The 72,089-nt window shown below is 39.8% G+C and overlaps 2 protein-coding genes across 4 annotated transcripts; one reads left to right on the forward strand and one right to left on the reverse strand.

Annotated features, from left to right (window-relative positions):
- The first annotated feature begins 4,950 nt into the window (after window positions 1-4,950).
- Window positions 4,951-37,746, forward strand: LOC124151747 (transcription factor Sp9-like). Of its 3 annotated transcripts, none has more exons than XM_046524366.2 (2): window positions 4,951-5,287; window positions 34,920-37,746. In XM_046524366.2, exons 1-2 carry the CDS (start codon window positions 5,147-5,149, stop codon window positions 36,192-36,194), a joined length of 1,416 nt encoding a protein of 471 aa, XP_046380322.1. In that variant the 5' UTR covers window positions 4,951-5,146; the 3' UTR covers window positions 36,195-37,746. The 3 variants fall into 3 exon arrangements, with proteins under 3 accessions (XP_046380322.1, XP_046380343.1, XP_046380332.1); XM_046524387.2 differs by lacking the exon at window positions 4,951-5,287 and adding an exon at window positions 26,217-26,305 and having other exon boundaries at window positions 34,920-37,745; XM_046524376.2 differs by lacking the exon at window positions 4,951-5,287 and adding an exon at window positions 31,732-31,887.
- Window positions 37,747-60,323: 22,577 nt separating this feature from the next.
- Window positions 60,324-71,616, reverse strand: LOC124151744. The gene is made up of 6 exons (XM_046524352.2): window positions 71,469-71,616; window positions 68,740-70,352; window positions 67,616-67,821; window positions 66,506-66,729; window positions 62,378-62,501; window positions 60,324-61,005 (listed from the first exon to the last, which is right to left on the reverse strand). The coding sequence occupies exons 2-6, from the start codon at window positions 70,327-70,329 to the stop codon at window positions 60,645-60,647; spliced, it is 2,505 nt and encodes an 834-aa protein (XP_046380308.2). The 5' UTR covers window positions 70,330-70,352; window positions 71,469-71,616; the 3' UTR covers window positions 60,324-60,644.
- Window positions 71,617-72,089: the final 473 nt, after the last annotated feature.

Consider the following 72,089-nt stretch of genomic DNA (forward strand, 5'->3'; position numbering starts at 1 on the left):
TGTGTGAGAGCAGTGACGCATGTCGGTACCGCTATTTGTGTGAGAGCAGTGACGCTTGTCGGTATCACTATTTGTGTGAGAGCAGTGACGCATGTCAGAATCACTATCTGTGTGACCGCAGTGGCGCATGTCGGTATCACTATTTGTGTGAGATCAGTGATGCATGTCGGTATCACTATCTGTGTGACAGCAGTGACGCTTGTCGGTTTCACTGTGTGAGGGTTGTGACGCATGTCGGTACCACTATTTATGTGACAGCAGTGACGCTTGTCGGTATCACTGTGTGAGGGCTGTGACGCATGTTGGTACCACTATTTGTGTGAGCAGTGACGCTTGTCGGTATCACTATTTGTGTGACAGCAGTGACGCATGTCAGAATCACTATCTGTGTGAGAGCAGTGACGCATGTCGGTACCGCTATTTGTGTGAGAGCAGTGACGCTTGTCGGTATCACTATTTGTGTGAGAGCAGTGACGCATGTCAGAATCACTATCTGTGTGAGAGCAGTGACGCATGTCGGTACCACTATTTGTGTGAGAGCAGTGACGCATGTCGGTACCACTATTTGTGTGAGAGCAGAGACGCATGTCGGTATCACTCTTTGTGTGAGAGCAGTGACTCTTGTCGGTATCACTGTGTGAGGGCAGTGACGCATGTCGGTATCACTTCTCTCTGACAGCAATGATGTATGTCACTAAATCCACATCACCACGACAGCACATGACGCATGACAGCAACTCTACACACTCTACATCAGAGACAGCACGACGCAGCGCAGCACATGACGCATGTCAGCACCTCTGTATCACCACGACAGCACATGACGCATGACAACAACTCTACACACTCTACACCAGAGACAGCACGACGCAGCGCAGCACATGACGCATGTCAGCACATCTGTATCACCACGACAGCACATGACGCATGACAACAACTCTACACACGCTACATCAGAGACAGCACAACGCAGCGCAGCACATGACGCATGTCAGCACCTCTGTATCACCATGGCAGCACGTCTATATCACCATGGGAGCAATGACGCATGTCTTCACCTCTATATCACCATGACAACGACGCATGTCACGTCTTTATCACCATGACAACGACGCATGTCACGTCTATATCACCATGGCAGCAATGACTCATGTCAGCACCTCTATATCAACATGAAAAGTACCACTATGTTCGTTCGTTTGTTGTTGTTTAACACCGCACTCAGCAATATTCAAGGTGGTCTGTAAATAATCGAGTCTGGGCGAGAGAATCCAGTGATTGACATCATGATCATACATCCATGCAAATGCGATACTACATGCATCAACCAAGTCAGCGAGTCTAACAACGCGATCCCGTTAGTCGCCTCTTACGACAAGCATGGGTTGCTAATTACCAATTCTAACTCGCATCCTCACGGGTAAGTACCACTACGTCACCATGGCAGCATAGCCCGTGTCTGTAATCGTATGGTTACGACAACATTGACACGTATCAGAATTGCATTCATTAACGCGATCAAGATTGTCCAAAACTGGAGGGATATAATAAACTTAAATAAAATTCACAGATAGAGCACAACAATGGAAAGAAAAGTTATCACAAGTTTACAACAACAACAACAACAAACAAAAAGTCTCATCGGTGACAGAAGTTTTGATTTGGTATTCATTCAATCGCAATATTGCGACAGTTCACAGCTGGCCATAGCCAATAATTATTATTCCCTTTAAGCTCCGGTGACACCCAACCTTAATTAAACCATCCATAGCCAAGTTCTTCTCGCTATCCTATGTCTGAGAGCGGCTAATGTGGCTTTTGGAGGAGCACTCGAAATGAAGTCACAAAGTTGCGGCCATCGCGGACACCACCACAATAATTGCATGGCGCGGCCCTCTCCGCACGCACATCACATACAACAATTCTGGCCGTGCGCTCGCGAACCCGTGCTGCTGATGAATGTGATTGATGATGGCAAGGATAATTGGACCCGATCAAACGCAATCCAACTTGAGCTCGTGTCGATTACCGATAATGAATTCTCCATAAATAAACACTAAAGACTCCGTTTTTCCAAAGTTCCGGAATTTTGCCGGGGTAAATAATAGGCTAGGACCAGTGGAGTAGACAGGGGCAGAGGAAAGCTGTTATTATGCGCTGCTCCCGAGTCATCAAATGGCCCAAATCATCTTCAGCTATAAATGTTTTAATGAAGTAACGGTGCCCAATTCTCTTCCGAGGCAGCACTTAATATCAATTTTGCTCCTGCTATTTCCACTCATTACGCCTGACCCCCCTTACAACAAGGAGTGGAGGAGATAACACGAACCGGTCGTGTCTTAGTTTCCGTAATTTAACCTTATTATAAGACACTGCGGCCAGTTGTTAGGCAAATAGTGGTAGTTTGATGTCCACGACGCATACGAGTAACTTTTCTTTCTAACGGAAGAGCTCCGTTAAAAAGCAAAATCTGCTTGCGCCGTATGGTAATCGTGCCCGCATTTTAATAAAACTTTCATTAACTGCTTTTATAGTTGTAATTATGTTATTATGGGTAGTTTTGAGAGATAACGATTCCCCAACAACTATCTTCAATTTTGTAACGTTATGTATACAAGATTGATTTTTTTATTCAATGCATTTGTTTGAAAAGTCTCGAATAAAGACTTGAGTTAGTGTTTTTTCCACTTCAATCGAACAAAGCTACAAAAAGGTTTTAATACCAGAAAGTGCACGAGAGTATTGATTTTCACTTAAATCTTAGAATTTTGTGTTTATCAAAAGGAATGATACATCAAGCTGTAAAATAATCCCCCGAGTAAAGAGATAATTATTAAGAAGGCGAAATGACATTCATATTCCTTTGTGTGAGTGCCTATTATTCATAATTATACGTAGATGAAAATACATTGAAGTGAGCTAATAAACTAATTGTGTATGGTAAGGAATTATGGACATGCGATTAAAACGAATCAAGAAATAAAAATATATTACAAGAAAATATCGACAGAGAAAATACCCATGATGTCTGGTGCCATTTTATTCCCAAGAGGACATGAACATGTGATATAGTTACTGTCATACATGTTAAATCGGTTTATATCGTTTAAATTAGCATCATACTATCAACAGTTCGCCCGTTGAGTCTGCCTACTTGTTTTTTCCAAGCCACATATAAATATCTAGACAATCTGGTATCTGGCATATTTCGTAACGATAGATAAATAACGAGTCAGAGTGAAATAATAATAATAATAATAATAATAATAAAAACAAAAATAATAAAAATAAAAATAATAATAATAATAATTCACGAGGTCACGAAATATGTGAGGGTTCTGTATTATGCTTCTTACAGTATTCAAGCCTTATTGTAAAAAAAACGAAGAAGCTTAATAAAAAAACACAATACACTTGTATATAACACAAGATTAATCAAAATGTAAGACATGATACATGTCAAACATAAATATAACACGAATTTAAAACGGTAAAGTGGTCTGTCTCCCGGACCTTAGGGAATATATTAAACACAGGAATCCAACAAGTCTAGACTGCTTCAGCTCTAGGAAACATTGTTCTTTCATGTTGGATTTTATTTTATATTTTGTAGATATATATTTTTAAATAATATAACTTAAGTCTGATATTAAAGCATCGGATCCAGTTAACAATTTGCAGGACCATAAAAGGTATATGATATATAATTACGTTCATTATCTGTGATAACATTAACAGTTGTTGAATGAGATAGTTTTAATAATGTTCATGGTGTCAAATATAAACACACTCTCGAGACAGGGGTAGTGAGGATTGTGGTTACGGAAGGGATGACATTTGCGTTTGGTCATTAAACCAAATAATGTAGTTTATACATGTAAGTGTAAAAAATGAATAAAGTGATGAAATGTGTGCTTGTGACTTTGAGGTTTTGCGTTCATGCACATATAAAGCGACATAACCGTGAGAAATATCTGCAAAAATCACAGTACATTGTACGATTCCGACTACGCCATAAACACATGTTAATAAATCATTAGTAAATCGTGATGATACAGGTGTTCGCGGAAAACTGAAATATCCTGCCCTAAGGGTGTCACTCGTTACAAACACATGCAAAGGCAAGTCGATTGTTCGCCCGACAAAAAACAGGGGAACATAGGATACAAGTCAAAATAGGGATCAATTTCACTGAATTCATTGCTTGCCGTCCAGTTATGAGCTCAATTTATACAACACAAAACAGTAATACAATTAAAACGCATTGTGTCCTAATTATATAACTAAATCCATAATAATAAAATCATATTTCAATATAAAAAAACAAATGAATGATACAACTTATAAAACACATGCACTGTTGTCGAAAAAGCGTCAACAGCTCTGTAAAAAGCACATTGTAATAGTATCAAGCGTACCAATCATTTATTAATAAATTCATTAATCAAGCTTGACAATCAGTAACATATTACCATTTAATGAATAACTTCAAACGCAACAGCACTTCGGATCAACAATCTAAAACCTTTTTTTTCAAAAACATACGAACGGGAATTCCATGACCAGACTTGTTGAATTCTTTCGTGGTGATTTCAAACAAGCATACCCTATTCAAAGTATCTGTTTCATAAAATGTGTCCTCCAAGGGTTAAAGTAAAGTGGGAGTTTCGAGGGCTTAAATGAGTCATACCATGACAATTGTTATTTTTTCTCCAGAGCAGCCAAGTTGGCCCGTTCCTAATAATCCACAGTCCACCTAACAGATGATAATTTATGAGCTGCGCAGCGAGAGCCGACGGGGCAGGGAAGACGGAGACAACAATCAAAGACTAATCAGCCCAATGATAGGTACCCTGCCTTAATTGTACCTTAACATCTCGCATATTGGGCAACAAGCGCAAAATATCATGTAAAGTAAACACCAGGTTGCCACAAACATAAATTATTGAGTTGACTCTTCTATTGATGTTTTGTGGTGGGGAATCAACCCATGGCATATCTTATTCCACTTGTGGTGCTGAAGCCTTTGGACTATTTACCTGTTTTCCACGGACTTTAAGACCTACCTGCTGTAATTACCTGTGTGAAGAGTCTGGGAAGCGCATTGTAGCCGTGGTCACAGTAGTCTAATACCCGTGTGCTGCCCATGTTTGGCTTTGCTGTTGGAGCCAACAAAGTCAACTTCTCTCTCCCGACATCAAAAGTTGTCAGTGTCATTCAGACCGTTGCTAGTCGGACAACTTATGTAACACACTATCAGCTTATGGAACACGAACCGAAATTGGAGGTATGTGTGAAAATATTGAAATCAATGTATATAAAACTGTTTCTAATAGAAGATAAAATACATGTACATGTAAAGTCCTCAATGTGAAATGTACCTCATTGAAGATATTCACGAACAATGTGTTAAGAGCTTTAAAGGGTTCCAAAGTATCAAACAATTGTGTGCATGGGATTAATTAGGCTATCTACAGTTTCCAGTGCTCAAAACAAAGTATTTGCTTAGTCTTAATTGCTTAATAGACTATTTGCTTAATAAGGAAGAGAATATATGGATGTCAACTTCTTTAATTAAGAGGAACACAACGTTTCGGAGTATATGTTCACTCCTTCACCTGATGAAGGAGAAAGCATATGCTCCGAAACGTTGTGTTCCTCATAATAAAGAAGTTGACATCCATATATTCTCTTCCTTATGTGTATCACTTCTAAATGCCTTTCAAAGATCTATTTGCTTAATAGTTTTTGTCACACAGAAAATTCTCTCTAACACAAAATAGTTCATGTTAGTTATTCGGTCTTAATTACCTTCGTGTGTCCTTTAAGAGGGTTGCTGTACATAATTAAATGGCAATAGTTCGTCAAATAGGTTTTCATAAACACTTCATAGATAGTTTATATTTTCACGTATCACGTACGCTTCAGCCTACCTGCAGCTGTTAGTTACACATGCACAATTACCTGTTATGGGTGCAAAAGCCCCATTCCCGTCTGATGTATTTGTGTAAAAGAAATGGTATAGTTTTCGCCTTTTCTCTGTTCATGTGAAAAGATTTCTTTCTTTACCCGATGACAAATTATTAACAAGGCTACTGCACGTATAGTTTACGTGCTGTGTGTTTCTTTTATTAATGGTTTAGTGTTTCTTATGAGTGCAATTACGCTTAATAAATAAAACCCGACAAAACCGTTTCCATAATTATAAAAAAAAATGTCTGCTAAAAGCAGTCCACAGTACGTACCGACTATTTCATGAGCAATAGTGATGATACCACCGCCGTCATATAGCTGGAATATTGCTGGGTGCGGCGTAAAACAACAAACAAACACAACCAAGTGATCCCGTAAAAGGTGACTGTATCATGCCCCGGCGCTGGCTCCTGTTGCAAACCCAAGGGCAAGTATAACTGTTCACCTTAAAAACACACGGGAACATGGCAAAAGTCAATACATTGTAATTGCCTCGTATATTATGTCAGTGATGCGTCAAATTTCAAAATATCCTCCAAGTGTCTATCATACAACCTTTTGAAAGGTTTGCTGCTGAAGCTTTGACTGATGTAACCTATTGAAAGTTTACATCCCTCTTGTCGTGTGGTAGTTTTGTCACTCTGAATCACTCAAGCATACATACATACATACATACATCTAATTATGAAACATTCGAGGTTTCACAGATCTCTTTTATTTCTAGTTCAGGTTGGAAATCAGTGGAAGGGAACTGGGTATATTTGAAAAACATCATAATCCTGAAGCTTGTTTCCCTTGTTTCTATTTTGCCAATCCGGGCAGAAAATGTTACACAAATCCAATGTATATATAACAGCATTCGTTTTCATTTTGTTTTGTCTCGGAATACATGTGTAATTCATCCTTTTCGTATTCTAAACATTCAAACAGGCACCAGACTGTTCAGAAACCTGAAACGTTGCAATTCTTATGTGGGTATACTTTCCCACATAAAGGTACTAGAAAAGTATTCTTCAAGCTCATGTACAGGTTGAACTACAACACAAAATAATTAATCACACTATTCAAATGCACATACATTGTGTAATTATATTCATGATAAAATTTGAAGCCCGCATTAACACTGTATCGACTAAGATAAATGCAACCTTTATTCAAAACAGTTTACTTTCGCAGCCAATATTAATATGAAGATGACTGAAAAAGTTAATATTCGCATTAAGAATTCTAAATACATATTTTGTTGAGACAGGTATTTGTGGAAAGAGAATAAACACATTATCTCGTATTACTTTCTTACAGCTTGTTAATATGGATGTATTTATGTCCGTGATAATCGTTATTTAGACGGCAAGCATACAGTTTATTTCAGCCTTGTCACAGAAGAAATGGTTAACGTTGAAAACATGTCATTGATTTGTATGTATTAAACAGTTACATTATGAATGTATAATTTTCATCAGCATTTTGCCTTCTGTGAAATCTGTTTCAGTAGAAAACAGAGATGATATTCTCCGGTGTTGACGTTATATATGTCTTACTATTATTTGTATTCCTTGAAAAATGATGATGGCTTCTTGTGCAAATGTATTTCACATACAAACTTTTGTCGTTTTGTATTAGATCATCTTATGCTTTCCCTTCTTAATCAATGCACCACAGTCTGCGGTTGTAATGGAAACTTATTGTTTTGTTTGTTTGTTGTTTAACGCCACACTCGGCATTATTCCAGCTATATGACGGCGGTCTGTAAATAATCCAGTTTGGACCAGACAATCCAGTGATCGACATCATGAGCATCGATCCACGCAATTTTGATCGATGACATGCATCAACAAAGTCAGCGAGCCTGACCACCCGATCCCGTTAGTCGCCTCTTACGACAAGCATAGTCGCCTTTTACGGCAAGTATGAGTTGCTGAAGACCTATTTTATCCCGGTTCTTCACGGGTCAGTTACAAAATGAATCAAATGTTCAAGATATTGTTTTCATTGTGTAACACACTAGCATGATACTAGCAGATAATATTTGGAAAGGTACACCATATACATACATCCACATATGACAAGATATTACCTACGTTTTTTAAGGTACCTTGACATATGCCTGGTGATGTGACTTTCTAAAGATGACAAAATGTTTTACATACTTGCAAAATTGCTACAGGATAATCAGTGTCGTGACATAAAATGCCCATCACGCTATAATGATCATGACTGTTCTCTTCTCCATTAGTTAATCGTGGTCTTTTTAAGTATGCCATAGACATTAAATTATATATCACCTCCCTACAAATACCGACCGCTAAGCACTCAGTTCTAATTATTAAGGAATACGTTTGCAAAATCACATAACAATAAATTAGTAGAGACACATAGTACGTTCATTCTCATTTATCATTGAATTTTCTTTCAATTACTTTTGTTTGTGATTTAACGCCGCACTCAGAAATATTCCAGCTAGATGACGGCGGTCTGTAAGTAATCGAGTCTGGACCAAACCATTGTACTTTATCGTTGGTGAATGTTAACATTCGTTTTTTAAATTATCCCTGAAGATCCGGGGTAGTATAGGCCTTCAGCAAACCATGCTTGCCATAAAAGGCGACTAAAGGGATCGGGTGGTCAGGTTCGCTGACTTGGTTGATGCATGTCATCGTATCCCAATTGCGTGGATCGATGCTCATGATGTCAATCACTGGATTGTCTGGTCCAGACTTGATTATTTACAGACCGCCGTCATATAGCTGGAATATTGCTGAGTGCGGCGTTAAATAACAAACAAACAAAACAAATTTTAAAATTACAATTTTTCCTGGAACATGTTCATTTTCACAAGAGTTACGACAAAGTAATTCCATTATGCTTGGTTTTATCGCCCTGTGTAATCTTATCATAGTTCTGATATTTGTAGGACATTTACTTGACTTCAGACCATCACATCTGCATGTCAGATTTGGGGGTAGTAGGAGTATACTGTTTTTGATAAACGGACGATTTATTTCGTTTTGCAGGTGAACACAGGTAAATCCGATTCTAGAAAAAAAGGTTTATTCATATAATCTCTACCAATTAACCTGTAATTCTTCATTTGCAAAGTGTGTTGATTTTACGTTCTTTGGTTCTTCCTTATTATTTTCCAATAGTCACCAGACCCGTGAAGATTCCGGGGTAGAATAGGTCTTCAGCAACCCATGCTTGCCGTAAAAGGCGACTATGCTTGTCGTAAGAGACGACTAACGGGATCGGGTGGTCAGTCTCGCTGACTTGGTTGAAACATGTTATCGATCCCAATTGCGTGGATCGATGCTCATGATATCAATCACTGGATTGTCTGGTCCAGACTCGATTATTTACAGACCGCCCTCATATAGCTGGAATATTGCTGTGTGCGGCGTTAAACAACAAACCAACAAACCAGCCATGGTTAGAGCTGCGTCGCCCTTTGTTTCAAAGCAAAAATATTTCTTAAACGTTTTTCTTTATTTTGAAGCAGCAGAATATCGGCTCTTGTACACAGCAGATTTTATTGAAAATTGACATATAATGTTTAGTTTCAACAAAATTAGAAGTAGTAGCGATTATGGTTTTACGCCGCTTTTAGCAATATTCCAGCAATATCACCAGAAGTGGGCTCCTAACATTGTACCCATGTCGGGAATCGAACCCGGGTCTTCGGCGTGACGAGCGAACGCTTTAACCACTAGGCTACCGTAGAAGTAAATTGTTTATCAAAGAGTCGTACGCACAACACGCCCAATATAAAATTGATGCACATAAGACAAACAGTGGATGTAGAGCGTCAGTAATTGCGCCATCGTGACTCAGGATGTTCCCGTCTATCACTTGACAGTCTGGTTTGTTCACAGGCCGCCTTTGGTGTGCGGTGCCAGGCAACAAACACGCACTTCCTTTCTTATACAAATTGCGTCTGTAACGGGTGATAACGGTACACCTCATGTCATTATTGATTTTCAATGATACATTCATATAATTGTCATCGCTATTTTGCCTTCAGTGGAAATTCGGTAGATAATCGAGACTGGTTGACATGTATATATATTTGAGTGATTGAGTTGGGTTTAACGCCGCTTTTAACATTATTCCAGTTATATCACGGCGTGTCAGCTTACTGTGGGAGGAAAGACCAAAGTGATGCAGGTCTAAGACGTTTACCACTTCGGTGAAACCCACAAGCACGGGTATGGTGCTGACAAACCTAGAAACATAATTAGGGCGAACCGGGATTCGAACCCACAATCATAGGTTTCTGGCGTGCCCAAGGGACGCAACTCTGCACAGCGAATCGCGGCGCCTTAGACGACTGGGCCACCCGTGCCCCCTATATATATTTGAACAGTAGATCAGTTATTAAACGCCTGAGATGTGGCAGGAAAACCCGAAGTGATGCAGATCTTAGACTTTTTTTAATTTGGTGGAACACACGAGTACGGGTATGGTGGTTATAAATCTAGAAACATAATCAGAGCGAACCGGGATTCGAACCCATTTTCATGGGTTGTCACACGCCTAAGGGACACAATTCTAGCTGCACAAAGAATTGGCGCGACCTAGACGATTGGGCCACCCTTGCTTCGAGAAGACGATTAAGAGTACTGTAAGCATGCCAATTTGATTATACATGAGTGAGTGGGTGAGATGGTTTTAACGCCTCTTTGAACAGTATTCCAGTTATATCAAGGCGTGTCAGCTTCATGTGGGAGGAAAGCCCCAAGTAATGCAGGTCTCAGACGTTTATCACTTCGGTGAAACCCACGAGCACGGGTAAGGTGCTGATAAACCTAGAAACATAATCGGGGCGAACCGGGATTCGAACCCACAATCATAGGTTTCTGGCATGCCAAAGAGACGCAACTCTGCACAGCAAACGCACGGACATGACCATGATTATACGTATCAATATGAATTTGTACACATTAGTATTAATATTGAAACAAATATACGTATGAAATGTGTAAACGAGAATATGGGCCTGGATCTTTGTTTTTGTGAGAATGAAACGATCTAGCGTAATACCGAGTACATCAGGATAGATTTGTGTATATGCGGGTATATTAGCCTGGGTTTGTGAAAAGCGAGTACATGTGCATACGCGTGAATTTGTTTGAAAACATGCACGGTTGTTTTTGCATTGATTTGTGAAAAGCGGTTCAATAATCATGAACTTGTGTATTAGCGAGTGCATCAGCCTGGATTTGCCAAATTGCTAGTGCATGAGCTTGAATTTGTGTATTCGCGAGTGCATTAGATCGAATTTGTGAAAAGCGTGTCCTTAAATATGAATTTGGGTAGGTGTTAGCAAAAGCGAGTACATGCACATGAATTTGTGTGCATAGACAATCTACGGGTATTTCAGCATGGATTTCTGAAAAGCGATTCCATAAACACAAACTTGTGTTTATGCGGGTATATCAGCATTGATTTATAAAATTGCGAGTATATAAGCATGAAATTGTGTCAAAGCCAAAATTTGAGACAGGCTGGTTAGGCTCATCATCAGCTCAGGGTCCTTGCCCCCTCTACACGCAGCCCAGACAGCGAATGGGACTTCTCCCAGGAAGCGCTGCCTGGTCAAACCCACCCAGAACTTTTCGGAGAATGTGAAGACTCCCCAACACTGCAGCCTTCTGCATTACCCAGATTGTCAGAAGGGCTGTATTCCTGGTAGCAAACCCGGGTACTCTCCCGATGTCAGTCAACAGATTGGGAGGTACCAAACCTAAGGCATCGAGAACATCGAGGACAACTTGGTACTTGGGATGCAAGCGTGACATTTCGAAAGCGAATGTTTTTCCTCAATCTGGTCAATCACATTAGTGTCAAAAGAGACAGAAAATTCAATGATATAAATGATTTCATTAGATTTATCTAAGAGGACAAGATCAGGTTTGTTGGCCTGGATACGTCTGAGGCTGTCAATGGGCCTATTCCAAAGAATTGTGTATATATAATTTTTCATGACGCCCTCTACATATTCCGGGTCGTACCATGGTGGACCTCTGTGTCAAAACCACAAGCATGGCGAAGACGGTAATAAAATGATCGAGCTACACAATCATGTCGCTTAAGATACTGTGTTTGTGCCAAAGCTGGGCATCCACTGACAATGTGTTTGACAGTCTCATTAAATTCATTACATAATCTACATTTCATATTTACATTTTAATGCAAAATCACACATTGACGGTTTCGAGTGGGAAGTGATCATCTTCCCGAGGCAAGTAAGTTAACTGACTATAAAAGTGCAGTTTCCACCCCTGCAGGATTTGCAAAGCATGTGCACCGCTATCTCATTGTAAACAGATATTTTCTAAATCTTTTCATGCTTTTAATCAAGGTGCTCACGTGATTTGATGCACTTCGCGATGTAAGACTCGTTTTATCACAATATAGCTCTTGATTATCAATCAGATCGTCTTGACTGGGCGCCACCGTTTTGTTTGAAGCAAATGAAAGTGATACGAGAGGTTGAATCTGATTGGTCAATAGGAGAGGCATAGCAAGGACATAACTCGTAATAGCTACTGGTGGCGCTACGATCGAGCCCAGTAATTCCAGCCTAGTTCGGCAAGGGTGGAAACTGGACTTTTAAAGTCAGTTAATTCTCTTGCCTCGGGAAGATGGGAAGTGACTGGTCCTGAGCAGCAAACAGAAAGCCTTCTGTTTCACCTGTCAGACCAGCCGACTTCATCCAAGCGCAGGGTTTCTGATCTTCTCAGCCTTCTTCTTCTTCTTATTATTATTACATATCGCAGGTATCCGGGTACTTGTATTTGCTCAAATGCGGATAGAAATACTGTGTTACAAAGTAGAGCTAGGTTACCTTAAGATTGAAAATTCTGAACGGAGTTTGGAACCAAGCATCGCTAAATCTACAGGTACATGTTACCTAACTCTACATTGAAACACAGTATGTTTATCTCCATTCCACAAATACAAAATCAAACGCAAACTCTTTGGTAATTTTGAAGCTGTTGAGTTAGGCGTGAGGGTGTTGACACTAATATTTTGTTTGTTGTTTAACGCCGCACTCAGCAAAATTCCAGCTATATGACAGCGATCTGCTAGTAATCGAGTCATAGCCAGACAATCCAGTGATTGACATCATGAGCATCAAGCCACGCAATTGGGATACGATGACATGCATCAACCAGGTCAGCGACCCTGACCACCCGACCCCGTCACGGCAAGCTTTCGTTTGCTGAAGATCTTTTTCTAACAGGGCTTTTTTTTTATCTCAATTAATGAAACATCGATAATTAAACAACGTATGGCAATGTACATTCTGAAACATATTTGTTTACATCATTATATTTTTTCTCGCGTATGTGACAAGTATTTTCAGTGTGTAACATAGTCGCTTCATAAGCCGACACGACGTATGCACCATGCAATAAGGAAAGCAATGCAAAATAGTGTTCTATACGGTACTATTTTGACATACCAACGCTCATTGTGACGTAAAAGATATGTCGCATAGTCTGAAAACAGCACATGTCAAGCTTTCTGTGAAACCTAATATTTGTTAATTGTTATACGCCTTTTTCCGGGGAATTTAACGCGTGTCCTGAGTAACATAATACTACAAATACTTGGAATGCTGCAGTAACTTAACTCTGCATTTTCAAAATACCTATCGACAAATATTGAGAATGATGTACATTTCGATAGCATCCGCGGTGATGAGGGTGTCAAATCAGTTGTTTCAGTTAGATGTGGTTAATGTGATTTGAAACCACTGATTCATCAACCAGAATCAAGTTTGCGGTAGCGTTGTTTGAAAGCCAGTTTCATATACATTTTGAAAGTATGTAAGCCTGGATTTGTGTATTCATGAGTATGTGGTGCCTGCTTTGTGTACAAGCGTTTATATAGGTCTTGATTGCATAAGCCGGCTGTAAGACAGCTGCGAGGTTGTCAGCTTGAGTTCAGCAGGACATTTTTGAAAGTATGTTAATCTTAATGCGTGTATAAGCGATTGTGAAAGCCTGGTTTTGTGTTAAGCGAGTTTGTAAGCCTTGATTTGTGTACAGGCGATGCTGTTTGTTTGTTTGTTTGTTGTTTAACGCCGCACAATTCCACAATATTCCAGCTATACGATGGCTGTCTGTAAATAATCGAATCTGGACCAGACAATCTAGTGATTGACATCATGAGCATCGATCCACGCAATTGGGATACGATGACATGCATCAACCAAGTCAGCGAGCCTGACCACCCGATCCCTTTAGTCGCCTTTTATGGCAAGCATGGTTTGCTGAAGGCCAAAACTACCCCGGATCTTCATGGGTAATTTAAAAAACGAATGTAAATATTCATCAGTGATAAAGTACAATGGTTTGGTCCAGACTCGATTACTTACGGACCGCCGTTATCTAGCTGGAATATTGCGATGCTGTAAGCAGATTCAAAAAGTCAACGCAAGAGAATAATTGATTACCTGTCGAAACCGATTCAATGGGTTGTCGTCAAAGGCAAAATAGTGATAACAAGTATATAAATGAATCACTGCAATCAGTCAATGATGACACCAGGTGTTCGCGAAAAGGGTAAGCCTGTCCTGTCCTGTAGCACCCGCAACGATTTTCAATGGTCCATTGACACAAATTTCATCTATTTCTCCTTTTGGACTAGACCCGTGAAGATACCGGCGTAGAATAGGTCTTCAGCAACCCATGTTTGCCGTAAAAGGTGACAATGCTTGTCGTAAAAGGCGACTAACGGGATCGGGTGGTCAGGCTCGCTGACTTTGGTGATACATGTCATCGATCCCAATTGCGTGATCAAAGGGATCGAACGTCACGGGATCAATTCTCCATATGGTGAAGTGGCATGACACTCTTCTCACTCAATGGTTATATGATTTTGTTTGTGTGTTTGTTATTTAACGCCACACTCAGCAAAATTCCAGCGGTCTGTAAATAATCGAGTCCGGACCAGACAATTCAGTGATTGACATCATGAGCCTCGATCCACGCATGTGGGATACGATGACACGCATCAACCAAGTCAGCGAGCCTGCCCACCCGATCCCGTTAGTCGCCTCTTACGACAAACATAGTTTCTTTTTACGGCACGTATTGTCTTCAACTTTCCAATACTCGAGCAATATTCTGGCAGCTCAAGCCTTTGGTGTCTACATTTGACAACGTTGGAGGTACAATCGAACATGCTCTTTCTACGAATTAAACGACTCTTGCTCAAAAGTTGTTTGAACAGGGTTACAGCAATCGAAGGCCTCAGTAAAGCCTTGATCAAATGTCGAATTGGGGGACTAAAACAAGGACTGGTCAGCTCGGAGTCAATATACCGTGTCTGAATGGGGTATTCGTGTTAAACTGCGGCATGATATCTCAGTGGGCTAGCACTATGATATCGTCATACACAGCCACACACACACACGCGCGCGCGGGGACACGTGCATGCACGTCGCTATATGAGTGCAAAAATCTCGAACGCGACGTTAAACCCCATTAAACCTCACATATTGTGTAACGGGAACGTTGTAGCTTAGTGATTAAAGCTCGTCACGCCGAAATCCATTTCTAATCTTCCCCGTTGCTGAAATATTGCTAAAGGCGGCGTAAAACGATACTCACTAACTAAAACATAATTCATTATTAAGACATTGATATAACTAATATAAGATCATTCGTAACAAATACTACGTGAATACTTCACTTTCTTAAAAATGTTCCAAATATGACATGTTCAAGTAAAAGCTAATCATCATATTGTATAATGCGAACCGTTATTTCTGCCACAGAGCACACGAAATTATGTGTTTTATGCCATTCAAAACCTTTGATGTAGTTTTATATGAATGATCACATTTATTTCTCATCCAACACTGGATATCGCCCCTATGAGATCAAACGATATCACCAGGCAGGAAAATCGCTTCCGTGATCAAAAGTACGGGGACAAAAAATGTCTGTATTATATATATGTTAATCAAAATAATAGATTCTGAAAATAAAGGCTTGAGGCCAAGGTTCATAAAAACAAAGTCCAATCTTTGTTCTTGGTTGAAAATATTACTTTCTGGTATTCGTAGCCTGTGACGTCATGTCATGTCATGATGTCAGAGTATTGTCACGAAATCTGAACGTTTTTTTATACAGTTTGTGGGGGTTTGTTTTGTATTTCTTGGTGAAATAACCTGTACGTATGCTTGTTTAAACTGTGTAAACAATAGAGAAGCGTATTTGCCTTGTTTTACTTATCAAACGACGAAGGTTATATACAAAAGTTCATTTAATATACATTTGACATACAAAATGAAGAACAGGCACGGAGTGTTTGAGGGCAGAATACCTTTGGTATTAGATACACAGTAGTTATATATAAATCGAAATACACGTTCTCATTGTCTGCATTTTTCACAGCACAGGTTTTAACAAAACATTTGTATTCATTTCACACCGACAGAATGAACAAAAGTGACCCTTTACACATTTCCGTTTGCTGTTGAACACATCCTGTGCGACATTGAGATGTTCAAATTGATTACTCGTCTTCAGATATCTCTGGCTCCCATAGCTCGAAACGGAAATGCCATATGTGGGATTGAATCTCCTTTCAGAAAGTACAATCAGAATCAATCAAAACTTCATCCACGTGGGTTATTTCCTGAATTCACAATGCCATAATCCGGGAAACGGTCTTTATATTAATCCTGAATTTCACTATCTAAGATTTTCAGCAGAGAGTGTTTTCTTCACGACAGGCTCGAAGCAGGTGATACTAACTCTCACAATGTTGTCAAACTGATTAGGATCAGCGACCGTCATACGATAGGTGTTAGAGGCAGTTTTATGGGAAATGTGATCTACTCGTGTTAATGATGAGGATGGATGGAGATCCGTGCGGTGATAGTTTTGTTGAATGTTCCGTCCCGGGTTTAATGTCGGGAGTAAATAACCCGGATGAAACGTGGTTTCGAAGATACGGCGTCAGATAGAAGGGTGCAGCTACTTTGGTAGAAATTATGCTTGGGTAGAACAACACATAAATCAGAAACTGTTTCACCTTTTCACCCGATAAGGGGATGTTGCCATTATCTAGAAGAGAATTGTAAGATTTTCCATGGTGTTAAAATTTTAAGATCTCATTGAAAGGATGAACCTCTTAATCAAACCACCATTCTGACAACTAGATCTGATAGGATTGTCTGAGTTTACTATCCTGGTTGATAAAATATATACTAGTGAATAAGTCATTAAAAGCTGTGGTAATAAATAGAAATATATAACATTTGCTAGCGTGTGTAGTATTTTCTATCTGTGGCTATTATACACATGGAAAGAAATTACGCACCGCTTATTATATTTTCCGTCCAAAACAGCCGTTTACAAACACGTGTAATGTATTATTTTGTCTGTTTAAACTGTACCAATGAAATAGTTCTATGACAATCCTTTTATGTCTTCGTGTATTTTTATTTAGTCTCGAGGTAAAAGCGCTCGATTGACACGTCGAACACCGAGTTCGAGTCCCACCAGGGTCACAATGAATGAAGCCCATTTCAAGTGGTACTTAAAATTGTCCAGCTGTATTTAAAAAGAGACCCCAATAACAATTTGAATTTGATGTAGATGTTTTAATTGGTTTTGAAAATATAAACTACAATAACTTTAAAATGAACCTGAGGGACCTATACCACACCTTGCTCTTACTAAATACATTTATACTGAAATAAGGATTAAAACACATAACAATAAACTCCTGTGAAAACATTAAAAGACCAATGGCTGATGTTTCGGCCATATTAGACTATGGATCGGAAACTTGAGATACAATGCCCCTTTACATCAACAAAGTTCAACCCACATTGCAGGTCATTAAAAAAAGTCATTAGATTTAACGCCAAACAGTACGTCTGACGACGGACAACTCGCTATGACACAATCTGACATGACCCTTAGCCAGGTGAGCTGAGAAAATGTTGTCTTGCCTGGCAATTCTGATCACTGAAAGTTTTATAACATTGTGGATATGGCTGACAAATATTGACAGTAGTTTAGAAAACTTAGAATTAATTCAGTTAGCGAACAATTACCAAAGTTTACTGCAACATTTATAAATACAAAAACTTTCCCAGCGTTCGTACAAGGTGGCTATCGACATTTTACGCCTGCTATCTGACGCTCCCTTCTTCCCCGTCATCTCATCCAGCTCTGGGTATCTTGTAACAGAGTAATTACGTGCGCGTTTCTAACGTATTTGCATTGGAAAACCGTGCTCCGCTCTCGTTATGTTCATCAGGACCCGCTCTAGCATCGACTTCTTCCGTAAATAGGATCATTAAGTGGACAAAATTGCAGAAAATTACAGAAAATTGCCTTGATGTCACCTGATTATAAAAGTGAAGAAAATCAAGAGCAATTATAATTATACTTTCATTCTCGCTGATTAGCAGGCGCGGGGAAGCCACGACAATTTAAATTTTAGAAGACAAGTATTTTAATTTGATCCCCAGGGACTATTCCGCGGCGGAGCTATAATTTCAGATGTTGTTTAGTCGCGAAATTGCGACCTCCTGATGCTAAAGAGTAGGGATCGATCATTGAGTGTTGGTTTTCATTTATCCTCCTCCTCGTTTCTTCCGCTTGCCTCTCCAGACATTCTCATCTGCCCTAAGGACACTCAATGAATGCTCCCGAGCTGTACAAAGTCGCCAATCCTTTCAGAGCCGGACAATGCGTAATCCTTACACACACTCTCACAATACAATAACTGCTCCCTAGTCTAATCCGCCATTTTATAACAGGATGATTTGGTCGCGTTGTTTCCGTTCTCGCGCATATTATTGAAACGAAAACTGTCTGTTGTCATACAATTCCCCACTGATCGAATCGTCTGACCAATGCATCCGTAATTTCGGCAATTTATCCGACAAGGTCAGATGCTGAGGGGAATCTGACAAGGGAACGAACGCTTGACTATCCCTATACGCTACTTTGGAATAAACTGCTTTAGAATTCGCACCAGCGAGCAGTCATTTTTTGACCCAGGGTAAAGCTTAAAGGAAATAAAATATTCAAAATAGGGTAAATTAATTCTGAATTTGGGCGATTTAGGTTCATTTCTGTTTGCTGATGGCCAGATTGGAGTATTTACAAGCTTGTCTATTGCCAGTAATAACATGCTTTCACGCGGCAGTGGAATATTTGAATCGTTCTCCTAGATGTTCCGTTGAAGGAAATCATCAATCTTTTCAGTGTGTCTTGAAATGCACTTGAAGAGACGAGTGGTCCTGGTTGTAAATTGAAAAAGCTCTTTCAAAATATTGGATTATCCTGAGCCATACGTTGGTCACTGCTGGTGCTAATTTTCACACTTGGTGTCGGTTGTACCAATAAAGTCCATTATGAAAATGTGCCTTGTCAATATTTCTCCCTCAGTGAACATGAGAATGAAATTTCATATTCTGACATTTGATCTTACAAAACACATTCACCTGTTGGCTAAATTTTCGCTTATACGTGTATATACGTTCGCGTGTGACAAAAACGGATATGTACACACATATTTCAAAGCATTGATTAGTGTCATGTTGTACAGGTTTGGTTTTGGTGTTTTTGTTTTGTTTTACGCCGCACTCAGCAATATTCCAGCTATATGACGGCGGTCTGTAAATAATCGAGTCTGGACCAGACAATCCAGTGATTAACATCATGAACATCGATCCACGCAATTGGAATCGATGACATGCATCAATCAAGTCAGCAAGTCTGACCACCTGCACAATGCACACACACACACACACACACACACACACACACACACATCTTTCTTACAAATGGTTTCATTGACATGCAAGACTTCTGTCCATATTTATATAGCTAGGACGTTGGTTACATATCATTTCCTTCAATAACAACCGCCGTCATATAGCTGGAATATTGCTGAGTGTCGCGTTAAACAACAAATAAGCAAACAAACAAATCCTTCAAGAACATATATGTACAATGATTCATACATAAAGCTACAAAAAACATTTCTATTGTCATACAAATATATGCTGAAAGCAGTCCTTTGGAAATAAAAATAATTTGCCTTTAATCAATTTAGAAACGTGTAATTAGTGACCACAGGTAGTTATTGGGGTTAAAATGGTTTATGTATGTGTGTTGTACTACATGCTAACTGAAGTTAAAACATGTTTTTACAAATGGCGTTATAAGCATATTTATGTATGGGTTTTTTATATAAATATCATTTGCTTTCCTTCAATAATATATAGTATAGTTTCGTTGAACGCATATGATTATTGACGTTATGTTCTATTTGTGTTTGTTAATGAAAGTGTTGTGCACCAATGGCTAAACTAGGAATATAAAAATAAGTCAAGCTTTCTTACAAATGGTTCTATCAACATGTTTACTGTAATAATCATTTGATCTCCATCGGTGATTTTTATGATTGCGCGGTGCATAATGGACAAAAGTAAATCATGCTTTCTTGCAAATGCTTTCATCAACATTTAGGTCATCAGAATATATCTGTGTACGATGATATATAATTATGTATCTTTCTCCGTCAATGATATAAAAGGCACACTGTCCTCTCATTCATCCAAGCGCAGAGAACACTTGGCCGTTTTATCGAATAATTAGTGGCGATAATTTATTTATGAGATTGTACCGTATAACAGACAAATCTACGAATATAAAGTAAATGAACTTTCTTTCATATGATTTTTTACACTGTTTAGGACACCAGAACACAAAAATATGGTTACGATGTTAGACGCACATAATTTGTTTCGCTTAAAAAATATACAGTACAGTTTCGTTGAATACAAATTAATTATTAGATTTAATTCGTGTATGCATTCATGTCCACGGCGTAAGTATGTACCACACATACACGGCACAGTTAACTCTTTTAAATATTTGTGTGCACGTTCTTTCGTTGTTGTTGCATTAAGTGTTTAAGAGGTCGCCTTCTGCCTAAGCAATTTCGGCTGATCTGTCCCCCTTTGGGACTCATGCAAGTTCTTTCGTAATACGCTTTAGTTATATATGTACATGATACAAAAAAGATTCAGCGAGTAGATAAGGTCATTGTAAGATAACATATTGTAAGAATATGAAATTTCGTTCCCCTGTTCACCTAAACAAAAGTTTGGTTCAGGTTCCGTTAATGCCAATTACTTTTAAGGCGGAAAATGAATCTGAAAATAAATGACACTTTATTACAAATGACTTTTTAAAACTTTCAGGGCATCAGAACATGTTTATCTACAACGTTTATTTATCATCATCATCATCTTATCTCCATCAATGATGTAACGGGCATGATGTCGTTTCTTTTATCACGGAGGACAGAACACGGGATCGTTTTATCGAAACATAATAATACTCTGCCGTGTCTCATGATTTTCAATCCTCTAACAAGGAGGACGTAAATGTCAGGCAAACAGGTGCCACACGTAATGCACGCTCAAATCGGATTTACTTTTCAATTTCAGACAATTATCCTTGCGTCATGCTAGTGTTACCGCAAGAAGACAGCGTGCGAAAACATCTCCTTGCCTGACCCTACTCATTAATTTCATTATGTTGACCTTCCACGGCCTCATTATAGACTCATCCTCAAAGTTAATTTAACTCATAGATATGCTAAGGTTCAAGTAAGTTGTAGATACCTATTCTCAAACCATGGACGTCACGCCGATCGTCAAAAGACACTGCCTGTTGGACAAGAGATTAGCGTAGTTAAGACGTCGAGCCGATTATGCCGCTTCGTTGACTTGATTCCCACTTCCGTTTTCTATGGCGAGTGCACAATAGGGAGAAGAAGGCGGACAGAAAGAAGAAAACTAAAATCACCTCTCCTGCAGATGTTTGTGATCAATTATGGTGAAAAAGAAGCGTAACTGGCCTTACACTGTGTTGTGCGATGCATTCCACTTTATTGGCCTTGAGATATCCGGGGATGCCTCGAAGTTATTGGGTTCTATAGCTTGTTATAAAGGATACGGGAATGCTTGACACGCAAATTTCGGAAAGCCCTAGTCATATTCGAATTTAAATGATAATGCCTTTGATACGTTCTGCCTTCTATATCTCTCTGTCAGTGTAGCTCATTTATGAAAATATGGCTTTATAAACAAAATAAACTATTAAAAATCAAAATTATATCTTTCAGAATCTTCATTCAACACGGGGGAATTTATAATCTCAGCACCGTAAATATTGTAAATGTATTGCTATGTTTTACATCGATATCAGTCTTTTTGCTCTACTGATCGTATTGTATGGTAACAGAAAGAACTATAATATTTGACAGATATTATCTGTGTGACGGGTACCGCCGGTGGGACAGGATACACCCACCTTTCACGAACTCATGTCGCATCACCATTGTATATTCATAAACACATGATTATGTTGTAGTCGGACTCGTTCAGTGGACTACATTTGGACGAGGTTTGCTTTTAAACACATTATATTTACATTGAAAGGTCGGAAGCACTGGCCAAAATTAACTGAGGGCCCTTATGCTTATGGAAATTATCTTGTGGCTTTTCTTTACTCATCATATACCCATGAAGATCCGGGGTAGAATAGGTCTTCAGCAACCCATGCTTGCCGTGAAAGGTGACTATGCTTGTCGTGAAAGGCGACTAACGGGATCGGGTGGTCAGGCTCGCTGACTTGGTTGATGCATGTCATCGATCCCAATTGCGAGGATCGATGCTCATGATATTAATCACTGTATTGTCTGGTCCAGATTATTTTTTCCGATTATTTAATGACCGCCGTCATATAGCTGGAATAATGCTGAGTGAGGCGTTAAACAACAAACCAACCAACCAACTACTCATCATAACTATTAGTGTCGTGATCATGAAAAAACAGGACCTAATTACTGACTTGTACTACAGTAAACTACGGTTATAACGAACTCAAAGGGACCACTAATCTTAGTTTGTAATAACCGTAGTTCGTTATAAAAAACATGTATACAGCATATATACAACAAATGGCCAGGACTAAAAGATAAGTTCGTTATATCGGTCAGTTCGTTATAAGCGTGTTCGTTATAAACGTAGTTTACTGTATTATTGGTAACAGTCCGGTACCATGAACCATGACCAGTGGTGTAAGCATTCAGTTCTTATGACAGCATAATAAACTACACTTTGATAGCATTGAGGATCTGGTGGTTTCCCCGCCGCCTTCTGTCTGATCTTGTTCATGTCGACCAAAGGAAATGTCAGGATTTTCCAACATTCTTGTGTAGATGTGTGTGTGTGTGTGTGTGTGTGTGTGTGTGTGTGTGTGTGTGAGAGAGAGAGAGAGAGAGAGAGAGAGAGAGAGAGAGAGAGAGAGGCGATAGTGCATTAGAGCATGGATATTATGATGTATGTTAGTAATTCCCTTTTTCGCGAACACTTGATATCATCACTATTTGAAAATGATTCATAAACACATGCTCATGATATAGTCGGAATCATACAATCGATTTTACGTGTTTATTTCCCTGTTCGCCGCACTCCCATGTCGCTTTTATTTAATTCTTTAAGAAGCACGAGTTTGTCATTTATGAGGCAATGATTTTCGGACGATGTTTATTGGAATAAACAGACTGAGTACACATTTACTAAAGTGTTTTTATTCAGACGCCACTTATTTATTTCAATTCCTCATTTTTCCACTTGAAACAATAGACAACCGTTCTTTCAACCAGAAGCCCACACCCATGTGAGTTGGTAAAATGCAAATCACTGTAATGGTAAACACGTGTATTAAAACATATATTCAGTGTATCACTTGATATGTGATAATTCACGAATTGGATTTAGATTATATGCTTACAATACACTGTACAAAACATCAAATAATCTTTCATCATCAGTACCATCTGCGTGCTTTAACCCGTAGTATCGATGCTTTTCGTGTATCATATTATATGATGTATACCAATTGCTAACAGGACGAAACTTTTAAAGTAAATTGCCACCTAGTTGTCAGTTCATTGAATCATATGCGACATCTGTTTTTTTTAATAATTACTTTTTCTAGGCTAGGTTAATTTTACCTTTGTGCTTATAATGTTTCATGATATACCCAATAAGCAATCTTATCTAAGTATAATTTGTTTTATCTTTTTATATACGCATTATCTAAATTTTGTAAGAATTAATGTGTTTATTGTATAATTTTAAAATATTTATATTTCGTATAAATGAAATTTAGGTAAATAGGTAAAATACAATTTACACACGTATGTGGGGCATAAATGTCAAAACAAATTAAATATTAAGTATTTCTGTTGCATTCATTTTACATCTAAATATGATGAGGGTAGAAGAAGGTATTATAAAACATACTATTGGAATTGTATTATTATTAATAAAAATGAGAATGAAGACTTGCAGAGAAATCCATAAAGATCATATTGTATAAAAACTTGGGCAATTTTACTATGACATCCTGAATTTCATACCATACAGGGATCCACCCGTTATGTAAAGCAACTATACTGTCCTTATTCCTTTCTCGAAACATCAGAGTATGGTGACATCGGCGCTTCTCTTTATTCCGCATGAACAAGCTTCGTCACTAACTTGGAGGAATATGTGGATTAACTGTGTTCGCTTCACATACCCCTATATTAAGGAGGCGTTACTCCTCACAAAACCTCCGTGAAATATGGGGCGCATTATCTTAAATTGACCTATGTGAAATTCTAGAATATCTTAACTGTGACTCATGTTATTTGGTAGGAACATTGCTTGAGGACATCCATGTACACGTATGGGATATTTTGAGGTATTTGATGGCAAGGTTGGCTGACAATCAGTGAGTGTTTATGGAAACATTTAAAACCGTTTCACCGGATTTTCAAATAATTTATAAAAGTTAGGTTACATTCCTTTGTCCAATGTTATTATGCTTGGCCTGAAACATGATGTAATACAAAGCATGGCCGTATACTGGTAAATGATACACGAACATTATTTAGTATTTGTAACTCTATATATATATAAATGAACTTAAATATTTTTAAAAAATTTGTCATGTAAAACAAGACCATATCACACTATCTGTTTTGTCATTCACTGAAAATACTGATTAAATGCATAAGCAAGCCCTGTGTGTGAGAACAACTGCATTGTGAATATATGGAATATAAAGCTTGCGCAGAAATTTATCCTGAATACACTTCGTCAGCATGCTTTACTTAATAGGCGTGATACTTAAGCATCTAAGCACCGGCCCTTCTTTGTAGTTGCGTATATTCCTTATGCAAACAGAAGCTATCTTACAAACAAACTACCCATTCAACACCAAATGGTAAAGCTTTGAACATCAAACTCGTCTTTTTCTTTTAAAAATTCAAATATGCAATTCAGTTTTGAATAATACTGTTCGTCACGTACGGAGACTGGCAGTTGCCCTTAAAAACGTGTAGCAAATTACGGGAGTGTGCTTTATAAGGAGATCATTATTGAATTATGAATTAATTTAAAGAAATAATTTGTTCTAATTTTTTTCTTCAGATAATATGTATACGATATGCGGTTAAGTGCAGTCTCACACGAAATAGGCTTATATTTCTTCATACGCTCAAACGGGGCATCCATCGACAAACAGTTTAGAAAAAATAAATTTATGAGCAGTATCATGTCTGAAAAATCATTTTTTGTAACCTCATTCCCCCGAAATCAAAGCAGTTTCCAGTACTTGAATTTGAATAAATAAGGCTATGCATCTCATGACAATGAAAAAGTAATGAGCTAATCTCTTGAAAGTTTTAAGAACTATTTCCATTGAAACAGTCAATAGAAAATAATCTTGGATACTGTTCGTGTGTTCTTCAGAGATCATGTGACATGTCTCCTCTGACATCCTTAGGAGAACATGTGGTTTTCAACAGCTTAAATCGGGTGTACTCTTTACGCGTGGCATAACTTGTCTAGTGTTAGAGTGCTGGTACAGGTATGAGCTGTCTTTAATGTGTAGCCTTTCCCGCATATAATGGGCTCATCTTGAATGCTTCAAGTAACGACAATAGGTTGTGACGGGGAGACACTCGACTAGAATTCGATCGCTGGACCGTCAACTCACAGAGGTGCAATTAGCTAGTTTTCCGGTGGCTCTGATTGGTGGTTATTTATAGCTATCCACTCCCCTAGCCACACAAATACTGAGAAATATAGTGTTAGAGGGAAAGGCGTGTCTGTGACTGTTAATGCCCGCAATTGAGGGGAATAAAAAACTAGTATCACTCGCCAAAGTTGGAATTAGGGAAGCCAGTCGCTCAAGATATGGCGGCAACTATCATTACTGGGGTAAGTTGCTCTATTTCATAAGGCTAGCTTTCTTTCTCGCCATTTGTCAAATTATATTGCACTGTTCCCATACAGGCTTTTATTAGTGTATCACCAGTTGCGTCATGTGATATTTATTCAAGATTAGTATCATCGTAAAATGTTGATTTTCGCTGATTGTATATTGTGTGTGTTGAATATTGTGCTGTGCCTTTTAATTTAGCAACATGGACTGATGTTCAAATTTTCTTTTATGATTCACAACCATGTTCCAGGAAACACCTCATTGACATCTGATGTAAATTAACTCGTATTAATATCACAAGGCATTGTATAGGATACTGGAGATGAGCTGTTTTTATTCAAAAATAGACGTATCAAGTCTTTGAATGACATGTAGAAGTGATACACGTAAGATAGAGAATTTATGGATGTCAACTTCTTTATCCTAATATTTAAGTTGACATCTATTAAGATGAACGTGTTTTTTACATTTATGCAAATATGTGTTTAATTAATGGCTTTATGCAAATATTAGTTTAATTAAAGGCTCATTTGGCTCAAAAGATTGTAATCTTTTACCAAATATTACAAGCCTATTGATGTAAGTAATAGACTTAATATACACCATAATTTAATTATTGAGCAAAGGTTTCACATGAAATCCATTTCCATACTCTCCACTGAATGTATATGTATGATGTTCAAGTGGGATCTTCAAATATAAAATAAACAGTTTAATGTTAAGACGTGTATTCTTCACAAATTAAATGCTTCATGTTATCTGCGTAAAGTATGCGTATGTTGTAGCATTTCCATCTTTAGTATATATTAATAAATCTTCATATCAATGACAAGCAACGCGTAATTGGACACATCAACCAGTCTGATATTCAACATTCACCTGTTTGATGTTGCTAAGTTATTTATTACCCATAATGTTTTCAAGTTAAAAAATCATTTTAACTTGGGAGGATAAAGTAAAACATAACAAATGTAATAAACTCCAAATATTATATCTTCAACCTTTTAATTCAATTCTGATCTTTATTGCATGAAAGGCCACAGGCCCATATAGAAAGCGTTACATAACATATTTTATAAGATACACAGTTTCAAGATATCAATTCTTATACACCTCCTGTATATATATCATTTAAATAAATATTTAAATATATAAAATAAATGGAAATAACACATCATGTATTTTTTATCTGATAATACATTCGTAAACGTTATATATGGAATAAAAACGTCCTCACATTGAAATGAAAGGTATGTATGACATCAACTTGAACCGTATTTTGTGTTATTAAAAAGCAAATGTAAGAACATGCCTGTTGAAGTTATTGCAAATGACCGAGCAAAAGGAAATATTCATCATTATTTCTTACTCCGCTTTTGAAGTTTTTTATCATCAGAACAACCACAAAAGGCAATATTTGATCATAGTACAGTTGATCTCTTGTCGTAACAGCTGCAAATCTCCTCTTGGTTTATGTTACAGGTGAAATATTTCACCTGTTTCATGTTTTGGAGTTACGAAAAAAGTTGTTTGCCCAAGGTTACAACATTCAAGGCTTCAGTAAAGCTTTCATTAGGTTTTATGGTAGACATGTGGAGGACATTTCCAAATTTGACGCATCAATGACAAATTGATGTCCGAAGCAATTCATTCTTTTGACTTGTACCATATGTTCCCTTGATCTTTTTGGTGTACAATTGATTCATTTTGTTTGCATGTGTTTGAGACAGGCGCCACCGGTAAGGTAGGATATGTTCACCTTTAAGCTAACACCTGGTTTCGTTACCATTTGATAGTGATTCATAAACACATGCTCATGATATAGTCGGAATCGTACAATAGACTCTGCTTTTAACAGAGATTTTTCATGAATACGAAAAGGGTTTTGTAGCTTATATATATATATTTGAATTATTTTCTGAAATATATACATTGTGTGCAAGATAATCCAGGAGATCATACAATACTTCAAAGGACGGCTATAGCATTAGAGGCTAACCGTTGGTTTGGTCTGTTTATTAGAAGTTTGATCAACAAGTGGATTTTCTGGGGAACTATTATATCTGCCGATTTTAAGACATTACACTTCAAACTATGGAATACTTCATGGACGACATGACTTTAAAAACATGTCATTTTAAAAGTAAACATTACATATCGCTTCGCAAGAAAAGATACGATGCTTAATGGGTTGGCTTGGCTGAGCCTTTTGTATGCAGTTGGGTATTGTAAAAACCCATAATGTATTTATGAAAGATGCTGAATGTAACTAAAGATAAGATTATAAATAGTGTATTATGGAAAAGAGAGTTTTACTACAGAAACGAGTGTTTTATTTCTGAAAAGGGAGTCTCATGCATAGAAGAGGGGCAGTAAAAGCACGGCTACATTCTAGTATGAAACCCTCTGTCGTATACCCAAGCTTTTATGACTTGGACCACCAGTGAGTAATCATTTGGATAATTTGATATTCCTACCATAACAGAGAGAGTAGATTTTTAAATCTTACATGCACAGATTTATAACAATTTGGATGGGTTTTTTTCAGAAATCGAATGCGTTTCTAAATTGTTGGAGTGTTGTTTATCGCAGAAATAACTAATATGTATGGAATATCTTAAAGAATAAGTAGTGCAATATCTCAAAATATGTTCTATCTCAGCGGTAAAATGGTGGCTTTTGTTTCGGTATTGTAACTTAAACGGATTTCTTTTGTATCGTGTAAATATGTAGGAGACGTTACGCAAGTGATAGTTTTATATTAACATTTACAAAAAAAGGGAAATTGTGCTTGTATTTCAAGAGGAAAAAGAGGAAAGTGAAACAATGCCATTGTAGAGATGAGATTGTTTGCTGACAATTACCGCAAGTTTAATAAATCGTTATATAAATTAAAAGTTTGGAACGACACCATCAAGTCATGTATCAAACCTGACTGTAAACATAGCATTCATCGTCACAAACATCTCAACTGCAAATTATGGATAGCAACACTTTGAGCTACAATATGTACAAAATCATTCGATTAATTTGATATTCAAATTTTGATTGATGAGAAGAAAATAATAAAAAACTCAAATATAAAACTCAAATAGATTTCATTTTACAAGAAAAATGATTTATCAAGGTTTAAGCATTGAAGAAAGAAGGTATATTGACATGATAAACCAAAATAATATGAAATGCTATACTTAATCTGGACAAAGCATTACATCATTGGCCAATAAATCACACAATCTTTCAGGGAGCACCATTACCCTGGAAACTAATGAGAATGAATAAACCAGTTTCTGTCTCCTCTCTTTGTTTAAAGTGAGTATTGTGACAGCGACTGGTCTCTAATTAAGTGTACAACATCTATCAAGGCAAAACAAGGCTCTAATCCTTCGGCTATGATAACAGGGCTGGTGTTTTACCGAGGGCCCATTAGAAACAGTAGAGGTAGTTGTTTGGACATTGTAATCCGCATGTTGTTGTCGGAGAAAGACAGATAACGTGTTAGGTGTGCCGGTGGTGCGGGCAATAGGCGGTCATACCCAGTGGTGCAAAAAATGCATCGTCACGTTGGTTGTCGTTAATGTCTGGTAGCGCAGCTTAATGTGGAATTTGTTGTTGAACAACGTACATGCTTAGATATCGATTGAGTAAGTATGATAGTACTCTTCGTTATAAAACGTAGTCTTCATAGAGTGAATATGTTAATGTTTTAAGATGTTAATCCTCATTTGCATGTATATTAATTGTACATTTTCACCTACGTGTGTACCACCCAAATGTAATGTGTTACAATTCAAACAACTATGCATTCACGTGTATATCTGTTATAATGAGTAATACGTGCATGGCATCATGTATAAGAGGACATGTAAAGGAAAGAGTGTCATGAAAATATGTTTGTAATGGAACTCAGTAGAAGGCAGATTTAATGACTCGGTCCAGACATATTTTTGTAGTTGACCCAGCATAGATAAATACTACTGAGCGTGTGATGAATGCTAACAATGCGACGGATTTGGCATATATTTCATCTTAATTTGCCTACAGTGAACCTTTTCATGGAAACATACCTTTAACGCATCAGTGACAAAAGAGTTCCGATGCAATTTCCTATTTTAACTTGTACCATATGTTCCTGTGTTTTCTCAGGTTAACAACTGACTTACCTTTGCATGTGTTTGTGACGGGTGCCAACGGTGGGGCAGGATACGCTCACCTTTTTGCGAACACCTGGTATCTTCACTACTTCATAGTGATTCATAAACACATGCTCATAATATAGTCAGAATTGTACAGTCGACTCTGTTTTGGGCTGAGGTTTCCTATGAATATGGAAAGGGTTTTGTCGCTTTTTTTTATTTACATTTTTTTTATTTAATGGCAGACCACGTACAAGAGAGGGTAGTTCTAATAATTGTTACGTTGAAAGCTTAATATACTTCAGGACATGTGGCAGTTCGTTTTGAATAAACTTTTATTTTATATTCTATCCTGATCGCAGTTGCCAGAATATAGGAAATATTTTCTCGTTGAACAAAACAACATTCTAGTTACAATGACATTTACACGTGAAGCTGGTTTCGATTAAAATGTGTACACCATTTTACGGAGAACGAACAAATAGATTAACTTTATGTGCCTAGAATGCCTTACACAAAGTCAAAATATAATCAAATTTCTGAACAAATAACATAAGCTAGAATTCGCTCACTCTTATAGTCTTCCAACTTATAAAGGATAAACATAAAAAATAAAATGTATATTATTTTGATATTTGAAGTGAAGTTCATAAATATCTTAATTTTATTTAAGACTACGTATCACTATTTGCACGTATTTGAATTGAATGTTTCAGCAATATGAGATGACAGGGCAAGGTATTTCATAGTGATGTTCTGGCCTTCATTTCAGTATTATCATCTTCATGCGCGGGTGAATGGGAATTTGATATTAGTTATTGTACTCATATTTCTAAACCTTCAAACCAATGTCATTATTTACTTTACAAACAATACACAAATACACTATCTGTAGTAGATGAAACAAAATCAGACAAATTTCTCTTGACATGCTTCTCCATTCAGCCAATCGAGTATTCAGTTTGTACCGATAACAACCACCCGTTAAATTGCCCATCGACCTAATCATATAGCAAATTACCGCAAAGTAGTGTCTTTTATTGTAAAGAAATCAGTAGGAAAGGACAGGGCATCACTTTCCCTACACAAAATACAAACACCGAGAGACAGCAGAGATTTGAACTCTTTTTGCTTATCCGCAGGTATCTTGTTTGAAGTGGTCATTTTCTTGTTGAACGGTCATTTTCTGACCAGTGGGCGGTCTCCATTATCAGGCCAATCTGATCACCCCAGGCGTCTTTGTGTACATGTTTACTTTACAAGTGATGGGGTTGATAAATGTATCCTTTGGGTATGTACAAGTTAACATTGTGGAACTTTGTCAGTATGAGCGCGTCTTTCAGACAGTAAGGTCATCTGATATCGGAGGTCTTGGATATATAAGAACGACTTTATCTTTGGATATGGCACCTGTCTTATTTGGGCCAGTACTGTATGGAAATGTAAGTACAATATCAAAACGTGAACCACTTAGCACTGGTTGGGACATTGTGTAATTTACATAGAATGCTGCGTGTAGTTTGTATTTATCGTTTTAGCACTATCTTCAAAATTAACGTCATCCAATTTTGGATTTCCAAATGTCTTATTTGAGTTGTTTTTTGTAAATGAGACATTTCACTTTGATTACTGACGTGTTATTCTGGTCTGTGTATAAACGCATTGATTTATTGCTTTTTAAAGACCTTCACTACCCAAGACACGACAAGAATTTCATAATATACAACATTACTTCCAAATAGGAATCTCTTATTTCACCTTCCCAGTAATTTCGTTTTCCGCCTGTACAGAAACCTTTAAAGTGTTTAAATAAATCACCAGGCCCACCTATGTGATAGCCCTGTAAGGTCTCTGTCAGGGGGGTTCTGTTTCAAGGCTGGGGTAGTCTACCTTACACTAACCCATGGGAGACGATAAGGGTAATATATGCCCCCTAAGATTTTGATTCTTGGGTTAATGCCAGTAATACAGACCCCCTTAGATTGAAGATACCCTGCGTAATACGGTAATGTATATGGTGGTTGGTAGGTGATCCGCCTGCTAATTCGAGTTGGATTTCAACTTGCGAAGCTGGGCCCAGGTTTGGGGACTAGTACTCAAAGATGGCAGTTGGTCTTACCGTTTCATCTTGAACCTAAATGATGGTCAAAGGTCAGCGTATTCTGCCTAAATGTTTTCTATCTATGTCTTATGTTACAATTGGAACTGTAAATCAGTGGAGTGTTGTTAAAATCAGTGCTTTATGTTTATTGTAAACAAACATATGTTCTAAATACTATTGGGTATTTGAGTGTATACTTCGTGTTCAGTTGACACATTTACTTATCTAAGAAAATAAATAAATATGATTATTAAACATATGCTTTTGTTAAAACCGGAATCATACATTGAACTCTGGCTTTAGCAGAGAATTCTTATGTCTATGCAATGGTTTAATACCTTTTCAATTCTTTTGGTAACTTACTCTTTTAAGCAAATGACACAAACGATGTGTGTTTTCAGAGAAAGCAATGTGTATTGCCAATGTGATGACTTATATGCAGTTGATGGAGCAGTTGGTTCTTGAAAATATTATTAATATCAAGTATGTGATCAGGTGTTTGACGATGACCAAGTGTTACCTATAAGAATGCACATTCATCGTGTCAAACGTGTTTTAATGTTATCCAACCAAGACAACAAACTGAACAGATTTGAAACTATTCCTTGGAAACTATTATCTAGTTAGGACATATCTCCTCCACACTACGGGGCAAATAGTGTCGACCTTTCTCAGGTGTTGGATTTTACAGGTGGATAATAGCAGTTTCGGGTGGCGGATCTGGATATTTATGTCTCTCTTTGATCGTTTAACAGTCACAAGGGGGTGGAGAACTGGTTAGACAGAAATTACGGGTAGTTTTTATAACCATGTCGGGGGTCGCAGGATGTAACCTGATTCGGCAGATTCCGTAGGATTTCTCGAGTATTTTAAGTAGAAATGTGCAAAGTAGACATATAATCTAAGCTTGATAATCACTCGGGAAGGACTGACATTTATTCACAACAAATACCATGGATCAGATTTTATTACGCTATTATGAAGTGACGTATTTGTTCATCAACTGGAGATGTAGCTGTTAAGTTTGGCTGAGCGTTTAGTAAGTGGTGACTACATACCACTGTCCGTAGACGATATGAATCGGGGAATCTCGGTTCGTAAATTCAATTTATGATTCGTAAATTAACTTAATGTAGTTTCATGTCAGACATCAACCTGTTCATCACATCTATTTGGTTCGTTAAAGAACATGTTCTTGTGCTCTACATGTACGAAGTTAATTCCTTAATACAATAACATGTTTATTTAGGTAAAGCCACTGTCGTCGACATTTGCGGAGTGTTTGCAATGATTACGGAAAATATAGGGAACCGAACAGTACGTACCCACGGAGATCCGCACCTTGTATATATTTGCGGACTCGTACACAAATGTTGGATAACCAGGCAGCACCCATCCCGGCCTACTGAACTGGATGACTCCAAACCCCAAAAGCATATTCGTACACAATGAAAATTTCTATGATTGAAAACATTATTCGCTTCTATTGTTTTCTGTAACAATGGCCCGTGGATGATATATGACACTGTTAATACTGGGTGTTATTACCCAACAAAAGCTCAAATGCCTAATGCTTAAATCCATATATTACTTCCAATCGCAAGACAGCCACTGGAAGAGGGCGAAGATCACTGATTGTGCAGGACACTAAATGTGTTAATTGGTGCTTAGTAGGGATAATTACCAACTATAAACATGAGCGAAATATGAATTAAATATTTGAAATGTATAATATATTATTTAATGAAATAGATACTCATAATGTTTGAATGTGTGAAAATATTTTTTTATGCTTTAATTGATAATGACTAGCATAAAAGTGTCTATGAAAGTGTATTAAATTAAATGTGCCCAAAATGTATGTTAGAATATGTGAGTTTAGTGCTGTGAATATATGATTATAGATATATCCACGGTCTATGCTAGTTAACGCAAACCAGTTTCAGACATCTTTAATACCGACGTGTTACAGATAGGAAAATAAATGGGTACGGGTTCTCTAAATGTATGCACGAGTCAGCCAAATGAAGTGCGAATGCTCCGAATCAGTTACAGATCGGACGGGAATTTTAGGTACGGATCAGCCATTTTCGGTCGGTACGTCTCTACGTGGGTACTGATAATCTATTATCCAAACTATATTTCCAGTACACATACAGGTGTGATCTGCTTCTTACGAGGTGACATTTCAAAATACTTTGAAACAATATAATAACAGAAATATACCAATGTCAACACAAATCGTCCACCTGATCGTACTGACACTAAATTCCCATTCCTCTGTTGCAATCATGGGGTTATTTGTAGATTATTGTTGATTGGTATTGCAAATTTAAAATGACACTCTCTGAACACTTGCTTCTTTTGTTCCAGGAATCACATCCACTCGGCGGTACGCCTCTCGCCATGTTAGCTGCACAGTGTAATAAAATCAACAACAAAAGTCCACCACCCTTCGCAGACAACCCTCTTGCTAAAGGATTTCATCCCTGGCGGAAGACGGAGGCAGGGGGCGCAACTTCGGGAGCAATAGCCCTGGCGTCTCAGAAAGGCGCTGTCCTGCCAAGTGGCGCGGCAGTATCAACCAACTATCTCAACTACAGCCGTGCGCCATCAACCAACTGTTCCAGTGCTTACACAGACAGTCTTTTCAGCTCTACTAATTCATCCCCGGCGTATGCGCAGTCTGATTCTGCGCATAAGGTGGCACCAGAAACAGCCTTGAGCAGTGTATATTCCAGAATGCACTCATTAGCTGGACATCCATACGACTCTTGGCCATTTAATGTAACAGGGGCACATCCGGCCACGGCGCACACTCTGAAAGCAGCAGAGGTGACCGGAAGTGTCGGTGGCACGTCTGCGTGGTGGGATGTGCACTCAAACGCTGGAAACTGGCTCCAGGATGTATCGGGAACTGCTGGCGCGGCGTTGAGGACCCAACTGGCTTCTAACTACCCCACAGCGGATTATGGACTCACCCATGCCTTGGGTTCGGGAACCAATTCCCTCCTCTCCCCGAGCCAACAAATCCTCCAAGATACGTACACCTACAAATCCATGCTGTCCAGCCAGACCGAGTTGGGTGCAACAAGTGTAACACCATTCTACAGCCGTTCCTCACTCCCAAATCTCTCAAACTCACGTTCCCAACGACGCTATACCGGACGTTCTAACTGCGACTGTCCTAACTGCCAGGAAGCCGACCGGCTTGGACCTGCAGGGGAACATATCCGGAAGCGAAACCTTCACAATTGCCATATTCCAGGATGTGGTAAAATCTACAACAAGTCGTCCCACCTCAAGGCCCACCTTCGCTGGCACACTGGGGAACGACCGTTCGTGTGTAACTGGTTATTCTGTGGCAAACGTTTCACCCGATCTGATGAACTGCAGCGTCACTTGCGCACGCACACTGGCGAGAAAAGGTTCGCGTGCCCAGTGTGCAATAAGAGATTCATGCGCAGTGATCACTTAGCAAAGCACGTTAAAACGCACAGCGAAATGGATGAGGATGGAATGAAGGAATGCAGTGATTCAGAGCTGCAGGACCAGGGTGAGGAGAATACGCCATCCGTCACGTGTTCTATGACGTCACCAGCGGCATTGTCTATAACGAACGATGACACCGACAAGAGACTTCGCTGATGTCATGTGACTTTGTGGATATGCACTCTTTCATTTTTTTCTGTTTTCATGTGATGTTATAACTGCATTGTGTTTGGAGTCCGTCTGCAATATTGTTTAATATGTTTTATTCCTTGATATAAATAGTCAATCTGATGAGTGTTTCTTTTTAATCTTGGAATCTGTCGAATGGATCGATTAAGGAATATCCATTTTGACCAGATGTATATTTAATGGTCGTGGTCACTATGTGTACGTAAGTACATCAGATCTACACATCGTAGCTACGTATCTGCGTATCGATACTTCGGTTCTTTCATTCAAGAACTGATTTAATGGATTGACACATTTGGTCTAGATTTTTCACAGACCATTAAAGGCGGATGTGATTTATGATCTGGTGCCAATGTTCGGGCTAGGTCTAGACGTTGGGTTTGGTGACTTGTGCACAACCAAGATTATTTGTAAACGGCAGGGAACAAACAAACAAAGTGGGTTTTCAAGGACAAGTTGTTGGGACGGCCAGTTGACCAGAGCCGAGTCTCCCTTTAAGTCTCCCTTAAGTCTCCCTTTAAGGGTTTGCGGGACACGGGACACACGGACTCCTAAGCTTAATGTGGTCAATGAATTTACATTGAATACAATACCGACCTGAAGGGATATTCGTACTCTTACCTTCGTTACAAGCTAAATGTGGGCGACAAAACCATAGTGACATACTACCACGAATCATTGTTTATTTCTCACGAATCATTGTTTATTTACCACGAGTCATTGTTTCCTAAGAAAGATGACACAGGTATTCTTCGAGACAGATAAACATGTCTAGATGCAGACAAAGCATATCCTTGATTTCCATTGTTAATATTTTTAATACTCCCAGAAAGATTGACATATCATAGTTTGGTTTTATACTTCAGACCCATTTGGTAAGTGATCCATGCGGACGCATTGCCCTTTTCCAGGTAATACATCCGAATATAAACAATGGGACATAATTAATATCCAATGGCAATTCCTTCGTGCTTTCGGTAAGCTGGACTATTTAACTGGCAACGGTAGTGAGACTGAACGCACATACACTGTTCTATCGAATGAGAGACGTTCTTTTTGTCATTTATGTGTCAGTTCCTTTACGTCTTCGACGCTCAGTCACAATCATGCAGTTAAATATTTAGGCATTATTTCGGTAATGAGTACAGCTCAAATTGTTTATAAAATCGTTACAACAATGTAAATACAAATTAAAACAATTTGCACAATGGTGTTATTTTGTTCCTAGCCCTTTTTTAAAAGATCAACAATACAGCATACCTATGTTTCGGGTTGACACAAGTTTTCAAAAAATTATCAGGAAATTCAGAATTAGTTGCATGTTTGTTAATTCTTTGTCTTCTATATTAAATAAGGCAGCCCTTTTTTAAAAGACATAACATTACATAATTAGTTTGTATCTGCTCTTTTTTAATTTTTTTCAAGCAGTTAACAGTACTCGCATTTAGGGAATTGAAACATTAACTGAAGAGACTTTAGGCTCCATCATCATTTAAATTTAAAATAAACTGGTGGCTGCAGCTGTGATTGTACTGTTGTAGTTGTTCTCTCTCTCTGTGTATATATATATATATATATATATATATATATATATATATATATATATATAAGGTAACATTTATACATATTACATACTGTCTTATTAATATGATATGACACAGAATACATAATTTATCAGAAGCATTAATGTAAACTTGTGGCCCACCTGTTTCTATTTGATGTCCACGCGGGATGACCAAACAAGAAGCTTTACAGTCCGACAAATGGTCGTTAATCTGAAGCAGCTTGCAACCAAAAATGTGTTTCAATAACAATCCCGAGTCATACATATATCACTACATGGATGCATTCTTAGATACTGATAACATGTCTAGTGTCACACCTAGCGTCCAATCATATTTCATGATTAAACTTCGTCAGAACAGGTTTAGTATGTCTGGCATTTTCAGCAGCAAAGCCTATCGCTACGCGATAAGAAAGCATTACCAGATCGAAAATGTACAGACATATTTGTGTAGAAATTCTTTTCATTCTTGACAGGTAACCCACAACGCATTGATTATTTTTTTGTAAGATTAATTGGTCCTAAATGACCACTGTAAAGATGAGTAGACGAATCGTGTGATACATTTATTTATATCTCGGCAATAAGTTATCAGTATGAACAACAACCTATGCTATCGGAGTACAATGGGAAATAGTCAGTTAATACATTATTACCCCCGGTGCTAATTTTAGTTGGCTTTTCCACCAATCAAATTTCACTTTGTTTAGGAATACATCTGTTGAGTTTTTTTCTTTCAATTCATCAGCAGAAAGAAGGAACTTTTATTCAAAGGAGAAAGATTAATATTAAATGATTTCGAGAATCTGAGTGATGGAAAATGTAAAAAGAATCCTGACGAAAATCGTTAATTCTAAGCTAAAACGTTTTTGGGTGTCGAAATGGTTATTGCTATGAGTGAGTGAGTAATGCATATGAATCTTTATGCATATGAATAGGAATTTATGCTTGGATATACTTCAGGTATATCGATTATCTAATATCGTTCAATAATGGCCAAAATGCCAATTCCCTTCCACTGATATACCAACATCAGCTAAAAATAAAGGATATCAGTGAAACCACCTGTTGTGTTTTATCATATTTCTATCGATGCAAAAAGATTCATACTCTCCACAAGACAAGAGGAGGACTTTCCCTTTATTTCGAGCAATATTCCAGCAGTTCCAGCCTTTGGTGTCTACGTTTACAGCTTTTGAGGTTCAATTGACCATGCTCTTATTACGAAGAATTCACAGAGCGTCATACGACTCTTGCCTAAAATTTGATTGATCATGCTTACAGAATTCAAGGTCTTAGGAAAGCGTTCGAACAGTTTTAAGGTACACATGTGAAGAACATTTCCAATTCGTGGCATCAAAATGATGGACAATGCAATTCCCTATTTTAACTTGTACCCTATGTCCCCGGGTTGTTTTAGGTGAACAATTGCACGTGTTTGTGGGGCAGAATACGCTCAACTTTTTAAGAACACCTTGTCTTATCACTATTTGACAGTGTTTCATAAACACATTTTTATGATATCATCGAAATCGTACAATGGTCTCTGCTTTTAGTAGAAATGTCTTATGATTATTGAAAGGGTTTTGTCTCTCTTATATTCAACGTGCGCTGGTCCTGCTTAGAATCCGTGTTTGAATTCCCACACAACTGTGGCGCACATAGCTGCACTGCTAATTGCGGCGTAAAACCTTCTTGTCTCAAACCCCAAAGAATTATGCAAACCTTTTATGCGTATACAAACGTATGACAAACATAAATATTCTTACAGCAAAAGTGATTTGACGTGAACACCACCATAGAACCTTCCTCGCGCAAATCACAATTTATTTTGCAATCACTATTTTGTTATATATGTATAAATATAGAAAAATATAGATTTCTTAAGAAATGCCACTTGAATTCGAAACCACCCTCATAAAAACATATTCACTCAATTGAGGTATGATTTAGTTATATGACCCGGCCTGTAAGTATTCGATTCTGGACCAGACAATCAAGTGATTGATATAATGATCAACGATCCACACCGTCTTAGGACGATGACACGTAATCAACAAACACGTCACCAAGCCTGAACAGTACGGGTTGCTAGGCACTAGTTCTAACCCGGAATTTCATCCTGCAACGAAAGATGTTTTGTTTGTTTGTTTGTTGTTTAACACCTCATTCAGCAATATTCCAGCTATATGACGGCGGCCTGTAAATAATCGAGTTTGGACCAGATTATCCAGTGATTTACTTCACGACCATCGAGCCACGCAATTGGGATCGATGACATGCATCAACCAAGTCAGCGAGCCTGACCACCCGATCCCGTTAGTCGCCTTTCACATGGGTTGCTTAAGACCTGTACTACCCCGGATCTTCATGGGTCCATAGTCCAGTGCATATGATAATGATTTGATATCGTTCAATATTAATCAAATAGCCAATTCCCTTCCACTGATTTACCCACCTGAACTACAGGATACAGGAGACCATGACGAACGCCTCATCTGTTTCATATTTAGATTCAGAGTGACAAAACACTCTCCACAAGACTGCACGATAAGAGGGATAACTTCAACTTTCAAATAGTCAACTTTTCCTTCATGTCGAGTAATATTCCAGCAGCTCCAGCCTTTGGTGTTTACATTTCGCAACTTTTGAGATACAATCGAGCATAATCTACCAAGAATTTCGAGCATGCTCTACCAAGATTTTCAAAGAGCTCACAAGTTGTTTCATCAAGGTTACGTCATTCAAGGCCTCAGTAAAAAAAAGGTTTTTATGGTAAACATGTGGAAGACATTTCCAAATTTGACGCATCAGTAACAAAAAATATGTCCGATGCAATTCCCTGTTTTGTCTTGTACCATATGTTCCCATATTTTGTCAATTCCACTGCATCAGCAACCCTGCAGAGTCCTTCGCTTGGATGAGGTCGGCTGGCCTGAAAAGTGAAACAGAAGGCTTTCTGTTTGCTGCGCAGGACCAGTCACTTCCCACTCGAAACCGTCAATGTGTGATTTTGCATCAAAATGTAGAGATCATGTTATGAATTTAATGAGACTGTCCAACACATTGTCAGTGGATGCCCAGCTTTGGCACAAACACAGTATCTTAAGCGACATGATGGAGTGGCTCGATCATTATTTTAACATCTTCGCCAATGCTTGTGGTTTTGACGCAGAGGTTCTGACAATCTGGGTAATGCAGAAGGCTGCAGTGTTGGGGAGTCTTCACATTCTCAGAAAAGTTCTGGGTGGGTTTGACTAGGCAGCGCTTCCTGGGAGAAGTCCCATTCGCTGTCTGGGCTGCGCGTAGAGGGGGCAAGGGCCCTGAGCTGATGATGAGCCTAACCAGCCTGACTGTGCCAGGATCACCCAAACCCTCCTTGCTGCATTTTTTAAATTTTAATCTGTAAATAATAATAATAATAATAATAATAATAACTGATCGACCTTCTATCTGCATGGATGTGCACTAATGAAAATATCAGCTCGTGTTTTATTTGGTCAAGCATTATCTTATTTTGTTACAACATGTAGAAACAGGCTTAGATTTAAAACATTTTCTCTATTTGAGGGCCAATGATTACGGAAACATTGGGTACAAGTTTATTATAACTGTACGAACAAATCTACGTGATATTTCTTAATAACTGTCAAATGTGAATGATTCATGGATTTTATCCACAAACAAATTGTAAAGTGTTACTTTTACACACTGCACGCATGTATATTACGTTGGGTGGTTGGTGTGTTGTTCAACGCCACACTCAGCAATATTTCAGCTATATGACGGCGGTCTGTAAATAATCGAGTCTGGTCCAGACACTCCAGTGATTGATATCAGGAGCATCGAGCCACGCAATTGGGAAACAATGGCATGCATCAACCAAGTCAGCGAGTCTGACCACCCGATCCCGTTTGTCGCCTCTCTCGACAAGCAGTCTCCTTTTACAGCAAGCATTGGTTGCAGAAAAAAACTACTGACCCCGGATCGTCACGGGTCTGTATATTACGACATCTACCAGCGTCAACACTCAACCCCAAGTTGCTACATCTGGATTTAGAAGAGATTTAAATTATTCATAATAAATTTAGAGATGAAAGGTGCATACTAGCATGTATTACTAATAGTAGTAGTAGTACCTTGAAGTCTCTTTTTGGTACTATTAGATGCATACCATGACTATTATAGATTACCTGACAGTTGTCATAATTGTGATAAAAAAGACAATGATCATGTTTACTTTGTAAAATAGGTAATATCACGGAGGTCCATCCATGGTACGACTCATGGAAAATGATCTGTGATATTGCTGAAATTTTGCTAAAAGCGGCGTAAAACCATACTCACTCACTCACTTCTGGTTTTACGATATTTGGTTTATGTGAGGCACCAATAAGTTCACTGACTTACCTATTTCACAAAGTAAACATGATCATTGTCTTTTTTATCACAATTAATAATATGACAATTGTCAGATAATCTACAACAGTCACGGTAAAAAAATGCAACAAAAAGGGTTTGGGTGATCCTGGCACAGTCAGGCTGGTTAGGCTCATCATCAGCTCAGGGCCCTTGCCCCCTCTACACGCAGCCCAGGCAGCGAATGGGACTTCTCCAAGGAAGCGCTGCCTAGTCAAACCCACCCAGAATTTTTTCTGAGAATGTGAAGACTCCCTAAACTGCAGCCTTCTGCATTACCCAGATAGTCAGAAGTGCTGCGCATTCCTGCTAGCAAACCCGGGTACTCTCCCGATGTCCGTCAACAGATTGGGAGGTACCAACCCTAAGGCACCGAGAACATCGAGGACAACTTGGTACTTGGGATGCAAGCGTGACATTTTGAAAGCGAGGTCCGCATATTTGCCATGTATTTCCTCAATCTTGTCAATCAGATTAGTGTCAAAGGGGACAGAACATTCAATGATATAAATGATTTCATTGGATTTATCAAAACGGACAAGATCAGGTTTGTTGGCCTGGATACGCCTGAGGCTGTCAATGGGCCTATTCCAAAGAGTTTTGTATTGATCATTTTCCATGACGCCCTCTACATATTCCGGGTCGTACCATGGATGGACCTCCGTGATATTGCTGGTATATTGCTAAAAGCGGCATAAAACCACTCACTCACTCACTCACTCACTTACGATATTTGGTTTATGTGAGGCACAAGGAATGGGCTTCACACATTGTGCACATGTGGGGAATCGAACACGGGTCTTCGGCGTGACGAGCAGACGCTTTAACCACTAGGCTACCCCACCGTCCCTAAAACCAGAAATGTGATCATGAACCAAACACGGAAGGACCTGGTTTAGTTCACTGCATAAATCGAAATGCCTTGTATCAGGCAGGACATATTTTTGACAGTCTATTGTTATAAAACCAAGAGTCACAGTGAAATCTTGAAAAAAGACTGAATTAGATGCCATTGCGGCATAAACTGGTTCCACTGTTAGTACGCGACGCAAACCAAGCGTGATTTAGTTTAGGTAGACAGGAATCCAGTCTATTTGCGGCAGGTCGAGTTTTGCTTACAGCAAAAGTTAATCAGAGTAGCGCCGCAGCGTTCGTTGAAATATGACGTTACTGCATTGTAACCTTCCTGACGTCATAGTATATGATGTCATCAAAGGAATGTAACTGCACGTTAAAATTGAGGGAAATACTTAAATGCGCACGTTTATATCCATTTGCTTAAAAATGTACTCACTAACATGGAGAAATTATTATGTTTTCGTAAAGATGAACGTTTTATTCATGTAGAGTTAAAAATAATTTTAAAAAGTTAAATACTATTAATTATACTTTCATGGAAAGACGATGTGAGAGTTACCTTTATACCATCATAGTAAATTTTGAATTTAATAGTGAATTTGGCGCAATAGTGACCATGTGCGCCTTTATTTATTGTTTGGTGAGATCAAATAACAAGGATTTACGTACTCTGAAAACAGGCCAGTGGACATCCTTAAGTGTTGACAGTGGAAACACACATCCCAAGGTCCCAGTATGGCATCTGGACCAAAACACAAACATACACTGCGATCAAAACTTCACAATATATTCATTACGTTCATGTGGGCTTTTCAAACATCGTGTAAACGCCAAACTCATTTTGTTGTATGAAAGGTAAATTCAAGACGCTCAACCCATACTTACTGTTGACAGATCTTCAAGAAGATGGCCAGTAAAGTTTACTCTTTTGATTACCTACTTATTACCATGAACTATGCCAAACAACTCCAAGTTACTTGCCGATATCTTCATCAGTACCTAACAGCGGCAAATGAGAGGGCAACCCCTTCGGGGAGGGTTGTGAGATGAAGAGACGCCTAATATCTCCTGACTGCCATACAAGCCTCGGGATAAGCGCCCAACAAGATTGCTTTAGCCCATTGTGTTAAAAGTCGCACTAGTAAACCGTGGTTGATATCTGACGGTTAAATTAAAACCTTCGTCGCCTGAATGTATCATTAGGGAGCGATGATTATATTAATTTGTACTATTGTCTCTTAACTATAGGACAGGTGTGAAACACACTGGGTGAAAGGATTGCTCCCTTAACAATAGCGACACTATGGTGAGGCTCGAACCTTGTGCCAAAAAACGAGATTAATTCTTCGCCTTTTATTCTCCCATTGAACAGATTCGGGGGCTAATGGCAGTAATAGGCGCTCGGACTGCCGACAACCCCCGGCTATTGAGTCTATCAAAGGTTTAAGAGAGGCGATTGAGGACGGCCTTGTTCACATCAACAATACCCCACGAGCATGAATCGTTGGCGGAGAATTAGCTTGGTGGTGGGCGGCGGTGTCTATTAACAAAATAGGATTAGAGTAAATACGTCTGCATGGGCACGCACCAGGGGAAAGCTGTTGACCAATATTTAAAGGTTGAAATTAGGATTTAAAATATGAAATTGAGGAGTATTACCGGCTATTGTCGGCAATGTTTGACGTTTGGATAAATTTGATCAGTCACTGCGTTCTTGCTACAGCAAATGAATGAAAACAAAATGTAAGTATCGTAATTACAACCAACAAAGTTATATGCTTAATATTAGTCAGTTACCTTGTTCGAGGAATGTTTCCGTCAATATCCACATAGGGACATACATACATACATGTACATACATACATACATACATACATACATACATACATACATACATCGTTTTGCAAAATCATAACCTGTGTTCATCTCTCAACTGATCACATAAGTTCGTTTCAGGTGTTTCGGTTAATCCTTTGATCGACGATGTTTGCAACTAAACAGACAATTCCTCTCTTGCTTGCGCTGCCACGTGCATCAACAGGTAATCCATTCAACACATCGGGCCTGGATTTATAACCCAATCTTACAATAAATCATAACCACAGACACGAGAAATGTCAAATGCGAAGCGCTGACTTCTTTAGATCTTTGTTGAGTTGATTAGTCGTACGTTCACATGTTGAAGTCATAAGATTTACAAAATAACTGAAAGATGGATTAGTGAAACGTTGCGCAAGGTAGCGCGTTCTGAATATTTTTGGCAAACTAACGAGCAAAGGTATGAATTTTCGACATAATCCAATCCAAAATGATCACAATATCTACATAGACGTTCTTAAACTTAAACCACAACGGAAAAGAGACATCCTGTAAGGTTAACAGTCAATGTTCTTTTAAGTACGTTCGTGTAAGAGCTTATATAAAAGTTGAACTGGCTTGGAGTTTAGTTTTAAGAAATATATTGCTATGCCATTCTTGAAAGTTACAGTCCAGTCTGTCCATTCAAGTTTAAGTTGAGACAGAAACATTGTTGAATTTCCAACATCGTGTATGATACATATCCAAATCCGTATTTGAAAACAATGTTCTTGGTGTTAGTACTAGGGGCGTTCAATAAGCTTTGCAACTTCAATATAAGACCTATTAATATTAATATTAATATTAATATTAATACCACTTTTATAGAAATCCGCAGATCGGCCCTCTAACCACGCCTCTTTGGCATTCTTTATGTCCTCGTCACCCTGGAAGCGTCTTCCACGTAGGGCAGATTTCATTTGCCGGAACAGGAAATAGTCACTGGGGGCTAAGTCTGTAGGGTGAGTGATTTGAAAGCTTGAAGGACAAAATGGAATAAGTGTATTGAAGTGAATGGAGATTATATTGAAAAATAAAAGTGCAAAAGATATTCTGCGACTTGTTCTTATATTGAAGTTGCAAAACTTATTGAACGCCCCTCGTAGCCCAAGATATACAACCTACTTCATCCAGCCCATATAGCATTAAGTACGTTTGTTTAGGTAATCGATAAGTGTTTATAGAAAGTAGTTTTATCCGATATTTTATATTCTTGATGATAGCTCTAATAGTCATTAACTGAGCATCAAGTGAATGAGTGAGTGAGTGAGTCCGGGGGATACCGGAAATTGGCTTCACACATTGTGCCCACGTCGGGAATCGAACCCGGGTCTTCGGCGTGACGAGCGAACGCTTTTAACCACTAGGCTACCCGAGCGCCCCTCTTCAAGTGAATGACGACAAATACACTGGTGTTTTGTTATGCAATATGCCTGAACAATGAGGGACCTTGTTGTTGTGAGTATATGAACTGAACGTCATTGTTGCAAAAATAATTCGTACACGTACTTGCTGTATACTGAAAACACAATTGCACATACACATTTACACACGCTGACGGATCTCGCAAGGCGAAAGGTTATAGTAGGAATAATCAAATCAAATGTAAGGATTCAAGGGGATTTCCCAGTTGCCCTCTCACTTAAGAGCCGTGTAGAATTTGCTGCTGCTTGATCAAGATCTTAGATGTATTGACGTTGAGCAATGGTGAGTGCATCACCTTTTCAAGGCACCTTGCAGGGATGGGGATTGTCCTAGTTTCTGTTTTTCTAGCATTTGAGGGTCTTGCGGTTGTTCCGAGTTCATAGTGTGTAGAATTTGGAAGAGATGGGTTTGTTCAAGTAGATATTGCTCACAATTGGCAGAATAGTTGGTTTAAAGATGCGTTGGTGCACATTTCACCAAAATTGTACAGATCTTTGAAAGATTCTTGGGAGTTCCTCTTACATTAATCCTAGATGGCTCCACATGCCTTGAACACTGATCATAACGACTCGCACTCACTCAATCAACATCAATTATCTGGGGTATTTAATTTATATCTCCGTTCTATTATGATAAATACCCTGGAGTGACTGAGTAAGTTGGGTTTAACTCCGCTTGAACAGCATTCCAGTTATATCACGGCGTGTCAGCTTAAACCTAATGTGTTGCAGGTCTCAGATGTTTACCACTTTGGTTTGTTCGTTTGTTGTTTAACGCCGCACTCAACAATATTCCAGCTATGTGACGGCAGTCTGTAAATAATAATCGGGTCTGGCCCAGACAATCCAGTGATTGACATCATAAGCATCATGAACCACGCAATTTGGATCGATGACATGCATCAACCAAGTCAGCAAGCCTGGCCACTCGATCCCGTTAGTCGCCTCTTACGACAAGCATAGTCGCCTGTTACGGCAAGCATGTGCCAGTTTGGTGAAACCACGCTGCTAGTGCTGGCACATAACATAGCATTCATTATGACCAAGACAGATCGTTATGAGATTTACCAAGGACATCTGAATGCATGAATTAAAGGGACGCCATAAATCTCTCGTTTCCTGTTATTGACGTTCGTAATGCGACAGCCGTACGATGCAGACTGCAGACAGTTGGGTCAGTTGACAGTGTGATCAGATGTCAGTGTCGCAGGTATTTTGAACCACGCTGGCTGAGTTTTCTGCCACACTTTTGGATGGGGTCATCTTACCGGGACAAGGAAGTTAACTGACTATAAAAGTCCAGTTTCCACCCTTGCCGAACTTGGCTGCAATTACGGTGTTATATTTTGGCTGGATTAACGAGTCTATGCATGGTCCAATCAAAATCACGAAATCGACATCAGGTTCGTAAACAACATGCAGATATCGGTCGACTGTAGGATTTGCAATGGATGTGTACCGTCAACTGGGCGTCGACAGACATTTTCCGAATGTTTTCAATCAAGGTGCCCGCACGATCGGATGCACGTCGCGAAGTAAGACCCGTTTTATTACACTATATGTCATGATCATTGATAAGATCGTCTTTTTGTTTGAAGCAAATGCAAGTGATATGAGAGGTGGAATCTGACTGGTCAATAGGAGGGCATAGAAGGGACATAACTCGTAGTAGCCACAGGTGGTGCTACGATCAAGCCCAGAAATTCCAGCCCAGTTCGGCAAGGGTGGAAACTGGAATTTTTGAGTCAGTTAACGCCCTTGCCTCGGGAAGATGGGATTGGGTTGGCTGCTCTTGGAACACGCTCAGACGTTACACCAGAGAACTACTCTTGTATTTCAGTACAAGAACACCTTTCTGAATGAGTGAGTGAGTTTAGTTTTACGCAACCTGGATAGTATTTCAGTTAAATCACGGCGTGTCGGCTTAAAGTGGGATGTATCCCGTAGTTATAGTGATGCATGTCGAAAATGTTCACCATTTCGGTGAAAGGCAAGAGTACGAATGTGGTTCAGGCAAACCAAGTATCATAATCAGGTATTCGACCTATAATGCGGATACTGGCACAATCAGAATTCGAAACTTTGCATAGCAAATCCTAACACCACAGACAAATGCGCCTTTTATTACAGTGAATAGAGGTTTAATTGTAATTACTTGGCTTACGAATCCACTGACCCGACTTTTCACAAATATGGAATCATTTCAAATTTCAGATTGCAAACAAGTTCCCTTCAGTTGGACAAAAGCGAGCGTGTGAGGGAGTGAGTGCTGCTAAACGCCTAGGTGGTCAAAGGTGGTCCAGTGGTATAAGGTGGTATTCGCTGTGCACAATCGTGACCTTCAGGCGTACCACATATTATTGACCGTTGGTTCGAATCAGGGACTGTGTTTATGGATGTGTCAGAAACAATACCCATGCTTGTGGGCTACACAAAAGTGCACCCGTGAAGATCCGGGTCAGAATAGGTCTTCAGCAACCCATGCTTGCCGTAAAAGGCGACTATGCTTGTCGTAAGAGGCGACTAACGGGATCGGGTGGTCAGGCCCGCTGACTTGGTTGATGCATGTAATCGTATCCCATTTGCGTGGATCGATGCTCATGATATCAATCATTGGATTGTCTGGTCCAGACTCGTTTATTTTGTTGGCAAATTGATGAGTGTGGCGTTAAGCAACAAACAAAACAAGCAAAAGTAATTGAAAGAGGAAATTCGATGATAAATGAGAATGTACGTACTGTGTGTAAACAACAAGCAAACAAACACCAAAGTTGTAAACGACTCACTTCGGGTTTTCCTCCCACATGTGATATAATAGGAATAATGTCAAAACTGACGTTAACCCAAACGCATTCTCACCCACTCACAATATCACGACGCCATGCAATGCATCAAGTCAGGAACAGGCATGCAGGGAGTTGATACCGTGAACACGATGCAGTTGCAGAGCCTCACCGTAAGGCATGTGGTTCTGGGAACATCCCCCCGAATAACTAGGAGGGCATGTAATGCCGGTCAGATTTAATTGTACAGTGTCCGGACAAACCGGGGTTCTTTGTATCGGGTAACTGGTGACGAGTGCCACCGCTGGGGCAGGATGCGCTGACCTTTTCGCGAATAACTGGCATCATTCCTATTTGATAGTGATTCATGAACACATGCTTTCGATATAGTCAGAATTGTACAATGGCTTATGATTATGGAAATGGTTTTGTCGCTTTAAGATCCGGAATAGAATAGGTCTCCAGCAACCCATGCTTGCTGTAAAAGGCGACTATGCTTGTCGTTAAAGGCGACTAACGGGATCGGGTGGTCAGGCTCGCTGACATGGTTGATGCATGATATCAATCACTGGATTGTCTGGTCCAGACTCGATTATTTACAGACTGCCGTCACATAGCTGGAATATTGCTGAGTGCGGCGTAAAACAACAAACCAAACCAATCCAATGTGCAGCGTCTGTAGGAAATGAAATTACAGTGGGCGATCACTGATATTTTTGAAGTTCTCTGAAAATCACGCGATACATTTTTAAAACTTTGGGATATTTTAGGCTTGGAGATCTGACTGAAACCTTCACTGATCAAGGTCATAATTCGGAAGCTTAAGTTAAGCCATGTTTTTCACGCATTCTGTTTACGTTGACTTCATTAAATTTCATAACTTAGAAATCGATATCCAAATAAATGAATTTTAATATAGGGTTAGCGTTATACGCATCACATATTGTCCACACCTTACCTTGATAGTTATGTAGTTTTCCATTCTGACCATGACCCCGCGGATCTGGAGAAGGTCGGAGAGCATTCCAATTATGTTGACGTTTTTAAAGAATCAAGGAAACATGCATCACTTATTTTATATTTTTGTTAGTGACGTGTTTTCAACAAAAACAGCTGTTGACTGCCTATTCTTGGCTTACGAGAAATGCATCCATAATTATTTCCATTCCTTGTTTATGTAAGTGCTTCCCATTCGTTTTCAAAGAGCTGTATCCGATCTTGAATGCAACCAATCTTCTCAACTGCAGACCAAAATGTCCCGTTCAACTGCAGACCAAAATGCCCCGCCCCGCCCCACAACACCCTGTAAGCCAAGTTTGCTACTTTAATCAACTCGTGTATCTGATCGCTTGTATGTGACGGCAGCGTAGTGGGGCCACGGTGATTTTTTTTGTCTAAGTATCTCCTTCGTAGGACTTAGTATCTCCTACGTAGGGCTTACTATCTCCTACGTAGGACTTATTATCTCCTACGAAGGACTTACTATCTCCTACGTAGGACTTATTATCTCCTACGTAGGACTTACTATCTCCAACGTAGGACTTAGTATGGTCTAGAATAACTATCTCCTACGTAGGACTTAGTATATCCTACGTAGGACTTAGTATCTCCTACGTAGGACTTACTGTCTCCTACGTAGGACTTAGTATGGCCTAGAATTACTATCTCCTACGTAGGACTTAGTATCTCCTACGTAGGACTTACTGTCTCCTACGTAGGACTTAGTATGGACTAGAATTACTATCTCCTACGTAGGACTTAGTATCTCCTACGTAGGACTTAGTATCTCCCACGTAGGACTTACTTTCTCCTACGTAGGTCTTACTATCTCCTACGTAGGACTAAGTATGGCCTAGAATTACTATCTCCTACGTAGGACTTAGTATGGACTAGAATTACTATCTCCTACGTAGGACTTAGTATCTCCTACGTAGGACTTAGTATCTCCCACGTAGGACTTACTTTCTCCTACGTAGGTCTTACTATCTCCTACGTAGGACTAAGTATGGCCTAGAATTACTATCTCCTACGTTGGACTTAGTATCTCCTACGTAGGACTTAGTATCTCCCACGTAGGACTTACTATCTCCTACGTAGGTCTTACTATATCCTACGTAGGACTTAGTATGGCCTAGAATTACTATCTCCTACGTAGGACTTAGTATGGACTAGAATAACTATCTCCTACGTTGGACTTAATATCTCCTATGTAGGAGATAGGAAGTCCTACGTAGGAGATATAAAGTCATACGAAGGAGATATTAAGTTCTACGTAGGAGATACTAAGTCCTACGTAGGAGATAGTAATTCTAGGCCATACTTAGTCCTACGTAAGAGATAGTAAGTCCTACGTAGGAGATAGTAAGTCCTACATAGGAGATACTAAGTCCTACGTAGGAGATAGTTATTCTAGACCATACTAAGTCCTACGTTGGAGATAGTAAGTCCTACGTAGGAGATAGTAAGTCCTACGTAGGAGATACTAAATCCTACGTAGGAGATTCTTAGCCAAAAAAAAATTCACAGTGGCCCTACTGCGCTTCCGTAGTATGTCCTTTGATGTAACATAACAGTTCTATTTCCGACAACCACATAACGTTGTAAAAAAACTAATGAACGCGTTCATTATATTTACAGAATGAAATAAACAGGATATTTGTCTTTGCTTCTGATATAACGTTCTTGAGGCATTGAGTGAACTGAAAATATCTAATCGAGTCACGAGATGTTATATACATGTTACTTCACAAGAAATAAGCCAAATGTTCTTTCTTCATAGATGTTTTATCTTTCTTAGTTCTGACAAAGAGTGTGATTTCACTCGAGTGTATATCTATATATTTTACTTGAAAAAGACGACGTATGCAATTTACCTTCTTTCTGTTTGACAGTTCATATCATTACCAGAAAGTCGTTGCGAATTCTTAATTAAACGGAACATAATCCCACTAATGAAAATTAGACACTTTGAAATTAAGTGAAATATCCCAATACACATTCTCCATGTCACTGAGGAAGTTTTCCTGACAAGTATGATGAGCTACAATTCTACATTGCTCATCGCTTTTATAACTGATATAAAAGAGTGAGTGAGTATTGTTTTACGCCGCTTCTAGCAATATTCCAGCAATATAACGGCGGGGGACACCAGACATGGGCTTCATACATTGTACCCAAGTGGGGCATCGAGCCCGGGTCTTCGGCATGACGAGTGAACACTTTAACCACTAGGCTACCCCACCGCCCCAGATATTAAATAAGAAGAGTTAATCGCTCGAGTGTGTTTTGAGCTGAATAATACCTATCGTATTTAGCTAACCTTAGCTCTGTTCTTTACTCGACACGATGATACTGATACCGATGTAAGTAAAAGCGACGAAGCGCTTTCCATATTCGTGAGACATCTTTGATGCATGTCATCGATCCCAATCACGTGGATCGATGCTCATGATATTATTCACTGGATTGTCTGGTCCAGACTCGATTATTTACAGACGGCCGTCATATAGCTGGAATATTGCTGAGTGCGGCGTTAAACGACAAACGAAACCAAACTAAACCAAACTGATTATATCATAGGCATGTGTTATCTTCAAACTATTGAGGACATAAGCCATCAATATAATATTTATGTGGCCCAACAGGCGATAAGGGACTTTATGGGAGCTGGGATACAGTTGTGCTGTGACGTCATAAAGAAAGACGTTTGATGTCAACTTATTTCCTTATAAATCGCCATGTGTGCCAAACTGTTTTATTTTTATCTCGTCAGTTCGTAATGTAATAAAAATATTATTTAAAAAAAATTCAGCATACATTTCTACTTTCAACTAATCAGACGTAATATTTAAAAACTGCAATCATAAAATAAAACAGTTACAAGTCAGAAAATGAGTACAAATGTTTGATGATATTTATCTCTATAATAAATATGAATTGAAGGTAATGAAATTTATCATATGATGGGTAGTTTTCTCGGCAGCATAAAGCCAACGGATAATAACGATATCCGTTTGGGTCATATGCGGATAGAGATGCAAATATCAAAGGTCAAGTAGGGACTACTTTCACTGTTTATAAACAAACATGGCGTCGCCCTCGTCATTCGGCGATCGAGTCAGAGTTTAGCATCGGGAATGTGGATAAACTACAGGGATAATTGCTATCATTATCAAAAGAACAGTCTAATATACTGAAAATCAGTGTCTAACTGTGACGTAGCTAAGGCATTTTATAAGTTTTGGCAACTTTGGAGATATAAATTTCGAAACAATTTTGCGAGGGCACGAGGTCTAGCCAAGCGGGATCAGTAGCCATATCTGTGCTTGTAGACCTCTGAGGCTTGAAACCTTCTCCACAAATTAAAAAAATTGGATTTGGCCGAAATATGTTTGAATTGTTACCTTGTTTTGTTTTGTCGCTGTGTGTACATCTGACTACACTTCTTAACGGTATGACAGGACAGACCGACTGTCAACAACGTCTAAACGTGGCCGTGACGTCTCACAGACAATGGTTAGAGTAGCTTCCCTTGACAAAGGCAATTAAAAACAATTGTTGTTTTGCGTATATGTTGCTTCGTCACTGTATAAGAAACAGATTTCAGTTCGAACTATATTGGCTTCTGTCACTGTCCGACTGACACATCACTTACCCTGTGACGTAATTAATAATATAACAATATGAATGTGCGCATTCCAGGAAAACTGTAATGTTTGTGAGAGAGGGAAAGCGATTTTGAAGCACAGAATTAAAGAATGACACTATATGATGAAGAGGTTATCACGCTTGTGTGTTTGGGGATGGTAAATATCCTGTATTAGGAATAAACACTATGTATTTAGCTCGCCAAGGCTCGCTAAATACAATGTTTATAACTAATGCAGGATATTTACCATCCCCAAACACACTCGCGTGATAACCTCTATGTATTTTGCGTGGTCCTTAGATGCTGTAGGTTGAAAATGTAATAAGAAGTCAAAATGTGATTTTTCACCCATGAGGGTTGGTCATTTATGTTATATAATTTGATTTCTTCCGCAATTTTCTTTTTCCGTTTGGGATACAAATAGGAAAACGCAGGCCCCATTCAATCCGATTCACGCATACATTTACCAAACATACACAATAACATAGTTTATTGATGAGAATTGAATAAAGATCCTGGAATAAAGTTTCCCTTAGGGTAACAAAAAATGGATTATTTATTATGTTTAGGTGTTTCTTTCTTATTAAGAACCGCCTCCATTGTCTAGTGGTTAGTATCTTCCCGGAGAGCGGATGGTCGGCTGTTCGATCGCCTCAGCGTCTCATTTATAGACGGTACTTTTTTTAGATTTTACGCGCCCTGGCAAGCATTGCCAGTGGGGAAAGCACTAAGACACACACGCACGCACGCACGCACGCACGCACGCACGCACACACACCTTGATCATAACAGGTTACAATCGTTTTCTATGTAATAAGTGACTAATTACTTAAGATGCTAGAAAATTATTTGTCTAAAGTATTACATCTAAAACTAGTATAAATGGGAAAAGTATAAACAAAAATAATGTCACTGAAAATTAAATTCTATTTCTTGTTCTTCTATTTGCAATATTTGTACATACAATGTATATTTATTAGGATCACAAATATTTTAAGCACGGCATCAAATCATTGTCTGCTGTTTTCAAAGGAAGTTTTGTGCTGTAACATTTGTAGTGATTGTGATTGAAGCATTGTTTCTTTCCACACAGGCTGTTTGTTAGTTTGTTTTTTTGTTTTTTTGTTTAACGCCGCACTTCACCTATATGACGGCGGTCTGTAAATAATCGAGTCTGGACCAGACAATCCAGTGATCGACATAAACATCGATCCACGCAATTGGGATACGATGACATGCATCAACCAAGTCAGCGAGCCTGACCACCCGATCCCGTTAGTCGCCTCTTACAACAAGCATAGTCGCCTTTTACGGCAAGCATGGGTTGCTGAAGACCTGTTCTACCCCGGATCTTCACGGGTTTCCACATAGACAGTAACTCTGCCAAAAGTTACTTCCCTTGAACTTTATCCCCCTTCTGTTCAATTGGACGAAATCAATGGCGGTATAAATCTATAGGACAGGCCTGTTAATCACAAGCAGGGGTTGCTTTTCTCTTCGCTTATCTCCACATCTCAACTAATCGCTACACTTAGCTACGGATACATGTCTCTACATCGCTAATCACTACATAGACTAAAAGCATCTACACCAAAATACACGTCTCTACTCTTCTGATCACAACACTACAGTGTGGTTTAATTCAATTAATTAATATAAGCTTTGTTGATTACAATAATCAGTGCCAATTGTGAAGAAACTGATCTGGCATCGACAATCTTTGATCGAGTTAATGTTTCAAATCGTGTTTGGCGATGCACCTGAACACTATATTGTTTTAACTTAACAGTGTTGAACATAAATCAGTCGGTCCTCAGACACTGGAACATGCTTGATATGTGTCAATACATGTGTACCTCTTTGGGTATTCTCAGTTAGAACTGATCCGTAGCAACCTATGCTGATTGTTAGAGGCGACTAAATGGATTGAGTGGTCAGGATGGTTGGTTCGTGACACCGTGCCCTGACGGCGTGGACCGGTGTTCGCAGTATCAATCACTGGATTCATTATTTTCAGGAAGCTGTCGTATAGGTAGAATGCGGCTGACTGCTGCCTTAAACAACAGACACCTGAACGCACACACGAAATCTCTCCCCCCCCCCCCCCCCCCCCCCCCACACACACACACCTCTCGCTCTCCCTCTCTTACACACACACACACACCACAAATATTTGTTCAGACGTTTTCAAGGTTTTGACTTTGAAGTTCGGCATTCATTGCTGGGTAGCCGTGATCTTTACCATGTGCTACAGGTGATATTATTCACCTTTGTGGTGTATGTATCTAGACACATAAAAATACAGGCACATGTTTATGAGGTGAGAAAGAATAGCACATATCATCACTCCATTTCATTCGCTTTTGATATTCTACATTCAGCGAACTGCCGCTTACAGACAATACTGACTTAGGTAGTCATTTTACGGGCGCTTTCATAAATCACCACAGCCGCGCGAGCAGATGTTATCAATGTCATTATACTGGGCAGGAAGCGGAGAATGCATTGAAATAGCCCCTTCAACATCTCACTTATGGCCTATTCTTACCCGGGTACGACCAATACACGTACGACTTTCAACCTACCGAAGGGGAGAATAGACCACAAAGGTTGTTAGTACCCGTGAAGATCCGGGGTAGAATAGGTCTTCAGCAACCCATGCTTGCCGTAAAAGGCGACTAACGGGATCGAGTGGTCAGACTCGCTGACTTGGTTGATGCATGTCATCGATCCAAATTGCGTGGATCGATGCTCATGATATTAATCACTGGATTGTCTGGTCCAGACTCGATTATTTACAGTCCGCCGTCATATAGCTGGAATATTGCTGAGTGCGGCGTAAAAACAAACAAACAAAACAAAAACAAAAACAAACAAAGGTTGTTAGAATTATACGTCGTACACTGGTCGTAAGAGGCGACTAAATGGTCTGAGTGGTCAAGGTCGTGCTATCGTACCCCGGCGTGGATCGTTGTCCGCAATATCATCACTGGAATGTCTGGTCCAGACTCCATAACTTAAAGACCGCGGTCATTTAGTGACTGCGGCGTTAAGCAACAAAATAAAAGCCACAAAGTCCTTTCCATTTTCATAAGAAATAGATTGTACGATTCCGATCATATCATGTGCATGTGTTTATGAATCACTAAAAAAGGTGATGATACTAGGTGTTCGCGAAAACGTGAGCGTGTCCTCTTCCACGGGGGCAAGTCACCAACACATGCAAAGGCAAATCAATTATTCATCAGCAAGCAAAAAACACGGAAACAAATGGTACCAAAAAAGAATATGGGAACATATGGTACAAGTCAAAATAGGGAATTGCATCGGACTTCATTTTTGTCACTGATGCGTCAAATTTGGAAATGTCCTCCACATGTCTACCATTAAACGTTTTGAAAGCTTTACTGAGGCATTGAATGATGTAACCTTCATCGAATAACTTCAGAGCAAGAGTCGTATGACGCTCTTTGAAAAAGACAAACCTGTTTGAATGTGGGAGATGAGTAAACTATTCTATTCGGGACCGAATAGTGTGATCCTACTTGAAACTCGAAGTTGAATTTAGATATGTTTCTTTCATCAATCTGTATAATGTTTGGTTCGACTCATCTGTAATCTAAACACTAAAATCTGTTTCGCTTGTCCGAAAAACCTTGAAGTTGACATCATAACCTTAAGATTAAGAGAACATATTTGTACTGGCCTCTCGTATGATCAGCATAGAGGATAAATGCATGGTTTGTTGTGTTGTCGAAACACTGAACATGTGCATACAGACACTTATCTTCCTTTTTCTCAGCTTATATTAAACATCAAGTAGGTCAATATACATAATCATGAATTATCTTGTTTTTTAATGAATATGATCTATTCTGAGAAGAGTGAGTGAGTGAGGTAAGATTTAACGTCACATCGGCAGTATTTCAGCCATATCGTGACGAGTATTCTGAGAAGAACACTGGGATCTGCTCCGAGAAGAACACTGGGTATGAATCGTCATCTTCTTCCGGTGTGTTTTGGCGAGATTAATGCAACATTTCATTCGCTTTGGGGGGCACGGGTTGCCCAGTCGTCTAAGGCCCCGCGATTCGCTGTGCAGAGTTGCGTCCCTTGGGCACGTCAGAAACCTATGATTATGGGTTCGAATCCCGGTTCGCCCCGATTTTGTTTCTAGGTTTGTCAGCACCATACCCGTGCTCGTGGGTTTCACCGACGTGGTAAACGTCTGAGACCTGCATCACTACGGGTTTTCCTCCCACATTAAGCTTACACGCCGTGATATAACTGGAACACTGTTAAAAGCGGCGTTAAAACCAACTCACTCACTCACTCACTCAAGACGAGGGAGGATCACTCATTCAACCACTTCTTAAGGTTTTTCTTCAGACGCTATTATTGTCAGTAAGGTGGCTGCACATAGTCCTTATTGTCCCAGTAAGAAAATCCTACTCAGAGGACTACCGCTAGTTCCGGCTTGACGAAAAGGTTCGTGCGATCTTATTCCAACGCCGCCCGTCCAATAAGCGACAAAACCATTTCTATTATCAAGCGAAATCTCAGCGTCCGTTGTACGATGCCGACCTTATCATAACCATGTTTTTATGAAACACTATCATATAGTGATGACACTAGGTGTTTGCGAAAAGGTAGGCGTATCATGTTCCACAGTGGTATCCGTCACAGACACATGCAAAGGCAAATCAATTCTTCACGGGAAACACGGGAACATAAATAGGGAACTGCATCGGACATAATTTTTGTCACTGATGCGTCAAATTTCGAAATGCTCTCCACATGTCTACCATAACACTTTCTGAAAACTTTACCGAGGCCTTGAATGTTGTCACAACCTTTCATATCATCTTTACTTTTCGCTTTGACACATTACATTCGTCAGACCGACACTTGCACATCCGGCACTGACTTTAGCAATCATTTTACGGTCGCTTTTATAAACACCACAGCTGAGGTTCACAAGTTAAAACTCCACCCTGATCACAACAATGGGTCTGTCAGGGCCGTGTAGTCGTAAAACCTAGCAAGCGGATAATGCATTGTAATGGCTCCTTCAACATATCATCTTCGTTTGTTCGTTGTTTAACGCCGCACTCCGCAATATTCCAGCTATATGACGGCTGTCTTTAAATAATCGGTATTTGACGCATCAGTGACAAAGTAATATCTGAAGCAATTCCCTATTTCGACTGGTTCCATGTCCCCGTGGGTGTTGTGGGTAAACAATTGACTTGCATTTGCATGTGTTTGTTACGGGTGCTACTGGTGCTGCGTTTTTAAAAAGTATTAATACTTCGCCATTTGATGAACGTGCCGTTGTCAACCACACAGTTCCGGACGGCAACAGTGTCAGTACAGACAAATTCTTTGAAAAAGTGAGTGAGTCAGTTTGGTCTTTTGAGTTGGGTTTTGACACCTTTGAACAGCTTTTCATTTACAGTATATCACCACCATCAGATGGTATTTGAAGGGATACAGGTCTTGGACATTTACCATTTGGGAAAAAAATCCCACGAGAACGAATATGATGTATAAACAAGGCAAATCATGGATTCGAACCCGCTATCATAGGTTTCTTGCACGCCTAAGGGACACAACTCTGCACAACAGCTTTCAGCGATAAGGAGGTGTAGTGAGAGAGAGAGAGAGTGAGTATGGTTTTACGCCGCTTTTAGCAATATTCCAGCAATATCACGGCGGGGGACACCAGAAATGGGCTTCACACATTGTACCCATGTCGGGAATCGAACCCGGGTCTTCGGCGTGGCGAGCGAACGCTTTAACCACTAGGCTACCCGACCGCCCCTAGGAGGTGTAGTGAGGTGAGGTGAAATGGTGTTTACGTCACGTCCAAGATTATTGCACTTATATAGCGACGTGCATGCATGTGTGTGTGTGTGTAGCTGCTTGTACGAGTCAGGACTGATGCCGATTTCTAGTGATAGCCTACTGAGATACCATGCCGCAGTTTAACATGAATACCCCACTCAGACACAGTAAACTGACTCCGAGCCTACCAGTCCTTGTTTAAGCCCCTTAATGACGAACGCCAGACAGGGTAACAACAAGTACCATCTTTTAACGTCTTTTGGTATGATGCGGCCGGGAATCGGACCCCGACCTTCCGCTCTCCGGGCGGACGCTCTACCACTAGACCACGGAGGCGGTCTTCAGCGATAAGGAAGAGTATCGCGTGATGGATGTGAGAAAGTTATAACTGACACCACTATGGATGAGCTGACGACGAGTTGGTTTCATGTTGAGCAAAATAAATAACGAAATTACCTCTCAGTTAAATTGATGTGACCGTTTATGCAAAAAACATTTCTTTCAACATCTGGGAAATGTTTGGTTGGATATATTTGTAATCTAAGTACTAAATAGGGTTTTTGAATGTTATTTGTTTGTTTATTTGTTGTTTAACGCCGCACTCAGCAATATTCCAGCTACATGACGGCGGTCTGTGAATAATCGTGTCTGGACCAGACAATCCAGCGATTGACATCATGAGCATCGAGCCACGCAAATGGGATACGATGACATGCATCAACCAAGTCAGCAAGCCTGACCACCCGATCCCATTAGTCACCTCTTACTTCAAGCATAGTCGCCTTCACGGCAAGCATGGGTTGCTGAAGACCTATTCTACCGCTGTCCGTAATACCTTGTACGTGACATCATGACTGTACCATGAAGTTCAGAGGATAAATGCATGCTTTGATGTGTTTTCGAAACATTAAGAATGTACATGCAGACATTTATCTTCCACTTTTTCCCTAAGAAAAACATCAAGTAAGTCAATGTACATAATTATGAACCATCTTGTTTTCAAATGAAGAATATGATCTACTCTGAGAAGAACAGTGGATATGCTTCGTCATCTTCTTCCGGTGTGATGCGGCGAGATTTCTTCTTAGGTGGCCCGCCATCTTGAATATTGTGTTCTTGCCAAGTTTCAACGTGTGGTTCCGGGTCGAAGTCACCGATGTTCGGCAAGTTATGGAAAATTCGCAGCTGGTCGCGCACTTCATCGGCTTCCAGGCTCTCCACTTTATTTCGTCGCTGAAGATAGTGAAACCCCCTTTCAACTTCAACCGACTGTCCAGGAAGGGTGAGAATAAACGATAGAACGGCGAGGACATTCTCACACTTGCCCTTACAAGTCGGTATGATGCTTTCCCACGATGTATTAACAGGACTTGAAAATCTGTCATAAACAAAACCAAATGTCAATACCTTGCATTAATGAAACCAGTCACATTTTCATTGATGTAGTTTTAATTTCTCTTTCTATTGATCAACTCTACACCATGTATATCCCCTTGACAACAAAGACGGCGGTAACGTAATGAGCAAGAAAATAGATCCTTTGACATTCCCGTTAACAATTATGTTAACATATGAATGGTTACAATCCATCAATGTTATGTAGCCGGACTTCTTATTGCCAGTGTGAACTTTATCAATTTTTACCCATCCTCTGTGTAATTGTCTGTTTGAATTTGATTAATGTCACGACTGTCTAGAAAAGTGAAGATGATATGAAAGGTTGTTGACCAACGTGACAACATTCAAGGCTTCAGTAAAGCTTTCAGAAAGTTTTATGGTAGACATGTGGAGGGCATTTCGAAATTTGACGCATCAGTGACAAAAAAGATGTCCGATGCCGTTCCCTATATATGTTTTTTGCAAGTGAAGAATTGATTTGCCTTTGCATGTGTCTGTGATGGATGCCAAAGTGGAACATGATACGCCTACCTTTTCGCAAACACCTAGTGTCATCACTATTAGATAGTCTTTCATAAATACATGGTTATGATAAAGTCGGCATCGTACAACGGACGCTGGGATTTCCCTTGATAATAGAAATTGTTTTGTCGCTTATTGGACGGACGGCGTTGGCATAAGATCGCACGAACCTTTGCGTCAAGCCGGAACTAGCGGTAGTCCTCAGAGTAGGATTTTCTTACTGGGACAATAAGGACTATGTGCAGCAACCTTACTGACAATAATAGCGTCTGAAGAAAAAACCTCAAGAAGTGGTTGAATGAGTGATCCTCCCTCGTCTTGAGTGAGTGAGTGAGTAAGTGAGTGAGTTGGTTTTAACGCCGCTTTTAACAGTGTTCCAGTTATATCACAGCGTGTTAGCTTAATGTGTGAGATAAGCCCGAAGTTATGCAGGTCTCAGACGTTTACCACTTCGATGAAACCTCGAGCACGGGTATGGTGCTGACAAACCTAGAAACATAATCGGGCGGATTCGAACCCACAATCATAGGTTTCTGGCGTGCCCAAGGGACGCGAATCGCGACTGGGCCACCCGTGCCCCCGACAGACAGACAGACAGACAGACAGACATACTCATTACTCGGCTCTTGCAAACATTAGGTAGAGGGAGCCTACTAATACAAGAAACAAAATATTAATACATTTGTCTCAGGTTTAAAAGGTTTGCAAGAACAAAACGTGTTGTGTAAAAAAATTGGCCCTACCTTTCAAAGAATGGTTGGTCCCAAAGTGAAAATACAGCCACGGTCGTGTTTCTAAGCACCAAAAAAAGGGGACATAACTCGACCTACCTCCGCCGGACATGGTTTTTCAATTGAGACCACTCCATCAGACACTTGTCGATGTCGACTCCGCCTTCGCGCAGGATATTGCCGTAAGTCTCAACAATCAGTAGCAGATCCTCATCGGCATAGTCTGAAAATTTCACAGGTGGAGTGAGTGAGTGAGTGCGTGAGTGAGTTGGGTTTAATGCCGCTTTTAACAGTATTCCAGTTATATCGCAGCTTAATGTGGGAGGAAAGCCCGAAGTGATGCAGGTCTCCGACGTTTACCACTTCGGTGAAACACTTCGGTGAAACACTTCGGTGAAACCCAAGAGCACGGGTATGGTGCTGACAAACCTAGAAACATAATCGGGGTTAACATGGGATTCGAGCACACAATGATAGGTTTCTGGCGTGCCCAAGGGACGCAACCCCGCACAGCGAATCGCGGCGCCTTTGACGACTGGTAGAAAAGCGGTTGACTGGCTGTGTTGCCAAACCATGCCCATATTTTACATATTTGATGTTTATGAAATGTATTGAAACAGTCAGAATAAAAGTGTGTTGTTTTTCTTTGGGAGGGTACAATGCTGACGAAACATAACCTTGTTTTCTGTATACTAGTTGCTGTTATTCTGTTGTTACTTCAGTCCGGAGCCCCAAATCGACCATCGCCTTACGACTGTCATAAGTCTATGTTAAAGTATGGGAGTTAACATCATCTTAGTGCTACAATCGCTTTGTGGGACGGGGCCCTGATCTTAACCCGTCTCAAATTGAGGAAAAATGTTTCCTGGGCATTTTATTTGGAAAGCACGGTATTATCCGAAACATGGACCCATCATATAAGAGTCGAAAGGCTGATTTTTCTATCAGAATATTTTTGCACAATAATAACAGACGACTTCTTTAGAACTGCAGTTAGTTGAAACGTCCCTCGATTTAGTATTTTGATTTGTTTCGAAATATAGAATAAGGGTTGCTTGACGACTTATTCAAGGCGTGATTCGCAAGTAAAGTAAGGGTCCTCCTACACAAGTCATTGGAATGGAGTAGGTCCAAGTGTGACTTTCATGTCAGTTTTAATCCAAACGCAGATGAGCCCTTCCACAAATGTATTAATGAATACGAATAACTGATTCCATATCTATAGACAGTCTACCTCGAGTATACAGTGATATTATATTCCATTGTGAGTGAGTGAGTTTGGTTTTCGCTGCTTTTAGCAATATTCCAGTAATATCACGGCGGGGGACACCAGAAATGGGCTTCACACATTGTACACATGTCGGGATTCGAACCCGGGTCTTCGGCGTGACGAGCGAACGCTTTAACTACTAGGCTACCCGACCGCCCCTATTCCATTGTATAATGATAAATACCCTGGGCCAATTCGCTACAACAGCTTTGTTTTGACCCCGAGTCAATGGGCGACGACAAAACTAGCCGTCCATTGAGAGTTATGGAAAGGAGAGATGGGGACCTCACTTCCGAAACGAAGCTTGGGGGCGAAGGCGTCCAGTGAGTGAGTGAGTGAGGGGGGGGGGGGGGGGGGGGAGGGAGGGAGGTGGAGCGAGCGATATTCCAGCAATGTCTCGTGAGTGGTTGGTTGGTTGGTTTGTTGTTTAACGCCGCACTCAGCAATATTCCTCCTATATGACGGCGGACAATCCAGTGATGTGAGTGAGTGAGGGGGCGAGCGAGAGAGCAATATTCCAGCAATGTCTCGGTGGGGGGACACCTGAAATGGACTTCAAACATTGTACCCATGTGGGAAATCGAGGGAACGCTTTAATTACTAGGCTACCCCACCGCCCCCAGGGTAGTTTTCACAATATGAAATACAATGCACTGGATAATCGAGGATGATCTTTAGTGGATAAAAACAAATCTACACCTTTTTCATCAGAAAGGTTAGTGCAATTTAAAGGCAACATTCTACTGACGGAACAGACATGGATTTCATATAACTTTTTTTTAATGACAAGAACATTAGTCATCTGAATAGCCCATGTCACAAAAATATATATAATTGTATAAAATCATAGAATTGCTAGAGTTAAGTGAACTTCTTGTCCTTTTTAATTTACAGCTAGTTGACGAAGTGAGTGAGTATGGTTTTACCCCGCATTGAGTAATATTCCAGCAGATGGGTTGCCCACCAGCCAAAGGTTGAAGATTCGGATATTACCTTTTCAAACATTTTCTTTCCTTTCAGAAAACAGCAATATAAACCAAGATCCCGCACACATTTGACGCTAACAATAGAACAGTATACTATTTTTGTCAAGGCAGTTTTATTGTTGCTTTGAAAGACCGATGGAAACTCTGATGTTCTATTGTGGCAGCACTGTTTTCATGTATATCATACATATTGTGTACTCTTTCCAGTGGGATCGCACGGAATACAAATGTCCAGATTACTGAGTGAGTATGGTTTTACGCCGCTTTTAGCAGTATTCCAGCAATATCACAGCTTGGGGAATAAACCCGGATCTTCAGCATGACGAACGAACGCTTTAACCATTAGATTACCCCACCGCCCCTCCCGATTAATGAAATATAGGTAGGCATTTCCTTCTTGGTACTTTCCTTTATGAATAAATTGATTCTCCAGATATTTAAATACTCATGTTCTGATGGCATTAACTATGTTTGCAAGGTAAAATCAAACCTCTTTAAACATTATGATTCCACGTTATTCTTCCACTGCATATCACTCAACATTTGCTAAGGACTACACCTTTGACTAAAGATGACGATTGTGGTCCTTAGCAGATGGCGAGTAGTATATTCAAAGCGGAACGCCAAATTGAATTGTGTACTTACCACATGTTAACATATAATTGTAAAAATACATATTTTATCCCTGAATCTTGACCAATCACCTTTCACAATGAAGCATGAACATTGCCATTATTTCTGAACTTAATCGCAACATTTAGAAGACTTACTTCAATATCAAACAACACTCTTTTTAAGATCCTATCAGCATATAAACAATTATACATGTTATCTATGTGATTGGAGTGGAACGCTAACTCTGATACCAAAAAAATACCAAAAAGAAGCTTTGGTGTCATTACCGATTTTCAGTAGTCCAATCATAGATGTTTACAGCTATTTTGCCCTTAAGCCATTTGGAATCTGCTTCGACAGATAATCTGAACTGGTTTTACTCTTGCATTGACAACACCTATTATGTTCATGGTTTTTCCCAGCGCGTGACACATTCGTTACACTCTCGGTGCCATCGCTGCCGCCATTACAAGACTCTTGAAGTTTGCTTTCTTATCCCAAATGTTGTAACGTTTATACTTTTGTTTATGTCTTTGTGAATGCCATCATAGTGAATTTTAAAAGGTTTACGACTGATCATATTTCCAAGATGAATTCAATTAATTTTATATATTTCTTAATCAGAGATTGCAGAAGAACTGGAAAATCGACATACTTCCCCCTTACATTTTTACCATACCAATTACATCATAGTTAAAATGAAATAGAAATGTAAATTGACAAAGAAAGAAAATAATTTAGCTGGGGTTAGGGTATTCGATCAATGTGTCAACACAACAAGAATGGTTGTAGCCACCAATCACAGTGGGGAGCTTTGATTGGTGGCAGCGACAGTAGAGAACTCCGCGGAAGGGGCTATCGCTTTGAGGAGCTTGATACTATATTATGTGTGGCTTAAGCACGCAACATTTTGAATGACAGATTAATACTGGAAGTACACGTAAGGCGTCGCAAACGATGTTCGAGTAATGAAGGCATCCCAGCTAGTCGAACAACGACTGTACATCATAAACATCGCCAAACACGAATGGTATCAGATTCGTTTGTTTAAGCACATCAGTAACGGCTAGGATCACGGACCGCTGACTGGATGGTGTTTGTTCACGTCTTATACATACAACTACAACATGCAACCATGCAGGAGGGTAGGAATAAATGTATGGAACAACGAAAACATTCCCATATCTTTACTGGCTTTCCTGACGTTAAGAAACGTCAATAGCCTAAAGCTTACGCTATCTCATAAACGTAATTAATTGAAGTATTTGATAGACCAGATGTGCTCTTGGTTGTTTTGCAATTGATACTGACGTTACGTTTGCACGAGAACCTAATGATAGAAAATTGACTTATAACCTTTCAGGTCTTCTGTGTCTACAGGCCATTGTTGAAGGCTTGCAAGTTTTGCCATCGCGGCCATCTTGTCTTCCCGAAGGTCACACAATCGAGGTGCAAGGTCAGCGACGAGTGACGTCAGAATGAATTCCCGGTCCGTCTCAAAATCATCCATTCCTTCAGTCGATAGGAAGAAGCCTTGGAATTCTGGGTCTTTTTCAACTTTCACAAGCTGTTGTCCCGATCTATTTGGAGATACAGTAGCGTTAATTTCGTCAAATCCCCAATATATCTTAAGTGACATTTCAGAAGTTGTAGTATCAACGAAGACAGCGTGATATCAACTTCTTTATTTTTCAGTGCGAAAGATGCATTTATCTCGAACATTTATTGATAAAACTACTATCATCATATACACTATCATCCGCACCGAAACATCGCGCTGAAAGAATATGGAAGCTGAAATCTATGTCAAATCTGTGTTCCTCTCGTTAGATATGTTATGCCGCATCTCATTGTAAGATGAATGACATATGACACTCGCGTAGTTTTGTTTGTTTGTTGTTTAACGCCGCACTCGGCAATATTCCAGCTATATGACGGCGGTCTGTATACATCGAATCTGGACCAGACAATCCAGTGATTGAAATCATGAGCATCGATCCACGCAAATGGGATACGATGACATGCATCAGCCAATTCAGCGAGCCTGACCACCTGATCCCGTTAGTCGCCTGTTACGAAAAGCATAGTCACCTTTTACGCCAAGCATGGGTTGCTGAAGACCTATTCTACCCCGGATCTTCACGGGTCCACTCGCGTAGTAATCTCTTTGTATCACAATTTTTAGAGAAACATTTTGTGAAAATTAATCTTTATCAAGGTTAACACAAAAGGGGCACCATCACTGAACGATACGCAATTTTGATTATATGGATGTCGGATATTGCAAAGATCGGCTGTACCGAAAGCCAGACATCACTTTTCTATTTCAATCTGTTTTCCCTTTCCGAATTGAATTATTGGGGGATAAATTCGTAAATCAACTCAAAAAATGGATTTTCGACAAGTATGGCATACGCGGCAACTTGTCTTACCCTGTATCATGAAGTCAGTATCACAACTTCTCACCTTTTTTGTAATTTCTTTACGTTGTCGATGGTGTCGCTGATAGTCTCATACACCTCTCCAATGGTGGTGTAGCTTTTCCCAAGGGTTTGGAAAGCGTTGTCGAGAACTCCCAGAAGGTCAGATAAAAAGTGAATATATTTGACAAACCGATGGGACTTGAAGAAATCCACCACGTCAGGGATACTTGGACAACTCCTGTTCTCCTGCTGTTTACATTAAAAAATATATTAGGAATGTTGAATTTATCTTTATAAGTCACTGAGGTTAGTACAGTATTGCAGTTAATTCACCGAAATGATGCAGGTTCAAGACGTTTGCCACTATGGTGAAACCCACGAGGACAGGTATGGTTCTGACAAACTTGGAAACAAAATCAGGGCGAACCGGGATTTGAACCCACGATCAAAGGTTTCTCGCACACCTAAGGGACGCTACTGATGCAACTCAGACGACTTGGCCATCCGTGCACCAGGTGAGGTTTAACTAAATGAGTGAGGGTGGTTTTATGCCAGATTTATGCCGCTTTTAGCCATAACCCAGCAATATCACTGCGGGGGACACCAGAAATAGGCTTCACATATTGTTCCCATGTGGGGAATCGAACACAGGTCTTCGGCGTGACGAGTGAACGCTTTAACCACTAGGCTACCCCGTCGCCCCTGACTAAATGAATGGCAATAAACCAGTGAATGTTATTTTAAGGCGCAGTCAATGAATCAACAATTTCAGCTATAACATGAACGCCTGTCTGTATTTAAACGGAACTGAATATCGACATTCACAATTTGTTCTTGGTGGCATGAGCAACAAACTACATCGTCCTTATAGTTGTCAGCAAAACTAAAAGTACAGTCAAACACCGGTGTGTCGAAGTAGAAGGGACCTACGGAGACACTTCCGAGTTATCAGAGGTTAGGCCCAACCATAAAATGATGAATAAAGAAGGAATACGCAGGGACCAAGTTTCTACTTCGAGACATCCATACGTTCAACACATCAAAGTTCGACACAACGGCGTTAGGATAATCCATAGGTCCAGGGGGACTTTAGTGCCCGAAATCACAGACAAAAACAGACAGTATTAGAGATACGAATTTAACGATAGAGGCTACGTGTGGACCTACCTTGCTTAATACTTCAATAATACTGGAGAACTTCTTTGTGAAAACAAGAACATCGGCAAGTCTAGCTGAAGGCCACGTTGTCTCCTCACACAGTGACTCTGTGCTGTTCTGGAACGCGGAATCGGGGAACACATCCTCACAAAGTTGCTTCACCAATCTGAGACCGTCTGAGATTTGTTTATCGTAAGGAAGTGGCCTGATTGTCTCCGTCACAAACAGCTGAATTCGGTGGAGAAGACATCGATGCGCAAACGGCGGAGGCGGCAAAAAACCGTCCTGTAGTGACGCCTCCGGTGGAGGTGATGGTGGTGGAGGTGGCACACCTGGCTCTGTTTTTATTTTGATGGCTGCTTTCTCTGGTTTAGGTACATGGCGGACTGCGACTTCCTTGCCCTCATACCACTTCATGTCCACGTTATGGAGGACGCCAATCAGCTTGGGTTTCCAGCTGATGCCATCTAGTTCTCTTCCCAAAGCCTTCTCTAACTGTTCCGAAAAACACCCTTCCTGCTTTGCGTCAACAGTTTGTGCGTTCAATACGTAAAATCGTGGTTTTCCTCGTTCAATTGTTTTTATGTAAAAGACAAGCAGGTCAGCAGTGCGTGACCTTACTGTGTCACATATAACTGAGAAGTGTCTACATTTCTCAATCGCAGCTCGAAGTCGAGGAGTTACAGAATTTGCAATCAGTTTCTGTATAATTTGGCATTCTCCAGCGTTGTGGTGGTCCCCCATGTCCAGTCCTTTGGCTTTGTCCAGGTCACACATCCACGTGTAGTCCTGTTTTGACATGCCTGTCTTCGCGGCAGCATGTGCATTTAAAAACATGGCTTTCACTTTGTGCGAGGGACAAACTTGTGTGACATAACTCTGGGATGTCCCGGGGGATTCTCTCGGACTGTCTACAGAGTCAACGTTGTGGTAGGTGGAGCTGGGGCGATACTGTTGCTTTACCACACACTGAGATGGTGCTGTGTGGGGAGCAAGCTGTCTGACAGGGAACACAGAACCTTCTGAACGTGTCGTGTCCATATTTTTCAAAAGTCTGTCGTGCATGGCCCTGAAACCTTCATTAATCATATCAGTTGTGCTCTTGTAATGAGACGACCTGACGTTGTTGGTGAATAGGTGAATTGGGTGAGCAAACTGCATCGGATGTCCGGCAATAGCAGGTCCAGAAGATGACGATGGAGATGATGCATCTGTTGACGTCTGGTCAGGGCTCCAGGTGTGGAAGACGTCTACGCCAACCCCCGACTTCATTCGAGCGACTTCCTCAGCACTGATATGACCTTTGCTCTTGGCATGACTCTGGAGCGACATGATCTGGAAGTTGGAACAACCTCCTGTAAAGTAAGCGGAAGCTGGATCTGAAACATCGGGGTTTTCTTTGCAGATTCTGCAGAACATCTTTCCCAAAACCTCGTCGAAGAATACCCAGGGATATGCATCCTGCCAGTGGGGTTGGAAACGTCGCATTCGCCGTTCCTGGGGTCTTGCTCTGTCCGCACGGTCATCCGTGGGGCTGACGGAGCCTGAGAACTCCATTGTTGAAATAGTGGAGGAATCTGATGCTAGAGGTCTGATCATCTCGCTAAGTTGTTACCACAGGTCTGAAATGAAAAGGGTTGTTTAATAAGCTTGGATTGATCAGTCGAATGGGTATTAGAGCGAGTGTGTTTGGTTTAATGTCGCTTTGAACAGTCTTTCAATTATATCACGGCGTGTCAGCTTGATATGGAAGGAAAGGAAGGAAAGTGATGCAGGTCCTAGGCCTTCGCTACTTTGGGGAAACCCACACGCACGGGTATGATACAGACAAACCTAGAAACATAACCAAGACGAATCGGGATTCGAACCCACATCTGTAGGTTTCTAGAGCGCCTAAAGGACGCAAATCTGCACAGCGAGTTATGGCGCCTAAGACGATGGGGCCGACAGACAGACAGACAGATATTGGTACGCCATGCTGATTTTCATATATGACCCGTGAAGATCCGGGGTAGAATAGGCAACCCATGCTTGCCGTAAAAGGTGATGCTTGTCGTGAAAGGCGACTAATGGAATCAGTCAGTCAGGCTCACTGACTTGGTTGAAGCATGTCATCGAATCCCAATTGCGTGGATCGATGCTCATGATGTAAATCACTGGATTGTCTGATCCAGACACGATTATTCACAGAACGCCGTCATGTAGCTGGAATATTGCTGAGTGCGGCGTTAAACAACAAATAAACAAACAAATAATACGGACATTCAAAAACCTCTTTAGTACTTAGATTACAAATATATCCAACCAGGACCGCCGTCCTATAAGCTGATATATTGCTGAGTGCAGCGTTAAACAACAAAAATACAAGCAAACATGATTTTCATACACAACTGTATCATATGTGCTACAAATCAAAATATGACCATTTATTCCTTAAAAAAATAAGATGAAAGAATTATACGAAGGGGAGATTTTCTACAGACGAATAATCAGTTTCTAAATTATGGTGAGGAAAGCTCTGGATGTATATGAAATGTATTCTGGGCGAAATTATTGAAGAATGTCAACGAAGTTGCAGTAAAATCACTGGTGTGCCATGACAATAATCCACACCACCCAGTCAACCTTCATTAACAAAATTACCCATTTACCGGACACCTACGATAGTAACCTACTTGACACACGTTATTCAAACCAAGGATGCACATATACTCCCATGCCTTCATGCAAATACGTACCTACGCTACAACTGCTGTGACAATTCACCTTGATCGACATTAGTGAACAAAATGGCTGCTAATCTGGCCAACCGCTACAGCTATGTCGAATCAGTATAACTGTAAAGTCACTGTTCCTCTCGTATAACCGAGTGCCGCTTTAAGCTGGTCGAGCTGTAATACTACGCGGACATTCAAAGTCACGTGACAGCTGCGGATGTAGGTCACTTATCCACCGCTGTGCCCATTATTGACTTAAAGTGGAGCTTCGTGCAGTGTTGCTAGCATTTGTCAACCGTCTGAGCGATTCCTATTCAAGGAAGAGAGCTTGTAGGTTTGGATGACTGTTCGGCTCAGAATCCAGAATGGACGAGGCGGAGAAGGAGCTTAGATGTTTTCGTTTGAAACATTCGATGCAGTTAAAGTTGTTTGAAATGCGAAGTCGGACTCTGAAGAATATATTTAACCCGAATCGTCTCGATCAGATAATAGTAGGTTGGAAACCGGAGATAACAACAAACAAAACCTGTAAAAAAGGTTTGTGATTGAGGCTATAGATGAGGGGTTGGTTTGTTTTACAATAATAATTCAACACAAATTGATATTTTGTGTCCGATCACAAGCAGGGAATTCTTAAGAAGT

This window comes from Haliotis rufescens, unplaced genomic scaffold (assembly GCF_023055435.1).
Source record: "Haliotis rufescens isolate VD_foot unplaced genomic scaffold, xgHalRufe1.0.p SCAF_4, whole genome shotgun sequence".
Classification (NCBI taxonomy): Eukaryota; Metazoa; Mollusca; class Gastropoda; order Lepetellida; family Haliotidae; genus Haliotis; species Haliotis rufescens.

Coding starts and splice junctions, on each gene's coding strand:
- LOC124151747 (XM_046524366.2), top strand. CDS start 5,147: ATGTTTGGCTTTGCTGTTGGAGCCAACAAAGTCAACTTCTCTCTCCCG. Junction 5,288..34,919: donor AACACGAACCGAAATTGGAG/GTATGTGTGAAA, acceptor CTTTTGTTCCAG/GAATCACATCCACTCGGCGG.
- LOC124151744 (XM_046524352.2), bottom strand. CDS start 70,329: ATGATCAGACCTCTAGCATCAGATTCCTCCACTATTTCAACAATGGAG. Junction 66,730..67,615: donor GTAAAGAAATTACAAAAAAG/GTGAGAAGTTGT, acceptor ATCTCCAAATAG/ATCGGGACAACAGCTTGTGA. Junction 62,502..66,505: donor AGACACAGAAGACCTGAAAG/GTTATAAGTCAA, acceptor TGAAATTTTCAG/ACTATGCCGATGAGGATCTG.